This window comes from Mercenaria mercenaria, chromosome 3, assembly GCF_021730395.1.
Source record: "Mercenaria mercenaria strain notata chromosome 3, MADL_Memer_1, whole genome shotgun sequence".
Classification (NCBI taxonomy): Eukaryota; Metazoa; Mollusca; class Bivalvia; order Venerida; family Veneridae; genus Mercenaria; species Mercenaria mercenaria.
The window spans coordinates 81,150,067-81,222,155 of record NC_069363.1 but is presented as its reverse complement, the minus strand read 5'-3'; the positions used below and the strand labels follow the sequence as shown (position 1 = coordinate 81,222,155).

The 72,089-nt window shown below is 35.0% G+C and overlaps 3 protein-coding genes across 3 annotated transcripts; 2 read left to right on the top strand and 1 right to left on the bottom strand.

Moving 5' to 3' along the window:
• Positions 1-17,056: 17,056 nt before the first annotated feature.
• On the bottom strand, positions 17,057-24,668 carry LOC128555736 (uncharacterized). The gene is made up of 4 exons (XM_053539047.1): positions 24,350-24,668; positions 22,724-22,879; positions 21,218-21,643; positions 17,057-19,811 (listed from the first exon to the last, which is right to left on the bottom strand). Exons 1-4 carry the CDS (start codon positions 24,552-24,554, stop codon positions 19,471-19,473), a joined length of 1,128 nt encoding a protein of 375 aa, XP_053395022.1. The 5' UTR covers positions 24,555-24,668; the 3' UTR covers positions 17,057-19,470.
• A 24,696-nt stretch (positions 24,669-49,364) lies between these two features.
• Positions 49,365-55,022, top strand: LOC123524266 (protein PFC0760c-like). Its single transcript, XM_053539791.1, has 5 exons — positions 49,365-49,446; positions 50,312-50,746; positions 53,306-53,374; positions 53,628-54,019; positions 54,191-55,022. Exons 2-5 carry the CDS (start codon positions 50,336-50,338, stop codon positions 55,020-55,022), a joined length of 1,704 nt encoding a protein of 567 aa, XP_053395766.1. The 5' UTR covers positions 49,365-49,446; positions 50,312-50,335.
• Positions 55,023-62,233: 7,211 nt separating this feature from the next.
• On the top strand, positions 62,234-68,437 carry LOC123524268 (matrilin-3-like). The gene is made up of 4 exons (XM_045302336.2): positions 62,234-62,531; positions 64,611-64,757; positions 66,135-66,560; positions 67,135-68,437. Exons 1-4 carry the CDS (start codon positions 62,321-62,323, stop codon positions 67,434-67,436), a joined length of 1,086 nt encoding a protein of 361 aa, XP_045158271.2. The 5' UTR covers positions 62,234-62,320; the 3' UTR covers positions 67,437-68,437.
• Positions 68,438-72,089: the final 3,652 nt, after the last annotated feature.

The following is a 72,089-nucleotide window of genomic DNA, read 5'->3' as shown; positions in this document are numbered from 1 at the left end:
AAAAATTTTGCCCAAAATCTTAGGAGCAAATTTGGACAAAGAGATGGATAAATTTATTGATTTTTTTAACATAAAGTAAACACATTTTGGTGGATTTTGAGTCCCAAACACATTCAAAAATCTTCCCAAATCACAGAAGAAAAAAACCCAGGGTATGAATAAATGAATGAGTTGGGTTTTTACGGCGAATCGAAAAAAAAGGGCATATCGCCGAGAAAATGTTAAATGGATTACGTTAATTGAAACATAAAAAAAACCCTTGAAGAAAAACGAAATAATAAAAGTGTAAAAAATCAAATGCAAACTTTAAAAAAAGTAAAAAAGCGGTATTAAAAATCAAAAAAGGGTTTGATTTTTGATATATACCTATTTTTTTCAAAAACTGAAAAATTTTGTCGGCTAAAATTTTGCTCTACACCCTTTTTAAGAGATTCAACATTGTAGATGAGTTGCGGCTGGGGATGAGTCAACATCGTTTTAAATAGTTTAATAGTAAGTGTGTTTGACAGGGTATACTTTCGGTTGATCTTCATTGTTCGCAAATAGAAGATCCCCGAGTATGCCTACCGACAACGAAAAGAAAAACCTTCCCCCCTGCAACAATCATTTCCTTGGTGCCTCACCAAAAAGAGGTTTAATTTCACAAAGTTTTTGAACGAAGAAATTTTCCCACGGGGGATTTTGCCTTTGAAAAAAAAAAAGTTGAATTTTGACCTAAAATTTATGGTAATTTCAATTTGATGAAATAAAAAGGTTTTTTTTTGCTGCAGTATCAGCACTTCTTTTTCCTAAATACCAACGACTGGGAATCCACAAAAATGTGGATTTTTTAAAAAAGATAGTTCTGCCCTGAGAAGAAGTTTTGAATGAGAGGATTTTCTTATTAGGGGTTTGGTATTGATTTAATACAAAAGGGTCGGAAAAGAGAAAACTTTTCTCATTATATTCTGAAATAAAAAAAAGGGCCCAAAATAAATTGCTTTTGTTCTGCTGAAAAATTGTAGCTTTATTTGGTAAACGATTTATGATTGAAGAGGCAAGGGCGGCACACCCCAACCCTTTTGAATATCTTTGAACCATCAAAAAAAGGGAAAAATGATCTTTGTAAGCCGATTTGTTTTCGTTTTTTTGGATTTAAAATTTTCAGGGTTTGTTCACCCTTTTTTAAATGGGGTTTCATATAAAAAAGAACTGGGAGAAAAAAACCATGGTGGGTATTCAAACTAAATTTATTTTTTTACATCATAAAATTTAAAAAAATCTTTTTCCCTTCATAAAATTTATCAATGCGAAACCAAAAAGGTTAATTTGTTTTGGTTTCGCATACAATGTGGTAGGGGTTTAAAATATGATTTTAAGCAGGGTTGGATTTTTTGGCAGCTCCCCCAAAGGCATATTGAAATGACAGTTTTTCACGTCTCGTATAAAGGGGGGTCGTTTGTTTCAACATACAAGCTTTCAACGGGCGATTTTCTAAATGCCCCAAGAGAAATTTTTCGAAGCCCTTTGATTAGAATGTACCCACTCTGAATACGTTTTTCTGGGAACCATAAAAAACACAACCCGAAATCTAGCTTGGATCAAATAAAACCATACATCAAAAAAAAACCCTGCGATCTGCCCCCCCAATCAGATTTAAAATTACCTTTAAAAGATCAACTTTTTAAAACTTTTGGCTTTCAGGTTTTTATGTGTGGATAAAGAAAGCTTTTTACAAAAAAAACACCAAAAATTTTTGTTTCGTCAACAAGGGGTATTTTGTCCCATTAGAAACAGCCAGGGTCAAAATGTTTTTTTCCGTAATTGAAAAAAAGGACACCGCTTTTTTGTTGGGAAAATTTAAAACCATTTTCCAGGCCCAAGTTTGAACTTTGTTTAAAAACATGCTGAATTGGGTTCAATCGTACGCAATTTTTTTTGAACGAAACTTTTGAAAGCACAACATAAATGAAAAATTATCCCTGGTGAAAAAATTTTACAATTTTTTAAATTTTTGATGCTAAAAAGTGTGACAGATAAAAAGAACCTTGTGGAACTCCCTTTCTTGCTCAAAAGAGTAGAAAGGAAACCAACACGTATTTTAAAATTGCGATCTAAAAAAATTGCGATATAAATGTTGGAAGCGACCTTTTAAACCTAAGTCTTAAGATCTTTCAAAAACCCATATTTCCATGTGGTGTAAGGGGTTTTTTCTAAATCAAAAAAGACAGACACAAAAGTTTTTTTTAACAAATGCATCACGAATAAAATTTTCCTCGAACAAGATGATCAGTTTGTGCGCTGCTTGCGAAAAACCGTTTTGAAAGTTTGTAATTGGGCCTTTGAGATTCAAAACCAAACTAGTCTGGGTTTCATCATACGTTCTAGCGTTTTACATAAACAATGGAAAGGCAATGGGCTATAATTTTACGGGGTTAGTGCATTTTTCCCCGGTTTTGGGGGTTTTGGAAAACTTAGCTTCTCTCCGGGGAATCTGGAAAAATGCCATTTTTTCCAGAATAAAAATTTCAAGTAGGAGTCTAATGATTCTTGGGGTAAATGTTTTAAAATTTGATAATGATTTGGCCCGGACCAGCTGCGGTATCGTGACATTTACTAAAGCGTCAAGCAATTCTGTGAGTGAAAAAGATTTATTATAATCTTCATCATTATTTGAATCAAATTTAAAGGTTTTCTTTCTTTGTCGATTTTAGTTTTGAAACCTTTTACATAATTTTTTGAGAAGATTTTTGAAAAAAATTTTACCAAATGAAAAGGCAAATTTCCCCTTGCGACAATAGACGGGCTTTTTTGTAAATGGGGGAAACATTTGAAAATTTTTCCTTTCCATTTTTTTGCGAACATTTCCCCGACTTTTTAACCGATGACCTAGAATTAAGTTTTTAAACAGAAGCCATGATTTTTCTTTGCTTTTTTTAGTTTGCAGCTTTGCTCTCAGAACCAAATGATTTTAAGTTTTCTTTTGCGGGGCCCTATATTTAACTTTTTTAATGGCCCTCTACGTTTCGAAAAAGCATCTTACAATCATCATTTTAAACCAAAGGGTTATTTTTTTTGTTTTCCCTTTTTGAAAATTTTAGGAAAGGGCTTTTTCAGCAATATCGGCAGAAAAACGAAAACCGACAAAAGGGTCATAAAAATTAGAAAATTTCCCAAATCAAATCATTTTTACATAGCTTTCAAATGCTTTCCAAACAGCTTTAAATTAAATTGAAAAATGAAGGGTGGTCTGTGGGAGTTAGAAGTTTGAAATAATAATTGGAAAATGGTCATACCATGCAAAACATCCAGTACTTTCCCCTTCAAAAACAAGAAAGATGTTTGGGTTGCAAAAATTTCAAATCAACGAAGAAAAGTTACCTGTTCAGGATGAAAATACGTTTGGTTTATCATTTTTTAAACAGAGGGCATTTTTTCAAAAAAAGTTTCAATAAATTTTACCTCATGGGGTTGTCAGAACAGCCCCAAATTCTGGACCTTTAAAAACTCCCCTAAACAAAAAAGGTTGTGGTAATTTTTTAAGACAACAAGTTTTTTCAAATTTAGTTTAATTTGGGGGTATGTAAATCGAACAGATAGTAATCGGTCGAGTAAGTTACGTTTATTGCAACTGATTGGATACTTTTATTTTGAACAATTTGTCTGTGCGGACATATTATTAAAAAAAAGTGTCCCCCAGAGCCCTTCGGTTTTTGTGTTTTGAATTTTAAAACTGAATAATTTTGAAAACTATTTTTTCCGTTTTTTAAAAATGTTTCACTAAGGGGGAATAAATGAAGGATTTAAAATTTTTATAAGAGAAGGAATTTCATTAAAATTTGCTTTAAGTCCACGGCAATTCCCCTGGATAATTTACTTTCCATTTTCAAGGCAAATAAAAAATAAAGACTGGGAAAATTAAAATTAGTGTTGCATTGATCAGGAGGGGAACCTTTTTATTTCCCCCTCCTTTGTGCTGGTTAAAGGGCGGGCAGAAAAAGGGGGATGCACATCTTCCCCTGTTAAACCGTTCAAACCAAAAGGGGAAACCGGGATGGGTTTTTTAGGATATTTTATTTCCCTTCCAAACCCATCAGTTTTTCAAGTCAATTTTGTTTGGGGTTTTTTACCACCCCACGTTGATTTTGTTTGATGAAACGTTTTTTCGTGACGACGGCGTACCTGAAAACTTTAAAAATTTTTAAAGCGGGGGCAGTGTTGGTTTTTCATGCCCTTGAAGTTGAGATGCCTCTGAAGGTTTTTTTCTGGTACTTTAGGCTTTTATTTTTTACAGAAGTTTGAGTTGATTTTTTTTGACATCACGAATCTGTTGAGTACGGCATCAAAACACGGGTTTTATTTGCTAAGACAGATTTAATTTTGGGAATAAATTTTGTACGAGTGTTGGAGTGTAAAATTTTTGGATTTGGCAATTTGTCTTTTTTCTGGGAAACCAATGCCCTGTGTGAATTTTACATGAAAACCTCCTTTCGATTTCCTGTCTTGCAATCACAACTTGGCGAATGTGGCTCGGCAGTTCACACAAAGCAATGGACGACTACAAAGTGGGGTCTAGAAAGTCCCATCCGTCCGCATTTGGCAATGTAATGCCCTTTTCAGTTTTTCCTTTGTGCCCAAACTAAAGAAAATAAAGAAGGGATTAGGAAAATATGTTGTAACTTTTTGAGAGGATCCAACTTTACGAATGAAGGGGAAAGGGTGCCAATGAAGAAAAATATATTTGTTGGGGAATTCTTTTTCCAACGCTTGATTTTATACGTCTAGCAGCAGTGGGCCCTGTTATCTGAAAGGGCCCTTGCCAAAAAAAAAAAAAAAAAAACTCCGTCTCCGAAACCCCTGCAAGGTAGGACAACGAAAGACCCCCCCGAGGTGTTCAAAGTACGGTGTGCAATCACTTACATGGCGGTTTGAAAATGAAGTTACGGGAAAATAAATTTTGTGAAGTGAGCCTTTCTCAACTTCAACAAGAGATCACCATTCGCAGTTTTTTTTCTGATTTTGGACACCCCGCAAGCCTTCGATGGTTTTTTAAATTTTAAAAAGGCGAAAGCTTGACATTTTTTAATGTTTCGTCTGTTGAAGGGTCAAAAAAAATCGGGAAATGCCAGTTGGAATGTATGGCGGTGAGGATTCTCACCTCCGGCCGTCAGAACTTTTCGGGGTGCGGGCGTTTTTTATTTTGGTTTTCCATATTAAATTTTCAAATCTACTCGCAGCCCCCACCCACCCGGGGGTCCAACAAGGGGGGGGCATGAAAACAGGGGATACCAGCTCAACATGTTAGGGATACTGAGTGATATACTCGGCCAGGGATTTTTTAAACTGTTCATATCACCATTTTAAGCGAAAAGCAAACATGGGGTTTAAGGTTTTACCTACCCCAACCCATTGGGCCCCAAGCCCCCGCCTTCTGGAAAAATAGATTGAAGTACATTAAAAATAAAATTTTTAAAAACATTTTGTAAAGTAATATGAAGTTTTTTGAGCGCGTAAAATGGGACAAACAGCAAGTAAAGACGGTTTGTGTAACGATTTTGTTCCAAAGTTTGTTTGTGAAAAAAAAAATTATCACATAAAAAGCAGTTTGAAAAAGCCCTTTGAAAAGTAAGAAGGGGAGATTTCCCCAGGGTTGGCATGACTAGCCGTTGATCGATCGGGCCAATACGACCCCCGAACTTACACCCAATTAGAGCCAAAAAGGGATTGCACCCCCATCCCGGAAAAAGATGCGCACATCAAACAAGTACGCATCATTTCCCCCCGGATGCCATGGGGGACCTCAACTCCCGGACCCCCCTCTCCGGTTTGGGGCCCCCACCCCGGAAAAAGGTGGCCCATTTTTGGGGGGGTCCCCTACCCCCCTGCATGGGTACAGCCAGCTTTCTTCCCCCCCCGGCAAGGGGCCCCACGGGATGAGGAATTAAAAAAGACTAAATGCAATTTAAAAGACGTTTTCATGTTTTTTTTTTGCCCGTCTGTTTTTGTCAAAGTAATCAAATTATGTCAAACGGTTTTTGCACTAAACTACTGGACCTTTCACCGAAAAGGGAGCATGACTTTTATTTTCATCATGTGCCCCAAGGGAAATTTTTCAATATACTACTAACGATAACCGGGGCGATTGCTTTTTCAACAAAACTTTAATTTAAGTGTCTGGTGACATAACTCGTTAAGACCTGATAATTAACAATTTAAACGGGATTTACATTTTTTACAAACAAGTTTCATCCAATGATATTTACAGTGAAAGTGAGACTCTACACAATGATACATTTATATTCCCATGCAATCTATTGGCCCCTAATGCGGAATATTTAAGAGGTAATTTCGCTTGATTGTTCTCCTGTTCTAACATACAAAACGTCGCCATTAGAGAAATATGCACTTTACTGCACATTGATCATGGAAAGTGTGCCGTGTGACTCAACGTAAGAACGTTTCGGGAGATAAAAGTGACAAAGATGTAAATGTTCCTTTATTGCGATTAGCCTTCTCTTACTCTTTTCTCTCTGACTGCCTTTCCAAAAGCCGTTGTATATCTGTAACTTCATACGTGCACAAAAGCTGGAGTAGCAATTAGATAATGGAAAAGCTTCAATATGAACATGTATAGTGCTCGGACACTTCGTATTAGTGGGACCTCCGTGCTGATTGGTTAATGTCACTTGCTTCTAATTGCTGTGGGTTGTATAATTCTTTAATGTGTGGAAGCAAGCCAACTAGCTTCCGGAAGATCGGTGGTTCTACCCAGGTTGTACTCGCTCGGGCCAGAAAGGATCTACCTGGGATTTCTTCTACCTACAAAAGCTGGAAAGTCGCCATATCAAATTTGATTGCGATGGTGTGATGTTAAACCCAACAAAAAAAATTCTAAATAGTGTATCACCTCTGCGTCATCATTCATTTCATTAATTTCAATATAATATGTGCGATATTTATATCCATGTAAAACAGAATGACCTGCAAAATTAAAAAGAAAGCAACAACAACGTTGATTCAATTAATAACATGGAATATTGTTACGAGCTAGCTGGGGGTGTTTGCTATTACTTGATGGTTCCTTTGGTAGCGTAGTAGTTTGTAGCTAGATGGGCCTTGAGCTGTTAATAAGTTTGGGCGTGTGAAGGGTTTGGTCAGTCAATAAGAAAAGTTCTAACATATCAGGCGATAACAATAACACCGCCTAAAACATAATTGATTTATTCATGTATGTACTTGTAATATTCATCAAAATGACATCAGAAAATGTTATATTGTTCACATACATATAAGACTCAAACGACCATAAGGTGTATTTAATTCAACAGTTAAAACTTATAAAATAGCAATGTATTTACGCATTATAATTAAGGCAGTTCAGGCTTTCCATACTTCTTCAAAGATAAGTGCATGTGCACTTAATAACGTGACATTCAGAATTGTATTAAAATAGCCAAAAACTTATGCTAAAAAATATGTATAATGTTCCCATAAATGATTCAAATTTGCTGGTTTGTAAAATTACTCCAAATATCCAATAAAAGTTGCTTACTATAATGTTACTCCACTGAAATGTCTGAATTTTTATATACTGTTTTAGATCAGAGAAAATCTCTTAAGACACTATAAGCAACATGTGGCCTATCTGCTTACTATTCTGAACTTAAGTCCCCGATGGTCAAAATTTGGACCCTTTTATACTAAAGGCTCAACCACAACCCAGAAAGTGGTTGAAATGGTTAAAAACAGTTAAATCCACCGCTTTGGTTGGTGGTTGCAGACAAAACTGGTTGGTGTCAACCATAGCCATCAACCATAAATGGTAAAATTACTTAGAACTTACTTAGAAATATTTAACTAGAAGAAGAACTGAGAAAATGTGATTTTCTCAACAAAAACAACTTAAATTATGAAATTCCAGTACCTTAGAATGGTTTACAGAGGCTTTTTGCAGATGATACATATTGTTACAAGTACTTTGATTGTCTTGACAACAAGTAAACAAACCCAAAATGCATCAGTACAGCTCAGCTTCCTGTTGACATTTAATACATGTGAAATTGATGCTTAAAAAGTTTAAAGGCTACAACATCATAAAATGATGGATTCATGCTCAATTACTCAGCCAAAGGATGCAGAATTAATAAGTCTACATGCATGAAAAAAGATTAAGTCCAGGAATAAGAAGAAATAGTGAAAATTCAACACAAAACTGATGTCGTGAAAACAGATGACTGCAGATAAAAGTATAAACATTGGTTTCTAGAGTCTCTGCAAACAATCAGTATATAACCTATATCAATGAGCTTTAGTGTTTTGTTATTTTGTCAAAATACAGTTCACTGTGCATTTTATGGCTGGTGATAATCAACGATAGACTGGAACATAAACAGATGATGGTTTCAAGAAACATGATTTCAGTCTGTACTGTGAGTATATGTTAAATTGATAATTACACAATGTCTTAATAAGACTCTTTTTGATGATCATATCATTACCCTCCAGTTTTTTATGGCAAAACTCCTGTTGCCATGCTAATCACTAAGTTGAACTAAAAGCACATATAATAGTTCTGTAGTCATGAGCACTCATTAAACTTGAAATGTAAATTTTCTTTTCACAGTAAAACACAGTTCGGCAATGTCTTTAAAACGTTGATATATTTCTAGTTAATTTAATGAACACGCGTTAAACTTCAAATGTTATTTTTCTTTTAACAGTAAAACACATTTCGGCAATGTCTTTAAACGCTAAATTTCAGGAACGCATTTTTCTGTCAACAGTCTTTAACTAAATCCAACATTTCAAACATGAAAGTTAAGTTGCATCGTGGTTGTCACTCTAAAATAAATTTATAAGAAAAATTCAGTGACTTAAATGTTCAGTGTCGCTTATTAACGACCACGCTTTTCAGTGTCTTTTTCTGTGGAGCTTTGTTCTCCTTGGCTTTGTTTCCTTGTCGCCGCCTTCGTTTTTTGAGATTGCCTTCTACATGAAGTCAGCTTCCGTTCCATTCTACCCACTCCTCCGAAACCTCTCCATGGCCCCCCGCGTTACTTCTTACGGGCAAGGCGTTAGCCGGGACTGCATTGCTATCAGTGTGGTGCCCTCCTGTATCGCCTTTACAATATCCTGCACCCATTTCCATGCTGTGGTTGAGTTACTGGTTTGGGTGTATTTGAAGGAGAGTTATCAGATTTTTTTTTTTTTTGGGTGGGTGGCTGGTTATCGTCATTATTTGTTTCTACATCCTGTAGTAATGGGTCATTCTGCTCAGCTTCAGGAATCATCAGTTTGGAGAATGTTAATGACATTTTCGTCGAGACATGTGTGCTAAATTGATGTTTTTTTGACTAGAGATGTTTGTGCTTTTTGTTGTAAGCTTATCCGAACGCTAGAGTTTAGAAGATCGTTGAAATTTATAGTATCAAGTTGTGTAACTTGCTGGTTACTTGGACTTGCATTTACTGTTGGTAGGTCCAGACCATACGCTGGTATAGTATAGGTTGAGGAATCTGACTACGAGTCATGCCAGTAGCAAGGGGCTGTGTGGATGCTGATGTTCCCTGATGCTGCAATGAGGCTAAAGTTGGCTGCTTAGTGAGTGTTACTTGGTACTGCCCCAAGGCTGAAGTGAAGTTGGGTTGTGTCGATAGTATGGTATGCGGCTGGTAGCCTATGCTCTGGGGCTTAGATATAAGAGGAGCGGCTGGATTAACAAGCCATCTTGGTAGAGCACGCCCATCTGAGACTACAGTTTCTTCATCCTCCTCTTCAAATAGGCCATCACTATCGTCCATTGGGTTCTCCGGTAGAGAGTTCCGTGCATGCCACCTGAGCGTTTCCTCCCTAGTCGACTGTATCATGTCTTCCCTCGACATTAAAAGGGTCAGACGATTTTTTCAAGATTTTTGTAAGCACCGCATCTGGCTTCTTCCCCCGATGTCTTGAATACTTCTTTAGGTGGTCAACTTTTTCTTGGCAGCGAAGAGGCAGAGTAGCAGGAGAAAGGCACCCAAATCGAATGGCACATGGTGTTTAAAGATGTGCCCCATCACACGACCCTTCCTGTCTATCTTGGCACATTTGCGGCACTGGTAGGCTCTACCCCTGCTTCGGAACTGGGACAATGGCATGTTGTGTGCTTGAAAATACACACAAAAAATCACCTTAAATATCTTGCAACAGCACTTCTGAGAATTTTAAGTCGGTTACCGGTATTTTCCTATTACGCCACGCTGTATATTCCTTTGCATCGCACGCTCCGTTTGCAAGGGACGACAATGTCATGTAACTCCAACGGATCATCTCGGCGCCACGAAGGATGATAAACTCGCAAGTTACATATCGTTTACAACCTAGTTCTCACTGTGATAGACGTTTTCGTGTTTACTTTTTTTTACAGTCTATACAACTTTATTTACACTATATAGCTTTGAAAGCTGCCGTTTTATATCTTTTGTGCCTATTGCACTCTTATATTCTCATTTTTTTTAAAACAAACTTTTTGACAGCACAAATTTTACACACGATTTGGGATAGTCATAATAAAAGTTTATACTGTTACTGTAAGACCTGCAAATTGTTCATTTTAAATTTTACAGCACTTTAGCTCTACAGTTATTCTTAGTTACCGAAATATACACTTTATTTGTCACACAAAACTAATAACTTCGATTTCGTTGAATTGTTTATTCACACTAAAATACATGTAGTTACACATAAATTTTTACAGTCAGATTAATACATAAGAATAAAAACAGGTTATCACACAGTCACATGGAAATTGTTTACAACTAAAACACTTTGATACTTCATCCTACTGTTGTTTATGTTTATTTATGATCTGCGTGACCCATTTTGGGGGACAGGATCCCTCATACTTTTTGAGTTGTTGTGAGCACAACTCTGGTGGTACCCTGTTGTCTAACTGTATAACAAGTTGATTTTTGACCGTTTTTCAGTTTCACGAATGGTCCATCATATGCTTTCTCGAGCTTTGGAGTAACTCCAACCCTCCTAGTCTCATGAAGACACCATACAATATCTCCAACATTATACTCCGTGAAGTAAAGCTTTGCGTCGTAGATTTCTTTACTTCCTTCAGCAGAAGCGGCAAGATGTTTACGTGCCACTTCATGGGCTAACAACATTTTGTTACGAAGACCTTCTACATAGTCACAGTACTTTGCCTTTTCGCATTGAGAAGTGTCACAGTGGCCAAAAATAAGGTCTGCTGGCAGTCTTATTTCTCTTCCTAATGTAAGCATGTTCGGTGAAAGATTAGTTGCTTCATTTGGGGTTGCCCTGTAGGCACCAGCCAAGCACCCAAGATGCAGATCCCATTGATCTTGCTAACCCACAAGGAAGGCTTTAACCATCTTCAGTAGTGATCTATTAAACCTTTCGACCTGACCGTTGGCACGCGGATTTCGTGCACTGCATCTAGTTTTCTTTATTTGCAGCATTTGGCAAAGGTTCTTAAAAATGGAAATTTCGAATGCTGCTCCCTGATCGTTGTGAATTGCTAGAGGTGTTCCCCACCTGTCAATGACATCATTAAGGATTCTGGCTGCACATTCTTCCGCCGACTGATTAGGAACTGCAAGGACCTCAACATACTTCGAGAAATGATCGGTCAAGACCAAGATATACATGTTATTCTCCTAGGCGCACAGGAAATGGGCCAACATAGTCAACTGCTAGCGGGTCCCAAGGGGCTCCAGCTGAAAGATGCCTAGGGGCCCTCAGGACCCTTTTTGTGGTTTCCGGTCTGAAGCACAGATGTCCATCCCCTTATAAAACAGTTTGATATCACTTTCATTTCAAACCAAATAATAATGGGTTTGGATCTTGGCCTTGGTCTTTTTTACATCCAAAATTGCCCTCCGGTTAATGAATCATGCGCCAAGGATATTGCCATCTTCTGATATACTCGCGATAGGATCAGCGGGCATGTACCCTCGGGGGCCCATCTGACCTTTTTGAAAGCCTTATAAAAGACGCCTTCTGAAGAGCAACAGTGTTTCCCATATTACCCAATAATGTCGTGCGGCAGGGCTCTTACCCAACATATCATTACTTGTTGGTTTTTTGCTTTCAGTTAAGGCATCGACGATTAGCCTGATGTCTGCATCCTTCTGTTGTGCTGTGACCATTGATTCGGGTAGACAAAGACCTAACCAGTTATTGCCTCGCTTTGGTTGTGCACTATTGTCGGTGCTAGCGGCGCAAAGTATCGTACCATGCATATCTTCTGCCCTTTGCCGACATTTATGGCAGGGACCACATTTAAGGGTCTCTGTCATGTCTTTGCTACTGCATGCGCAATCTCGTGGGTTTTCGCAACGTGAAAGCGCGTCACAGTGGCCTTTTTGTTTGCCTGGCCTGTACTGTATTGCAAATTGAAAGGCACTAGTATTTCGATCCCCCTTGCGATTTGCCATTAGGTTCTTGCAAAACTGAATAACCATGTCAGCGCCTTTATGATCGCTTCTGACAGTGAATTTACGACCTAATAGGTACGCCCCAAAGTACTGCACAAAGAAAACGATTGCTAGTAGCTCTTGTTCTGTGACACAGTAATTGCATTCTGCCTTATTCATTGCTCTGCTGGCATACGCTATCACTCGTTCTCGACCCTCTTGCATTTGATGGAGCACGGCGCCCGGGCCAAATCCAGATGCGTCAACATCCAAAAAGAACTCGCCTCCATCGTTAAGTGGGTATCCCATTACTTCTGGACTAAATGGCTTGCTTTATCTGAACGAAGGCAAATTCGCATGCTTCATCCCAATAAAATGAGCGTCTTTTTTTGGTTTTGCACAAGTAGGGGGTTTGGGCAATCTTGGCATAAAACCCCTTTACATACCTCCGAGTAGGACCGGTTGCATAAATTTGCTTAACTTGTTTGCATTTTTAGGTCTTGGCCACTGCACGATCTTGGGAATATTTGTAAGATCTGGGCTTTCGCCTTGCCTGACACCACATGACCGAGGAATACAACCTCTGTTTGCAAGAGCTAACACTTGTCGGGTTTGAGCTTCATTCCAGCTGCCTTGATCCGCCCAAGCACCTCATCGACATTACGCAAGTGTTCATCGAAGCTAGCCCCATATACGATGATATCATCTATGTAGACCAATCATGTCACCCACTGCAACCCTTGAAGTGCCAACTCCATTGTACGTTGAAAGGTGCTTGCGGAATTTGACAATCCAAATGGCATCCTCGTCATTTCGAAAAATCCATATTTGCATACAAAGGCACTTTTTGGAACATCTTCTTTCTTCAGCGGTATCTGAAAATACCCGCTGGTTAGATCGAAACTACTGAAAAGGCTAGACCCGGATACAGCATCCAAGCAGTCCTGTATTCTCGGCAAAGGGAAACCATTTTGTTTTATTAGACCGTTGACCTTGTGGTAGTCCACACATGGCCTGACTGCCCCTGACTTCTTGCGAACTAGTACTATGGGACTTGCCCAAGGTGACGTGCTTTTTTGGATAACCCCGTTTTTAAGTAGATCTTCTATAGCCCGTTTCTCTTCGTTAGCGAAAGCAAGAGGCACTCTTCTTGGCCTTTGTTTTATGGGCTTTGCTTAACTTGTATCTACAGAATGCACTATCAGGGTTTGTCAGCCCAATGTCCCATTCGTCGTTGAGAAGGTGCTGCTGTACTTACAAAGAGTCCTGCTATGGCCGCTTTTCCTTTCAATCTACCTTGAAAAGGGCTTGGAAAAAAGATCATGAAGATGTCTTGGGACCTTTTCCTCAGTTGATGGCTCAAAAGGCAACTGCATATCTCCATCATGTTTATTTGACCTTGTTTCGACCCTTCTCACCTGTGCTTGGTTTTCAGTCTCGCTGGTATTCTCTTGCTCTGCTATGACATTTACTATCCTTTCTATCTTCTCAGCTTTTCCTATTTCAGCATCTTGTTTCAGGGAGACTTCTGCACGGAACGGGTTTAAACCCTCACCTTGCACGTGGTCGCTTGATTTATGTTGACGAGTGTAGAGGCCCCTCGCCAATTTGTATCGCTTCTGCCAGATGTTCTGAAGGTTCTACCAGGTATTCAGCTTCATGGTCAAAATCATCTTCTTCCTTTCTACTGACATACACATCAATGATCATCTCTGATTGCCCTGGTATGTTCACATCACAGCAACAACTACCCTCCTAGTTTTTTTCATTCTTGCCGACCTTGAAACATGGGAATTTCCACACCGTCAAGCATATTGTTTTTGCTTTACAAAATATCAGCAGCTCCATGCTCGCGCCCCTTTAAACATCATACCTCAGAAGCGCCTCATCTTCTATATCAGCAATGATCGCCTCACTAGTTATCTCTAAAGGTCCAAGCTTCAAAGTGAATTTGCCTGCCCACTCTTGAATCGGTGTGCCTCCTGCTCCAATCAAACAGGATGATTTTTCTAGGGCTGGTTGTCTCCCTTGGTTTATACTTTAAAAACCTTTGAAGATATAACTGTCTTTGAAGCACGGTATCAGCAGTGAATACTATAGGCAAAGTCCTTCTACAAAACCTTCGAAAAAATCCCCTCACTCATTCCCCCGCACTTCTTTACCCCGGCCTTCTCTCTGACAGTCACATCTTCTTGCCCCTGTTCAACCTGTCTGTTTCATTAAACTGGGCCCGGAACACTCAGCTTCTAATTGGACCTCCCTTTGGCCGCAAGAGTCGGTCCCCTGAAGTTTTAAAGGATTCTGACGTTTGGCCTGCTGGTAACTGTCCCTTTCGACTCGTCTTGTTATTCTGGTTTTCGGTCGATCTGGGCAGTTTCGTGCAAAGTGACCAATTTTTTTGGCAATTAAGACATTCACGCCCGTCTCTTTGGCTATTTCTTTTTTGCTTGCCTTTATATCTGTTCTCTAGTTTTTTAACACTGTCCAGGATCGCTTCCAGAATCTTCTGCTGCTTATCTGTGCTACTTGTGTCCTCCTTTGTTTCATTTGGCTTTTCTCTGTAGTAGCTTTTTCCCTTTTCGGTTCTCTTTTGGTAATGCGCGACACTTTTGGGTTTTATTGGAATGTGAGTTTGGGGTGTTTCTTCTGGACTGGCTGTTTCGTCAGTTCGTTAAATTCACTTGCTCGCCTAAGAATTTTCCTTGGTTCTGTGAGCTCTGATGTTTCTTGTCTGAATGAAATTGACAACGTGAAACACCGCTTCGTCAACTGTCTCTGGCTCTTTGTTATACTCAACTTCAAATCGAATGTCGTCATCTCTGAGGCCATCAAGGAATCTTCGTACCAAGTCCTCATCCCTAGTTTTCCTGTCGCGATACCTATACGCTTTATCATAGAGAACTTTCAGCTCTGCAGCAAACTCTTCTGCTGTTTCTCCCACTTTCTGCAAGCTTTGCTAAAACTGAAGCAAATAACCTTGGAGTTTCCAATGACCCCGGTAGCGATTATCAAGTTCACTGTTAAGATTCTTGTAGCTAAAGCCAGTACTAAGGGGTGGAGCGCGAGAAGACAAACTGTGCGGCCTGACCTTAAATTCGTGCAAGAGCTTGTCCAGCATCTCATCGTCTCTCCATCTCATTCTACGTGCTATCGCTTCAAACCGCGTTTAAACCCCTACTAACCACTCCCCTTTCCCGGTGAAGGACGGTATTTTTACGTGATTCATATCACGTGACCTTTTCCTGTTTTCGTACGAGACTTTGGGAAATCACCTCTACTATTCTGGTATATATTGTGTAGGGAAGGATCTGCCTGATTTGTTTTTTCTATTGTATTTAGGAAATCATATGGTTCATACCTAGAGAAAAGGGACTTTTGTGCTGACTGTTATCATGGGGAACCATAAGGGGCATGAATCAAGTTATGATGTGGTGCTGGTAAATTAGGATCTCTGACCTATGAACTGGGTAAAGGTTGAGAAAGTGGTGTAGGCTGAGCAAAATCAATATTGGCTGTAGCATTGCCTGGTATCATATCTATCCCTCATTAACCTGGCCGGATAACTTGATGTATCTGAGTACCTGATGGTATCCTTTTTGGTAGTCGACTCTTGTATGGATTTCTTGGGAAACTAAATTGAATTTCCACTAACATGGTCAGCACTGTTTAAACTTGAGGCTTGCTTTGTCAAAGGTTGTTTTTAACTCTTGAAGCGTTTAACTACATCCTTCAGAACACTCGTTACACCGCTCATCATGTCTGAACACCTACTGATGACATTTCATTCTGCTCATTTAGACCTCTTTGGACCTATCGCTTAATACAGAACCTGCATCTGAAAGCCAACAGCTGCTCAAAGTCAGCTGATGCACCATGTCTGTCTAACTCGGCTTCCGTTCATGACGTGAAAACTAATGATGCCCTCGCTATCAACTGATTTATATCATTCATGTTGTTTTTGGGGTATGAAAAGCTTCTCTAGGGGTTGGTTCCCATCAGTAGATCTGACAGAGTTAGATTATCAGATCCCACCGCAGCCACCATAAAAATGTTACGAGCTACCTGGGGGTGTTTGCTATTATTTGATGTTTCCTTTGGTAGCGTAGTAGTTTGTAGCTAGATGTGGGCCCTTTAGCTGTAATAAGTTTGCGTGTTTAAGGTTTTGGTCAGTCAACTAATTAAAGTTCTAACATATCAGGCGAATAACTAATAACACCAGCATAAACAGTTTAATTGAGTTTATTCATGTATGTACTTGTAATATTCATCAAAATGACATCAAAAATGTTATATTGTTTCACATACATATAAGACTCAAACGACCATAAGGGGTATTTAATTCAACAGTTAAAACTTATAAAGCAATGTATTTACGCATTATAATAAAGGCAGTTCCCGGGTTTCCAATACTTCTTCAAAGATGAGTGCATGTGCACTTAATAACATGACATTCAGAACTGTACTAAAATAGCCAAAAACTTATGCTAAAAAATATGTATAATGTTCCCATAAATGATTCAAATTTGCTGGTATGTAAAATTACTGCAAATATCCAATAAAAGTTGCTTACAATAATGTTACTCCACTGAAATGTCTGAATTTTTATATACTGTTTTAGATCAGAGAAAATCCCCTTAAGACACTATAGCAACATGTGGCCTATCTGCTTTCTATTCTGAAATTAAGTCCCCGATGGTCAAAATTTGGACCCTTTTATAAATAAGGCTCAACCACACCCCCGAAAGTGGTTGAAATGGTTAAAAACACTTAAATCCACCGCTTTGGTTGGTGGTTGCAGACAAAACTGGTTGGTGTCAACCATAGCCATCAACCATAAATGGTAAAATTACTTAGAACTTACTTAAAAATATTTAACTAGAAGAAGAACTGAGAAAATGTGATTTTCTCAACAAAACAACTTAAATTAAGAAATTCCAGTACCTTAGAATGGTTTACAGAGGCTTTTTGCAGATGATACATATTGTTACAAGTACTTTGATTGTTTTGACAACAAGTAAACAAACTCAAAATGCATCAGTACAGCTCAGCTTCCTGTTGACATTTAATACATGTGAAATTGATGCTTAAAAAGTTTAAAGGCTACAACATCATAAAATGAAGGATTCATGCTCAATTACTCAGCAAAACGATGCAGAATTAATGTCTACATGCATGAAAAAAGATTAAGTCCAGGAATAAGAAGAAATAGTGAAAATTCAACACAAAACTGATGTCGTGAAAACAGATGACTGCAGTGAAAATTCAACACAAAACTGATGTCGTGAAAACAGATGACTGCAGATAAAAGTATAAACATTGGTTTCTAGCGTCTCTGCAAACAATCAGTATATAATTTAGGTCAAAGGGAAGTAACAGTTTTCCCATAGACTTACATTGTAATGTTTTGGGTTATAGCCCTTTCCTAACATTTAAACTTTTGATGCCACCTACCCAGGGTGAAAGAACTATTCAAGACCTAAAAGAAAACAGCCAGAAATATACAGGTTGACCATCATTTTTGTGCACTTTTTTCACCCGCAAGTCAGTAACCCCCAGTCCGGCAGTGAATTTTTGTTTACACTTCATGAAAATACCAAATCACTAAAACAAACAAAATTTTCAAACAAAATACACTTCAAATATTTTTTCCTCCATTAATCATGGCTTAGAACTTCAATTCAAGAAATAAAACAGTTTTCAAACATATTCAACTGATATTTCACCAATGAGAGACCACTTTACATCTTAAATATTTGTCTCGGAATACCATATACTTTTTCAACCAATCAAAGGCCCTGTTAGTTATTTCCCTTTGACCATAACCTGTATCAATGAGCTTTAGTGTTCTGTTATTTTGTCAAAATACAGTTCATTGTGCATTTTATGGCTGGTGATAATCAACGATAGACTGAAACATAAACAGATGATGGTTTCAAGAAACAAGATTTCAGTCTGTACTGTGAGTATATGTTAAATTGATAATTACACAATGTCTTAATAAGACTCTTATTGATAATCATATCAATATAAGCGCTTTCATACATGTTACAAAAAATAATTTAAAAGCCTTTCTACATATATCTTTGAATTACTGAATCATTATGATAAAAAATCCGAATAGAGTTGTAATGTACAACGACATCGTCCTTTTTCAAAGTTTATGCTTTGCAAACTTAAAGATTTTCCAATACACGATTCTATTCATTGTCGTCTACAAAATTATACATACTACATACAAAGAACATCTTTTCTCAAATATGGTCGGTGGTTTTGATCAATATAAAAGCGCACACTTGTGAAATAAGGTTTTCATACATGTACGGGTACGCGTACTGTTTCAGTTTTTACTTCAAGTGACTTCTGACGAGTCAACATCCAGACCAATGCAAGTTATTTACACGACAAAAATTTGATGTTTAAAACATAAAGATTATAATTTTAACGGACAACTCGATCACATATTTAGGATAATTTAAGCAGTCTCATAACTATGTACATGTATTTTCTGTATGAAATACTAATGAATGTATGATTATTCGCCTTTAAGCCTTTCCATTTTCGTATTTTTGTTAAATTAAATGATGTTAGTTTACACAGAATATTAAAAGAATATTAAACATAAGGAAAAAGTTGGAAAGAAAATTACTTAATATGTTGTAGCTTGTCATGTAATTTTAAGCGGTAAAGCATTTATCATTACAAAACAATCTTTGAACTCTGTCTAATCAAGGATTTTGAATGGGTTATTTTGAACGTGTATTATTTTGTTTCTCGTATGTAATTACATCAGAAAGTCATGATACATTCTACTGCGATAAATGGAAACTTTTAAAATAGCCCAGATATCGTGAAACGATGTCAGTCAAACCATTTTAATAATTCACTGGACAAGTCAATAATTTTGTATTCAAAAATAAAGATTACAATGCTTTCTGGTGTCACAATGATAAAATCATGTAAATTTTACATTTCAATGTTTTCAAGTTCATACCATGATTATATTATTGAAGTTGTTTGTAAATATTTTAATGATTTTAATAATGTCATGTACTGAAATGCCAAAGTGTCATGTCCGGGAAATATAAACTAAAACATGTTCTACGTATTTAACATCAAAAGGAGCACACCAGTTTTGCCCAGCTTCTTTCTTTGCATCTTCAACGAAGTCCACTAAAGACGTTAGTTCTTGCAAATCTTTGACGTAGAACAAATGCTTGTTAACAGGCGAAGAGACGTATGACGTAATCTCGTCCATCCCTTCTTTAGTGAATGTTCCTGTCATAAGTCCGTACACGTCAGCTACCTTGTGCAGTTCTTTTACAGCAGCCAGAGTTTGAGCAGGATTGTTTGAGTGGCCATCTGTGAGAATCAATACCTCTCGCTTTACTAGTGATTTATCTCTAGCACCTGAATAGATAAGGCTGATATATACTATGATTCTTTTTTGAATTAACAAACATCAAGGACGCAATGACAATTTGATTTTAATCATTAACAACATCAAGGACGCAATGACAATTTGATTTTAATCATTAACAACATCTAACTCATTTGTGATATCACTGGCACCAGACCAGAAACAAAATGCCTCTGTGCACTCTGTACATGTTTTTACCCTAACACTAGGTATTCTATAAAAACTATGGTCATGAACTGAAACCTATACTAACCCATTTCATTCGCGCATTTCATACCTAAAAGGCGTAGTTCGGTAAAAGCGTACTATGGATATTGAACAAGTGTTAAATTATCTTTCATGGTGTACCGGTCACGTTTCTTCAATATTCCTTATCTTAGAGAAAAATGCGTAGTTTATAGTTTTTTTTCAACGTTGCACAAAAAAACTTGGTTGAACTTCCCTAAAGAAGTTCCGGTCTAGATTACAAAACTGTTCTGATTGGCTGGAAATGTATGTCATTCGTCGTTTAACTATACGTGTACGCTACAATGTATATGCAGCATAAATGTGCAATATGAATTATATAAATTGTACAAATGTATACCAATATATGACTTCAAATTCGGTTTTATATCTAAGATAAATTTAATTCATTATTTCGAGTTTTATTGTAAAACTGTGAATATTCTGCAATCTGTTTCTGTTTGTTTACATTTAGTCTAAACATGTGCACACTGCTGTGACCTCTAGATCGGATGTTCATTAGGGAAGTCCATTCAAGTATTTTCTGTAACATTGACTAAAGCATAAAATATGTAGAGCATCTGTACAATATGAAATATTGAGAAAATGTGACTGGTGCACGATGGAAGATAAATTAAATGTACGATTGAAATGGGTTAGTGCACTTCCCTGTTCCTGACCATGGTTCGTTAGTATACCCAGGGGTAGGGTATTACATGTACAGAGACATTTTCTTTCTGGTCTAATGCCAGTGTGTGGTATCCGAAAGAAAGTGTTAGAGTGATATAACATGTTCTTTCAAAAAATTGAAGGAACTTGGGAAAATACGTTAAACTTTTGATAGTAATGACAGGATGTCGGTTTGTTTGTTTTGTTTTGTTGGATTTAACGTCGCACCGACGCATGATAGGTCATATGGCGACTTTCCAGCTTTAATGGTGGAGGAAGACCCCAGGTGCCCCTCCGTGCATTATTTCAACACGAGCGGGCACCTGGGTAGAACCACCGACCTTCCGTAAGCCAGCTGGATGGCTTCCTCACATGAAGAATTCAAGACAGGATGTCGGAGTTACTTGTTAGGGATATATACAAATGTATGCTCATGACAACAAAATTAATGTCACGTGACAGGCACTGTATATTGAAACATATTTTAAAAGTAATACGTTGCCTTTATTTGTCTGATATAGACTGACAGCTTGTCTAAAAGCTGAAGCAGTATCTGTTCTTCTGCCATAGTAATTAGCATCAGCAATGGCTTGCTGTATGTCGTATGTAGTGCTGTGGTCATCAAATTCAAAGTTCTGATATACATTGGTTGAAAACGTCAGCATTGCAGCCTGGTTGTGCTGATAAAGCGATGTAGGCCTTTTATCAAATGGTCCATTTAAAGGGCACAGCAAACCAATTAGCCTGCTTATTTCAGTATTGGCTTTCTTGAATCCTTTCAGACCAATGCTTCCTGAACTATCCATGATAAGGAGGAGGTCCCTTACACTACCAGTTCCTGCTTGTCGGCGAACACTATAGTTACCAGTCGGTCGGATGAACTTTGATTGAACTGTTTTTGCAGTAGCATTGACACTCGGTACCTTGCCTAAATAGTAGGTTGTACACTTAGTATGCAATCAAAAATCGCAAAACGAAATCGAACAAGAGTGCAAGATTGTCACAATATACGCCCGTCACAGCAAGTTAGCAAACAGCACCTAGTATTTGCAAATGGATTTTTTAGGTTGTTTAGTAATTATTGTAATTCCTTTGTTTTTCTAAGTCCACAAAAAAAACCTCCTTTGCCAGGTAGAGATACCTTAACATACACCTAAAGTATGAAAGTAACATCTATGTTGTACCACAGAAAAGCGGTCTTGGTTTTTCCCTACCCTCAATTATAAAAAAGTTACAATAAATTGTAAATCCGCACAAAAATCCTTACCAGGCAGAAATACACCTCAAAATTGGATGTAACATGTATGTTGTACTACAAAAAATGGTCTCGATTTTTTCCTATGACTAGTAATGAAAAAGTTACAATATAAGCTACATATAGTAACAACAAAGGGAAATTCTAAAGAAAGGACCTGCGCATGTCTCATGTCTCATGATGGTACTTGCACATGCCACTCCGCCTAGTGATGGTGAACATTTTTGCCAAGTTATACCAAAATCCCTCCATGCATGAAGAAGATATGCTTCGGAAAAAGTCATTCTTGAATTTGACCTTTGACCTCTGTGACCTTGACCTAAGACCTAAGGACCAGGTTCTTGCGCATGACACTCCGTCTCAATATGCCCCGGACAATGTCTGTGGACGCCGCCCGCCCGCCTAACCGCCCGCCAGCGGCGTTCCCATTATACGTCCCGTTTTTTCAAACGGGCGTATAAAAGTAAAAAAAAAAACTACAAATTATGTCCAAAGTGTTGTCACTATAAAACTGTAGTGTGTACTGCTATATTTGTTTCAAGTCACATGCAGAACACGAATGGCTGGCTAAGAATAAATTGAAGAATATAGTATGTCATCACTTTGAAGATATTGATTTAAGCAAGGATGTTATCTCAAAGGGGCCCGAATAAAAAAAATGTAACGAATTTACTTATAATTTTGCATAAAGACAATACATGTGATTTGTCTGCAGTTACACATTTACTTTCGAATTGATTGCTTGATAATTACCCGTATATCTGGCATCCTCAATCTCCGGACACTTAGCTCCGGCTCCTTCAGGCCGTTGAGTAATATTTCTTATTCGGCTTTGTTGACCAAATCCAAAATTTTCACCCCATGCTGACCATTGTGAGACTTGACAGTCAACATCGACTTCTGATTGGACTTAAAATATAATATTGTTTATATATTGATGAAATACTGTTCTGTAAGCAGACTAAATTGGTTAGCTCCTAGACTAGAGTAGATTGTCTTTATTTTCATTTTTAAAGTTGTGAATACAGCCAGTATAAATTCTACTAAGAATTAATAATAGATTTTCCCAGAAGCACAGAGCACTCCAAACACAACCACAGATCTAGAGCCATGCATCTCAATGTAAAAAGAACTGTCACGGACTAGTTGAATAAGAATTCCAACAAAAGTAACATTTTAATTAAATGCAAAGTACAAAAATAGGTACGGGGAAGATAAAAAGGAGGGAGTTTGGATTAAATGGAAAAATCCTACCACTACTATTTATATTGCTTACAACGATACTTATTTTTATAATACTTTTGGACAACACACGACAATTATAGATACTGATGCTCAGGAAAATATATATTTCCATGTAAAACGTGTTTTGTAACCTTGTTTAAATACTACCTATACTAAATGGTAGCTATATACTTCAGCTGCTATGATGTAACACAGAAAAATTTCTTATGACTAATTATAGAAAACTAGCAATTATGCATTTGTCTTTGATTATATTACCAGTCGCATTAATCAAATAAGGAAATGGCTTAACTATATGCATTATCTTGACATGTGTCCATTGCTTCTTTACCTTTTGCTCGGTTTTGAAAAATAACAAAAACATTTCAATAGATAATAAATTATGTGAAAAAAACATTATTGAAACGCTACTGTACTAACGGTGCAAGAGAAACATCAAATTTACTGTAACAATTATAATTTTATCAATAAAATACTGTATAAACCAAACATTAAATGGAAACATATTTATATTTAAATATATAAGCTTTGTCTCGACACATATGTACGAGGTTTGCAGCGGAGATTGTGTGCAACTTCAGAGTTCGGCGAAAGAAAATACTGTGTATTAATACGCGTTTCTAACAAATACCATATGAATCATATGAATTTACCGCGACGACCTAAACTTAAATGACGTCATGCACACAGTTTGAAACTTCCACATCAATATGGAAAAAAATGTAGATGTCTGAAATTCTAATATTAACATATAATGTATCCCTATTCAATCTATTTATTTTTTACGGACATTTTGCTTGAAATGCAAATAAAACGCGCAAGAGTTACGTTAACGCCACCTAATGACAACATGCAGCAGTTTTACGACGCCCGCGTTTAGTCAAGGAGAACTTTGACATTGGATTAATTCCGTCTGATGAACATAATGACCAAAAAGCTAATTTTAATGTTAAACATAACAATATACATGCAATTTATCAGATGAAAATTGTTGGCAACTGGAAATAGAATAAGAGATGAAATATTAGTTTAACGCATTTCACGGATTTACCAATCATTTTCTACAATCACACCCAAAATATTTTAAGGAAATTGAAAACATTTATAAAATAACTAAAATTATAAATTACTAACCTCGTTCCTCAAAAAGCACTGGGCATGGCTGCCCACCGTCGGATGGGAAACGCATTATTTGTCTAGTTCTTGTCTGTATGCCATAACTGTTGGTTTCACTCCAGTTCGACCACGATGTTACGAGACAACCCTTGTTAAAAAGAAATGGCTGTACTGCTGTTACACCAAAGAATATCAACATGATTTGAGCGCAAAGGAAAGTCATATTCCAGTCTATCTGAAACAGTCTGCGCGATCGAAATAATTATAATGTTCAAAATATTTGATATCGGCGGTTTTTAAACACCACAAATGACACTTGTTTACGGGTATTTCAACGCTTCCTCAAAGGAAAGCCTTGACATTGTAATATTTTATTTTCTTCTTCTTCCTCAATATATTTTTGTTACTGCGCCGACCAATCGTTTTAATTCATATTTTATATTTATATCTTCTTTCTAAATCATATATTGCCTACAAACAAGCAATTTTACAGATGAAAGCTCATCTTAATGACAGTGTTTTTTCTGTATATCATATTTTCAGTTTGTAGTTCTCATGTTCATCAATTTGTATTAGTGGAATCAATATTATTGTAACCAATAGCACAAAAGTAAACAAACCTCGAATAATGAGCACGGACATAACAGCTGTTGTCGATAATATTATATCAAATATTTCAAATATCGTTTATTTGTAATTACTAAAAATAAAAGCCATAACATGTGCAGTTTTCATATAATTATTTTTTTATTAAGCGTCTGAACGACGATACGAGTCAACTCAATAACCAAACTACTAAATCCATCACTGAGTTATGTTTGCATTAAAATGAAGCTCTCAAATGAAATAGTATAAGTTGGGCTGAAATGGCCGCTCCAAGTCCAGTAGGTTAGGCGTTAAGGCTCGCTACCAATCGCTCCAAGTCCATTAGGTTAGGCGTTAAGGCTCGCTACCAAACTATTAGAAAACAACATACAAATGAATTAAGGTGGTTTACCGAAAGGGGACCGGGCGTGTCATAGAAAAAGCAAACTATTGCAAATGAGAAAAACGCATTTGAAAAGATACATTCTGGTCGCTAAGCTATAATATCTGTATCCAGACATAAAACCTTTAGCCATAAGAGTCATACCGAGTGCATAATCGTTGATCCGCAGTCCCTAAAGGAAATGCACCCTCATCAGGTACCCACTTTGGAAACAAAAAGTGCACAACAATACATTCGGCGTAAAATAGGGAATGTCATTCACATACAGAGACATACAGTAACCACGTTAACTAGGACTTAACAGTACACAAAGGGCCAGACCTATAGACCCGAAGCGACATTCGAGTCGGTAACAAAATAATAAAGTGACCCAAAGCGACTTTGAATCTGCAGTAAGCTAGCATAAGGACCCGAAGCGACATTCGAGTCGGCAACAAATTTAACCAAGTGGCCAAAAATGAAATTTGTTTCATAGCCTCGCTATTTATTTATTGAGTCAGGAGTGGTAAAGGGGCGCTCCTGACCTATTTCAGCTAGCGGATATATAATTCATAACAGTTGGATGTCCATCTGCCCTGTTTCATGATAACTTCCGGTCGCTAAGCCAGTGGCCCGACCGATTCTAAAACTATGTGATCAAAAAGTACCGAAGATGTGACAATTTCCGACGCATATTGGCAGGACAGCGGAGAATTGGGACCTCGTCACGGGAGACAGAACAATACCCCAACATGTTTTGGTCTCACCGCCAAAAATTCGAGTAGTGATAAGACTGTGCAGACAGACCCAGATTCTCTAGGCATTTTAAAGTAACCACTTTACCTCTTTGATTTGTTTTAAAATGACGGAGCTTAAATGTAGCATACTGATTTCCTATCTGGGACAAATCTGAAAAATGAAGCAGAACCTCGGAAAAGGGTCGATGGAAGCGTTTTTTGGCATTTGGGCCTGCACATGGGATCTTGAATGAAAGAATGCGAATGTGGTCCGAAACATTTAGCGCATGCATGAGAATATTTACAGTAAAACAAGTTACAATTACCTTTGTTAAAATCATTACAAGTGTACTTTCTCGAATTTAACCTAGTATAATTTGACACCTGCTCGCCCCTAACTTGTTTGCAGCGCCACCAGAGTTCATTATTCGTTTATGTCCACGAGCCTGGCGAAAAGGCCTGCGGATATAAAATTGCTCGTCGTAATCTCTCCACCCATTGCTTCTCTGACGCATTGCACAGTCCCGTATACTGAACATATAATGAAGCAATTCGTGGACTGTGTCGCTATGTGTTTGCAAATAGATTGACGCGTAAATGATAAGTTTAAAAATATTACCTGTACAATAGTTCGATAATTTGACAGCCTCTTTTAAGAGTAAAGCGAGTTTAACATATTCACCGCGACAGATTTGTTGCTTAAGGGCTAAGGAACGTGAGCCGCCGAATCATCGTTTGCCAAACAGACGGACGGGAAACTTCGTCCGGGATCTGACATATGCAAAGGTATATCGTTGGATTGACCAGGAGGCAGGGAACAGAACTGTTAGGAGCGGTGCCACGCCCCATATCCGAATGTTTACTCAAACCTAACGAACCAAATGAGCTTCTGTTGTTATTAGAAGGGAGTACATCTAAACTGAGCAAAATACGTTCGAAATCGGCAACAGACCCACCTTTGTCTCCCTGTAAGAGCTGGTTGTCCCCTTCCTTCTCGTCGGTCGAGGCCTGTGCCGCCGGACGGCCACGCGGGCTCCTGTCCTCCAGACCAAGGTCGTCGGCCCTCTGTTTCCGTCGTCGCGTGTTCGGATGGTTCTCTGGCTGATTTGCCGCTGGTTGTGGGTTAGCGACTTCATCTTAGGTCTCGGCATTCCTCTGCCTCGCGCCCTACGCTCTGCATCCTTGTTGCAACTTCTCCACCGGGCATTTTACAAGTTCAAATGTAGAATTTATTGAAGGATTTATTTACGTGACGTGTTGAAAAGAAAAAACGGAAGTAAGAAAGACTGCACGTGATTTTCGATTTTATACAGTTAATAAACGACTGGTTCTCGGTTGTATAGTTGATTGTTACAAAGAAAGCATTATAAAGTTAGAAACCTGATTGATGAGAGAGAACCACGTTTCTATGACGACAAACAAAACATTTCTCGAAACAAATAAATCAATTTTTTTTAATTGAAAAATAACTTCTGAAATTTAATTGAACTTGTAAATGTTTTCACTATCGTGTCATAGGATTGATTACATGTGTATATTGGGCATTCCTTGGCAAAAGTTTTCTATAGAAGAAAATTTGCATAGACATGTTTTACAAGATCCAAAATACCCAAGTGGAAAACTTAAGTAGAAACATCAAAACAATGAAAGTAAAGCAAATGCCATGGAAAATATGCAGGTAAACACGGAAACGTTTAGAAAGTTTTGTATAAGGTGATCAATTAAAAGCTTGAAACATTTTACGAGTTCGTGTCTCAAAAGAACTATCAAGCTTTGAACAGTGTTAAATGATGGAAGGAAGACCCCGCACGGGTGCCTCCTTCGACATAACTTTAGCCATGAACTGGTACCTGGATAAAGCCATGAATTGCTCACAAAGCCAGCTTGATGGCCTACTCTTATAAAAAATAGACACCTCGTGCGGGGTTTCGAGCATACAAAGATACGAGCGGATACAAGCTACAGACCATATTTCAAAGGTTTACTTGATCCGAATTTTACATTCGAAAAATATAAACAATTACTGCATATTGTTTATGTAAATATACAATTAACAGTACTATGTAATAAGTTTAAAGTAAGACAAAGTACAAAAAGTCTAGCCAATGATTTATGTTTAATATACATGTATACTAATTGGATGTTTTAGATTTAGAGCACCACTTCAGGAGAATCATTTTGCCACAAGCTCCAAGTAGCAATACTCTGTCCAAAAGAGATTTTTTGTGCATATCATATGAGGAAGCCATCCATCTGGCTTGCGGAAGGTCGGTGGTATTACCTAGGTGGCGGCCCGTGATGAACTAATTCACGGAGGTGCACCTTGGGTCTTCCTCCACCATCAATACCAGATAGTTCCCATATGACCTAAATTTGTGTCGGTGCGTCGTTATACCCAAAAAAATCGTTTGTGCATGCAAATTTCTACGGCAATCACCGAGCGCTCGTTTTCTACAAACATACCAAAAAAACACTATGTATGTCCATTGAATCCCAATATACTCAATTTTGGCATGTCAGAAAATTTGTTTGCACAAACACAGGACATCCGTCTAACTCTGCTGTTCAAGTTTTAAATGACATGTGTTTTGTTGTTAAGTCAAGAGAGCAGCAGAAAAAACAAAATGACCAGCCGGTGTCTTTAGTAAGTAAACATGGCGCAAGATTGAAGATTTTTAATGGTTGCAATTAAATCTGTCAATCTATATCCAAGTTTGGATACCGAAAAACCATTTAGCAATTTACACAGTCTGACTTTGCGTTTGCAAATATTAGATGTTGTTTACGTTATCTAGAAAAAATACGTTTCGCGTGAGAAAACTTGAAATGTTTCAATGTGTTGGTAGATAAATTTATCAAAAACCTGTCACAATGCGGATGCAGAAGTCAAGCATTAAATTAAACATTGCCGAAGATTTCAAAACCGATAACAACAAAAAAAAAACTAGTATATCCTTAATAACCTATGCAATCTTCGCAATGTAGAGGATACTAAGTAAACAAATAAACGATTCGAATGTGAGATTTGTTCACATGTGTAGCAGTTGGGATTAGATATACCCTAACAGACACATTGTTAGGTCCCTTTGGCGATACACAATATGCCTGCACGGGTCTTGGCAGTTGCACAATAAAATATATCATAGAATGACACAGTGTTTCAGTGAAGCAAATGTTTTGAAACATAACTATATACCTAATGTAACTGTTGATTTAAAGTTGTTGTGTCCTGGAGTGTATTGTATAGAGCAATTCACAGAGCTCAGATTTTTCAGCATTCTTGTTATTTATCGTTGTATCGAAGTAATTCAAAGACAAATCTGCGAAATAGATATTAAACATTTAAAAATCTTAGACAAAATTATTAATGAATGCTACTACGGGCCAAGTACAAACCCAATAAGTGATTAGTTACATAGTTCGCAAACACATATTGACCGACTGCTCTGTCAACGCTGATTATATCCCGAATATTTGAGTAAATTTACCCGCCATAAACACCCAATACAGGGATTACGTACCCTGCGGGGTGAGTGTGGGGGGAGGGGGCGTAATTTTGTTGTAATTCATCATCTAAAATGTAGACAATAATATACTTGTGTAGAATAACACCAAATTTTGGACTGCGACTCAATTGTATTGATGAGTTGCAATGTAAAAGAGATAAGTCTGAAATAATCTTTTATGTCACAATGCGCAGAGATCGAACATTATTCTACATAATGGACAGATTCAGGCTTTTCTTCGACTTCAACATTGGTTTTCATGAAACACTCAGTTGTTTCGCGATATTACAGAATAGCGGGGTTCTTGTTCTTTATAACTTTTAAGACAAAATTATTTATTAATTTCCGTCCCTGCACTTGACTTAAACATGTCCGACGGAGTTCATATGACATTGCGTAAAATCTTTTGAAATGTATGTTAACAACAATGGTATTAATATATTTTTCTTACAACATTTAAAACAAATCTCTTTATGTTAAATATCTAAAAAATTTTAAGAGTCTTTTGTACCATTTGGCAAATTATTATATTGGCCTAATTTCATTGAAATCTCAACTGCTTTAGAAATTATCAAAGTAAGTTTTTAAAACATTTATCATTGGTTATTTTAGAATGATTTAGAGCTGTACTTATTCCTACAAAAAGCTAAACTTTATTTAAAGGATTGTGCACACTCATTACCTGATGTAAGAGGTTGTAACTACACTTGTCAAAATCCTGCTAACCAGGCATTATTCAAGTCAAGAATTGGCAGTTATAATGTATAGTTAGTGTAAACTGATTATGAAAATAGAGCTGTATCGGTACAATAACCTATATCATTGTAAAAAAGTAACAAGCATGTATCAGGCGACTTATCTCAGATATTTGATTTTGTTTTAATTCAAGTGGTAATTTTTTCCCTATGAACATTCAGTTTAAGTCTGCCTTCTAATTCGGCGATATATGACCATTTTGTGTCGATTCGCCGTAAAACCCAACTGACTCACTCACTTCCTTCTAAGATATACTCGTCTACTTTTAAGATTGGCTGATCAAACATGTTACTACTGTCATACAATAGACTTAGACTTACCAGACGATAAATATTTCTAATCTTCCTAACTGGACTTAAGGGGACGCATATTGCTACATTCACAGTTCATACAGAAATGCGGAAGGGGTGCATATTCAAGAAATAGATAGTGGGAAAATAAAAAACATATTCCTAAACTGATACAATACTGATGGACACCTGTAATATTCAGTATTTTGTGGATAAGGATGTGGTACTATGAATGTAATAGGAAAAAAGAGGTCTTTGTGAAAGTACATTCAACACAAAATATTAAGCTTTTGTATAAGGAAAAAACAGGTTTTTTACAATAACAGTGTTCCAAATAATGTTGAAGGGATGAGATTTTCTTTCTAACACACCAGGTTTGCTTAAACATGTAAAAATTTAACGCCACGTCATTTCAGCTCGGGATGGACGCCATATTTCTCATTGAAAAAAAATGTAAACAAAAAAAATCAGAGTGGGATTAGCATTGCAAGGGCATAACATGACATTCTAGACAATGAATACCTTAGAACAGATATCTAAGATGCTACACAGGTCAGGCGGGTTAAATGCATAATGGCGATCACTTGAAATTCATCTTGAAAAGGTGGTTAATTTTAGTTTATTTACATGGTTTTTAATTTTCCCACGACTTCTCGGCGATTCACTGCAAATGTATTACTGCGCCGGACGAAAGGTAACTCTAATAAACAACGGGAGACAACTTAGGTGTCAGCACGTTTACGATTTTAAAAAAACATGTCGATGATTATAAGGACTTCGGACACTTTCTATATGAAATTGCCTACTCCAAGAGTGAAAAATAAACTACTAAGAAATAAGTTTTTAATTACATATGCCATCAAAACACATATTTGAGATTATTTCTTAAAGTCAAATTTTCAATATTTGTTTTATAGAACAGTGATTTTTGTTCTAAATAGAATTACGTACTCTGTTATATAGATATAAAAAGTGTTTTGCTTTATACAACATTGTTCCCACCCGTGCATCAAAACCATATTTGGCCAGCATATGTAGATATTAATTGTACACATTTTCTGTGACTATTGTGTTGATGCAAGGGGTGGAACAGTACTTTTAAACAAAAAAAATATAACTACAGGGTGTTCCCAAATGTAAAGTAACCAATACTTTTTATATTCATTTTTAATAAATTGATAGTCACATATTTTACATCTGTTTGTAACTCAAATACTATACAAATGTTTGAAAGGGTATACATAGGCATTATATACATGTAAAGCAGTGAAAGAAGCAAATACTGTGAATTCATTATTATTCGTTGGGTTAAATTTTCATTGGCTTATCTTGGTTGTTTGTTGCAGTAGATTGACAAATATGTGCTTTAACATACTTGCAACACACCAGGTAATCTTCTGCATGCCCCCCCCCCCCCCCACCCCCTCGCGACGCGCACGCCACTAGCGATGAGGATGTTATTTGTTTTTATTATTTTTTGTATTTTTTATATATTTTTCATGTCTTTATTTTTTCATCTTCTACTGTGCGTTTATATTTACTTTTTTTAGACACATACCAAAAAAAAAAAAAAAAAAAAAAAAAAAAAAAAAAAAAAAAAGCGGCAATATGTGCACAGCAGTTAATCTGATCCTGACTAAACTCTATCCAACAGAAATAACGCTTGGCATTGATATGCCTGTGATGCATAGGTCAAGAACAGTAGCTTCATGGCAGGACATATCAGTGACGGTTTCACATTCAGTGTGATGTCACGAAAGTGATGTGTCAAGTCGCTTTCCATTGCAGATGGCATAAATAAGTACGGCTAGACGCGAAAACGCATCTGCGCAGTCTGGTCAGGATCCATGCTGTTCGCAAAGCCACTCTGTTGGTTTTCTCATGGCTCGGCTCATTTGGCTTAAACATGTAATAAAAATGTATCCAGGTCGCTGCATAAAAAATCCACCTGAAACTCGACTGGACCTTTTAGTTCGTTTTCGCGTCTAGCCGTATTTATATATGCCATCTGTTGGTTTTCTCATGGCGCAGCTCAAATGTTATCTGTGCCACTGGTACTTATCCCAAACAAGAACCAACCCTACGGCCTTGATAAGATGACTGCCTTTTCTTAGTATTAATGTTATGCAGCACACAACTATCTGCCATCACTTATAACAGAACTATACAGACATGTACATGTACTTAAATAACTACCTGAACCACTGTAATAAAACTGACCGGTCACTTATACATGTATACCTATTCACACATGTAATGCATCAATAACTTAACATTACGAACAATGTATAGATAAATCAAGTACAGGTTGCTTGCAAAAATATTGTTCTATTTTTTATTTATTTATAGGATTTTAATCTTAAAATGTTATTTTTTCCTTAAATAAAATGATTTTGTCACTTTATTCGACTGGAATTCATATACTTAGAACTTCCATAAAGTGATGACATTATATTTTTACGGAAATTAAACATTTTATTTTTTCAAGAAAATATACCCTGGCCTAGATAAAATAAGAAAAACATCTTGATAGGAACAGATACAAACCAGTTTCTTCTGTAATAAATTAACTAATACATTGGTTTATCATTGACTCGAAACGATTTGGGTATTGTTTAAATACTTAATGGGAGTTTTGCCTTCAAAATGTAGGCTAGAAGCATATGATAGTGTCCGAAGTCCTTTCTTATCAAATAATGAATCCTAATCAGATATTCGTCTTTAATATTAGAAAATTATTAATTTCTGTGGACATTTGTCAAAAAATATTACTTACATTGGACTACTTTGCGCATCAAACTGGTTTCCGCTTCAGTTGTGAGGCACTTCCGTTATACTTTTTGACAACAATAACAAAACACAAAATGAATCAATAAAGTCACTTATAAACCGACTGCTACTTAAATCAGTGTAAGTAAAGTTGTTGTTACAACATTATACATGTTCGTTACGTTATGAGATAAAGTTTATCTTGAACTGCATAATCCATTAATTACGTTTAGATGATATTGCATTTACAACTTATTTGACCCCATTTTTTACGTGAATGACAGCATTCTCGTGCAACTCGTGCAAACAGAGTTATGAAAAGTATGGTGGAGAATTCAAGGACAAATTATAAATGACATTAAAGTAAGGATAACTGTATATTCGTCCAGTTTTGATCATTGACATGCCTGCTGTGTATTAGTAACTTTTGTGAACAAGATTAGAATGTTACTTTTGCACATATACACATTGATTGGACCTCTCAACCAAATTTCATACCTTATTTTAGGGATTTTTAAGAAAATACATTTTCAAAAGTTTGTTGAATGTGTTTTGATATTTAAGTGCATTGTAGTTCATGAATACCAAGTTAAAAATTAATAATGGCAACATTTCTAGGCCCTTATTGTAAGCCACTAGATTTCTGTAACAATAAATGTTTAATGTATTAAGGGGAATATACTCTTTTAGTTTTGGAATGTGGCATTCCTTGAACACCGTATCTTTTCTTATGCACTACTTTGTAAACAAACTAAATAATGTGTTTTAGCTTACATATGCGAAATGAAAAGCAAGACAGTGACCATATTTCAAATTCTTTCTTTAAATTAGAATCTGTAGGACATTGATAAATGTTTGGACAAGGTGAAGCACTATTATTTTCGCACCAAAAAGTCTTAATTGTTGACTTTGAATGTACACAATAAGTCTTATGTAATTCAACAATAACTTTCTTGTTTCAGTTTTCTCATTTTTATTTTAGTGAGCAATCCTTTATGTACTTATAACAGTTGAAACAGTATCCATTTCATGTACCAAAACCTTGTACTTTTTTGCAGGTAAATTTTGTCATACCCCACCCACTTTTTTCTAATTTCAAAGTATGCGTCCCCTTAAGACACTAAAATTCTATATCTAAGTAATCATTATTTATCTCCCTTACGTTACAACATTTCTCGATAAAATCCGATATTTGGTTTTGTTTCAGTTTGTAGAGTAATTCTTTTCCAAATCTTGAGTTACTGTGACGTTGTAATTGAAAACGATTTTCAGCAAAATACTTTCGTATTATCAACGATCATACAAGATTGCGCAGCATCAGCCAAGACCAAACTTATGACCCACTTGAGAAAAGGCCTTGTCGCCTACATTCTTGGTCATCTAAAACCACACAGTGAATAAATTACATTGAAAAGAGGTTCTTACGTTAGCAATGGCATATGATTTGTACTTTATACCATCGGTCAATCTATTTTTCTACTTTCTGTTAATAACACAGGAGTACATCTATGCATCAAAACTATATGCAATATTTTGAAAGAGGGATCATTTCAATTTATGATATCCATTTTCAATAGTATAAGCACAAAATGCATTCATCCAGGTCGTAGATATTAATGTCGCCCAAAACAGTACTCACCTACCGTAACATGATTTAATATCTATGCAAAGTATTTTGAAACAGGTAAAGATATGGCAAAAGTGACACAAACTGTCGTCAAATGATGTAACTGAACATAACTTCCTAGTTACTATCTGATGAGTAAATATTTCTGATATTATCATTTCTATTTCATCTATATTTTGTCCCAGTGAAAACCTCTCCTCTGTAATGGGGATGTTTTTCAAATAAACGTGATTAAAATGGTGTTTTCCCTCTGTGTCTGTATAATATACCTTGAATGCATCAGTAAGAAGGTTTGTTTTCGGTATATGCCATCAAGGAATCAAACAGTTATCAAATATTCAAATAACTTTTATCTCTTCCATAACTTATCCCTTCCGTAACATAACACCTTAGCTGGTTTAACTGCCGACTAAAATGCAGAAAGGAAAATCAAGTTTTTCTCATGTGTAACTCGTAGGAAGAAGAGCCAAATCTGCAAAGAATTTTAAGTGTAAAAATGACTATTATTGATTGAACAGTATTTTAAATAAATGAGGTAAGTTTATAAATGTATACTAAACTTTACTCTAATACATAATGTGCATGTGATTATGTTTTACGGTGTAAGAATGTGTTTTTTCTACTGTTGCAATTTGATTTGAACGTAAAAAATTACATGAAATACAGTGCTGCAATAAATATGCCTCTTTAAACATGTCTGTTTCGGAAGGGAACATTGTGTTCGTAAATTCCAATGCGTCATTCATATTTCATACATGAAAGTTTGGCCAAAGAGAGACATGACAAAAGTGTTTTAGATTCAATATCTATATATATTTTCTGACTATTTTCTCAGTAGAAGTGTAATGCAGAAATTTATTTTTCCACAATACAGTAATGGAGGTGAGATAGTTTGTCCGACTGCATTGAAGTTGTCCTGGTTTATTTACTGCAATCCTACTGGTTTCAGTAATGCCTACCCATTATGTTATTCGTAAAACATGTTAGATACAGTATATTTTAAAAAATATGCTTTCGAAGACAAAATGTTTTAATGTGTTACGGAGAAGATATAATGTTACTTATGTAGTTGAAGTAAGGTCTTCTTAAACTTGTTTTATTCTAATTAGGTTTCTCTGAATGTATTTTTTTATCTGACAAACTATTTTGTATTCAATACGCAGAGAAGATATAATTGGACACATAATTTACAGTTATTTGAACCGCACCATGAGAAAACCAACATAGTGGGTTTGGGACCAGCATGGATCCAGACCAGCCTTCGCATCCGCGCAGTCTGGTCGGGATCCATGCTGTTCGCTAACAGTTTCTCCAATTCCATTAGGCTTTAAAAGCGAACAGCATGGATCCTGACCAGACTGCGCGGTTGCGCAGGCTGGTCTGGATCTATGCTGGTCGCAAAGCCACTATGTTGGTTTTCTCATGGCGCGGCTCACTTGTTTCCGATAGAAACTGTTGAATGCTAAGCATCTGAAACATCGATGTGACAGACTAAAAGACAGAAAATGGTAGTAATGAAACGTTAACTTATTAAGTTAAACATTATTAAGTGAGTTGGGATTCTTCAGAGAATGGAAGATAAACGGACAACACCAAAATAAGGTTACAAAAAATACAAATTCCATCATTGAATCAGGTACTTATTTTACTTAATACAGATGTCAATTTGGACAAAATATCATGATTTACCAATACCGATGTCCTGTTTTTATAAATGTTGAATTAGTGATGTTTCCAAAAAGGAATCCAAAAATGTTTTCGGATATTAGCAAACGATGAAACTCGCGAATATAGCAAAAGTAAATGTCTTACAGTAATCATTATTACCAGTCAGTAAGTCCGTCAGCCAATCAGTTTCTCAAATAATTAATCAATACATATTCCAAACGCATAATTATGCTACTATATCTTCGCGTAGATAATGTGTAGAACGGTCTCTGTGTGATATGAGGATATTTGACAAATATATGCTTAATATACCGGTACCAAATATTCAATTCAATATAACATCATTACAATGTTTATAGTAACATATTATGACAAGAAAGAAAACATGGAAATACACGAAACTATAAAAACCATTTTCTGAATGGTCATAACAATTTTAAAAAAAGAACGGTTGAAATATGTAGCACAAAATTATTCAGATTTGGCAGATGAAAACACATAGCTTAAAGTACCTTTTCATTCAGTATCTATATTTGGGGCAAACAAGCAGAAAATGAAAATACGATTCGATTTTATTCATAGTACATGATTTGTCAAGTCGTTGTTCCCAAGGTATATTGTTGTATCTTTCTGTTTGGAAAAATAACTGATGGGCAGATTCTCATATGTGCATTGCTGAGCGGACACTAAGCATCATAAAATTGTATGCATATTTAAGTTCTTTTTTCCAATCATTAATTCATTTTTAATGGCGAATAACTGCTTCAAGTTTGAAAGCAATATCTTTGACCTTTAAAAGAAAAGTTGACCCAAACATAAAACTTAAGCAAGATATCTGATATTATCTTAGTCCAAAAGGTGTCATAATTCTTGCAAAAAGCAGGATAAAGTTATGTTTCTCGCTGTACAGGGTCCACTTTGGATAGTGAACAATTGTTGCAAGTTTTAAAGAAATAGTTTGATAGTGTAGGGGAAAAGCTGACTTAAACATAAAACTTAAACCAGAAATCTGATTTTCTAAGTCCAAAGGGGGCCATAATTCTTGCAAAAAGCAAAATGGAGTTATGCTTCTTGTTGTACAGAGTCAGCTTCTGATGGTGAACAAGTGTGGCAAGTTTCAAAGCAATAGCTTTGATAACTTAGGGGAAAAGTTGAACTTAATCCAGAAATCTGATATTTTCTAGTCCAAAAAGGGCCACAATTTTTGCAAAAAGCAGGTTGGAGCTATGTTTCTTACTGTACCGAGTCAGCTATTGATTGCAAACAAGTGTTGCAAGTTTGAAAGCAATAGCTTTGATAGTTTAGGAGAAAACTTCACCTAAACATAAAACTTTACCAGGCGACGCCGGCGCCGACGCCGATCAAGTAATGACAATAACTCATCATTTTCTTTTTCAAACATGATAAGCAGTAAATCAGAATAGTTTCCACTGTTTACAACGATTTTGCGTGTTTTATGGGTTTTACAGATTTAACCAAAAATGGAGGGGTTTTATCATTTTATTTTATATTGGACAGGCAAATATTCTGTAGAACAGTCTAATCTTTCGTTTTCCAAAAGTAGAATATCTAACATACTTAAGCTGCATGACAATAAAAAGCTAAACATCGTTCTATGTTTTCTTTTCCAAAGTGACGTCTTGCATCCAAATTATCATAAATTGTTATGAGCGGTACTCGAAAAGGAGTGTCTCGAAAAGGAGTGTAGCTAATACAATTTCCATATTATGCTCATATTTACATAATATATTACATATTCTTAAAAAATGAGATTGCTGGATTTTGAATTTTCGACAATTTTAAGGTTTTGTATGATTTTGAAATGTTTTAATCAAATTCCAACTTAAAAACATGTTTCCTATCTTTCTTTTTGTTTTGAAAATGATGATTTTGGGTTGTTTGTTACATTATTTCTAGCATAACTAGTAATTTGTACTTCAGTATACGTTTTTTAACCTTCACAGTATTTCGAAACAATAGTTTTCTGTTTAAATCATGTTACTAACTGTTTCTACTTTTTCATTTCAAACTCTGTTTTGTACAAAATATCTTGTTAGGGCTTCTATAATCTTACTGTACTAAAGCGAAATTACTTTTATTGAAACGGTCATAAAGCTGCTTTTCAAAATTAATACTCATTCACACATTCAAATTGTATTTTAAGCAGGTCATTTTAACGACAAGTATTTAATTTAATACATTTTTGCCAACTTCTGACTCAACAATTCAAGCGACATCAGTCGTGTTCGGGGACACATTAAGTTTCTTTTTTTGTATATATATGTTTTACACTAAAACAGAATAGAGGTTTTTATTTTGTTTATAGATGTTTTGCACTATAACAGATTAAATCTTGAAAAAGTTTATATCCAAATGATAACGTCTCACTTAAACAGAAAACTCTGGGATAGGCAGTTCTTGAAGTCAAATGGGACTGAATTGCTTGAATATTTGTCTTCTGCCTTGTTTCTTAGGGTCCCTAATTGTGTTTTTTCTTGTTATTCTACCTTAAGCAAAAATATTGTGTACATGAAAACATGTCTATTAAGGTTTGCTCTTTATATATAATTACGCTAGTATTTCTGTGGGGTCCATATCGTGCCATATGTCACCTTTATAGTTGCAAAGTTTCACCTGGCATGAATACCTTTATCAAGAATGTATATCCTCATCAAACATCCTGACAAAATATTTCATTCAACACTATCCTATCAAACATTTTACTTCTAAATTGAAATATAACACTGTGTACTCAATCACAAGTACTAATGTTCATAATAATTATAACCATCCTCAATGATCTGGTTAAAATGAACAAATTAAAAGCACACATGTAATGCCCATCGCCGAATGAAAATTATTCTAGCGTGGTCACCTATCTGACCACTAGTCACATGACCAACAAAACAAGTAGAGACTGACCAATCAGGGGAAATTATTTTCCAACTAATTCATTGCATCCAAACGTTGGAAATTTCATTTTCCCTAACTTACCCATCTCTACTAGTAAATACTAAAACCATATTCACTTAATATCATTTATTAATTAATAAATTGCGAGCAAGCGTTTGGACACTGCTGAATATAAAGAACGGGATAATCTCGGATTTTGTACATTTAAACCAGACCATTGAACATCAAAATGTCTGTCATTCTAAAATAAATTAAAGACCTAAGGATTTTGATACAAGTAGCCTTTCATTAATTAGAATCCTTAATGTAACCGTCTTTTGCATTTGCACTTTTCAATCTACTATGTCTTTTGAACAATCTATCTTTAACTCCATTATTGGCGGCGGAGGTTGCACCTCCACAACACAAGTAGTGAAAACCAATCCTCAACATGAGGTGAAAAAGCTTCTATAAATAATTCCCTCAATATTGTATAAGATATATGTGAATCAAAATTTCTTAAATGATACGAATTGTCCTTAAATATAACTCTACAAAAAATAAAATGGTCAGTATCCCCAGGAATGTTAATCCATGACAAATATTTTTTCTAAATTAACAACTGGACATGATTCAGTGTCTGCCCTCAGATGTGAACTGTCAATCACAATGTCAGATTTTTGAGTAGGCTAAAGGCTGAAAGCCTTTTGACGAGTCCTTGCTGTTCAGCGATTCTCTAAATGGACCGAATAACACGTGAAGGGATGTAGTTCCATTAGATTTCTCAAACTTCAAACAGTTCACTGCATAAATGAAGTTAAGTTGTGTCAATTCCCTTTGCTATGACCAATATACGATGTAATCTGTCATATTTATGACTTGTAACTGTGCAATACTCGAATGTAACTCATTAAGCATAAATGTGCATTTTAAGAATTGCGCAGGCTTACAAAGCTTGGGTAACATCCAGCGAAAGACAAAAAATAGTTCCACAGGGCTCCAGATAAGATGCGTATAAGCGTAAATTACGTGTAGAAATAATGCAAATACGCATGTCTAATAATTTCTAAGCGTATAAAAACGTATATAAAATTACAGAAACGCACACAATGCTTTTTTAAAAACAAAATCTGAATCGTCTGGATGCGTTAGGTAACATAGCCGATCAGCCATAATTCTCCCACATTGAACGTAAACACGCATCGTATGATTTCTATAAACTTTGCGTGGGTTGACTTTTGCAGTCAGTAAACGGATAAATTATCGGAAGAAGAAGCTCTTACTGGTTTGTTTAGTTACTACTGATATTAAAAATGATTTTATTTCTTATTTTTCGAGAAATAAACAAATCGGCGAAACATTAATTTGTATTTTCTTGTAGTTTTTAAAATCGAAAGTAGATCGTCTTTGTTTGGCTGCTTTCACGAAACGAAACAACCTTTTTATGAAAAGATTTAAATAAGAGGTAATTTAACCGTAAACTTCAATGTCAGATACTGCCAATTGCTGCTAAATGTCTTCGTATCATCACAATTTGTAAAATATATTGTTGAAACTGGAGAAAAGTGTAATCGTATCCGGATATAATATTTTGGGTAAATATCGAGCTGTGTTATGAAATTTTAAGAAAAAAACTAAAAACAAACTGAAACTGGTAGACTATACTGTCAGTACATCAATCATTAGCCGACTCAGGCCCTTCAGGCCTTTGATTTAATACTTAATAACTCTGAACTTCTTAGAAATCCTGCATATACTATAGGACATGCTATAATAGTTCTGTGGTTCTTAATATTCACTTCTGGATGCACATGCCATTAAAAGGGTCATGAAATTGGCCTTAATTTTTTCAAACGTTTTTAACAGAGTTTTAACAGGTCACCATTAAAATTCACCCATTAGTTCTTACTATTTAATGGGATTTTCATGACCATAGTTTTAACGCCATACATTAAAATGCCATGAAATAAGTATATTAAAACCCTGGTAAAATATACCTTGTTAAAATGATTTTGATGGCCATGAAAAGCTGCTTAAAATAAACCATTAAAATAAGTTAACAGGCTCCTTAAAACTCCATGAAAATTTTTAATTGGCATGAAATTAATGTGCCATTAAAAAGTATCCCTTAATTCCACATTAATTAGTAAGAACTAATGGGGCCATTAATTTTTTAATAATCTGTTAATGGCCGTTAATTATTAAAGAAATGATTAATGGTCTCATTAAATATGTCAGATTCAATTTTAATGGGTTCATAATATTTTAATGGTATATCAAATTAAGGGCCATGAAAATATTTGCCATCAGAATTAGACATCTTAAGATAATCAACTTCATCTTGATATTTGCCGTATTGATTTAAACTACGTATTACTACACATGTAATAGTATCTATACATATGTACTGTTTTGTAAAATGCTAGAAGAATATTTGTTTCTTCTTTTTTCTCTCTTTATATTATAATGTAAACACATGTAACAGCCTCGTACAAACATTTGTCATATTGTATCCTTATTCTGTCATACGTTCATATGAAATGAGAAAATAAATGGATATTGTATTATATTGTGTTGTACTGAGAAGGGTTTACAGGTACCGGTTTAATAGATCAAGTGACCATGTGGGTAGTTTTAACTATTCAACATTACAATATTGACAAACATTCTGACCAAGTTTTTATTGGTACAGACATTAGGCATCAGGTGTATTAAAAAAGCAACTGTTGATGACAATGTCAGCGCACAATGGGCAATCACAATTTAGCTCTACTTCAGTACTTTGTGCTCAGGTGCATGCACTTAAACAGCTAAGAGCAATGTTTGAGGGATTGCATCACAAGTAGCTCCCCCCTCCCCAATCAAGCGTACCACACTCTTTGATTCATTGAAACTAAGAAGCGATTGATCTGCCCATGCCCCAAATGAATTTAAATCAGACTGTAAATCTTCACAATCATGTGTACTGTTCATTTCTCTATAAACCTTAGTTTCTACACAAGGGTTGAAAAATTTGAAAATCTAAACTGGTCTGAACACATTTTATAATGTAAATTCCTTACCCCACCCATTTTCTTATACAAATGCTGATTATTTGGACAAGAAAAACAAACAGAAAAAGTGGCATGCATCAATACGATTTACACTTACCAAAGTAATGTAGATTGATGTTATCAAATAAGTTTGTATGTTTTCATCCAACTTTCATTGAAATAAATCCGATTTTTTGTAGGAACACAATTAGGCAAACATTAAAAAAAAATGGCGCAACTGCATCAAGGGGAAATAACTTTAATGCAACTAAATATAACATCATGATATATTACAGACGATGTGTGCATAGTATGTATTTATTGTAATTAAAGTCCATTTTAGAACAATATGGGACTGGAATCATAAGCATTCAATGGGAGTGCAAGCCAAAAACCAAAAACAAGGAGAAAATATACGAATCATATTTTACAGAATGTAGGATTTAACGGGCATCACATTGCTGTTAAGGGCCATTAAGTTTACTCTTAAATGAAATCGTACAGAACCTGAACATTTAATGGGCATTAAATCAAATTTAAGGGCCATGAATAATCCTGTTAAATTAAAAAAATACAGAATTTCACTATTTTTTTCAAAGCCATTAACTTTTTTAGCTACCAAACTAAGTTTTTAATGGCATGATTCATGGTCAAAAATGGGTGTTTTAATGGTATTTTAACATGTAACCCATTAATATTGTGAAACCTGTTAAATAAAGTGACACAAGAATTAATGGGGTTAATTAATGGTTTTTCCTATTTTAATGGATGTTTTACAGGGTTTTAAACCCTGTTTAATGCTATGTGCATCCAGTAGTGATTACCAAACTGAAATAAACGTTTATACATATCATGCGGCATCTTAATAGTTACTGGTTCTTTTTTCACAATAGAATTAGACAAATTCCTCTTTGATGCTTCTAGCACATTTTTCAACAATGTTGACTCTGTTCGTGACTTTAAACCAAATAATTCATGTATATATTTAGCACTTTAAAATGCTTTTAAAACTGGACTTGGTGAATTAGCACATTAGAACACAAATATAATGAAAACACAAAAGTTTTTGCCGGCAAGATGTCCTCTTCTCCTACGGAATTACTTGACGCCCAAAGTCTCCATCTCTGAAAAGCGTTTATGTAAGATTTTGTGGTTGTGTATGCTCGGGCTGAAGACAGTAGTTCCGGGATCAAGGGCACCTTCTCGGACAACACTTGAGGCAGTTCATCAATCTCATCTGAGAAGCACTGAAAAAAACATACGTAAAAATATAACTAATTAATATAACAATCAATGAAATAAAACCATGATTTTTAAACAAATTCTCTAATCTTATATATATTCTTTTGACTTTTCAGCCAATACAAGCATCATGCAACCTTTGTCAGCAATTATAATGGTAGCCACGCCATACTAAGACTTTTTATGTTATAGCACAGTTTAGGGAAAAATAATAAAACAAAAATAAAAAAATAAATAATAATAAAAAAATGAAAATCATATTTTTAAGCAATTTCACTAAACCTCACATATTCTAATGGCTTGTCAGCCAAGACGAGCATCGTGCAGCATTCGTCAGCAATTGTAACGGCAGCCACGCCATATCTAGACTGTACATACATAGCACAGTTTAATCTTTCATTTACTATCAGTAAATCTGACACTAGTCATATACAAATACAATGCCTCAAACATCTAAAATACATCTTATAAAGCCAACATTTTAAAATGCAAATCTTCATGGCCAAATATACCTGAACTGCTTATACCTGAAACATAATATTCTTTCTGACTTGGTAAATACATCCAGTCAACAATACTACTAACAAAATTACAACCTGTCCAAATAAGAGGCCAGTAAGCTGCTGATTTCCACAATGGAACTACTAAAATTCCACTTGCTTTATCATGTGACATTTTCTAAAAAAAACCCCTAGAAATCAAATTTACTGGCGGAACAAATAATCCAAATTTGCCTTTCCAGTTTATACTGAATGCATCTACCCCTGTGCAAAATGATTTCCAAAATCTGCTATAACATATTGGTAATTTTGCGTTGTGAGGTAAAGCGAACCAATCTACGTCCAATGTACCAAATCTTTCAATGATCAAATTAATGAAAAAGGGAGACAACTCCCAATCATACCTTTCTACGATCTTGGACAAGTAATCTGCCTTTTCATTCTTTTCCCTTGGAATCCATTCTTTGCTTAAATGATCGAATTTTTAATACAAAAAGAATGAATCTTAAATGCTATATCTTGCAAATCATTTTTCATAGACCCTTTTTCAATAATACTACTCACACCTTGATTATCTGTAAACCATTTCACCTTATTTGAAGCTAATGTATCTTTCAATGTCAATTTAAAACTCTATATACTGCCACTAATTTCCTCCACGTTGAGGCTTTTTTGGCTTCTATGCAGTCCCACATAACATGGGCAATCCAATTAACAGTGTTCACCATATAACCAGAATATGCTACATTACTAGCATCACTATACACAAACTTGGAACAAACCGGCCTTTTACCCAGAAATCTATAATTCATTTCAGACAAATTTGATTTCCGAAAGGATAATTGTTCCATGTTTTCAGATGACAACTTGATTTAAGAATGCCAAGTATTTGCTAAGCAAATGGCAATGCTTAAATATCTGGTCATAAACTGACACAAACTTCCCAGTACATAGAAATAATCTGTCCTACAAAACTGGCTACTTTCTTAACCAACACTCTCCTGTGTATCCTTAAATTTTCTCAATATCTGAAAGTATATGAAATGCCTTTTCTATTCTCTTATAAGGTATTGATATACAAAAGTCCCTAGAATTTCAATTTGCCCCCAAAAATTCATGATTTTGAACAGGATTCCACTGTGATTTTTCAGCTTTCGGTACAAAACCAGACAAAATTAAATCATTCTTGACTGAAACAGCATTATTGTAACATGTAAATTGTAAATTGTTTTTTAATCTTCTTTTCACCAAGTTTTGTTTTGTCCAGACTCGTATTCATAACAATTATTGGTAAATTTGCTATCAACGCCGTTACTATAAATAGAAACATACCCATCTTTCAAATTACTGTCCTTTGTTAATGAACGCGCCCTGCTGACTGGTTTTACTGACAAGACAACCCCTTCGGAAATGTTGGAAAATTCAACATGAGAAGCAGCACCCATTCCTCCTTGCGTTGTAGCTATGAAAATTGGATGAAGTTCCGGGAAATGGCAGATTGTTTGCTGTCGGTAATGCCGAACCTCTCCATGACTGTAATGGAGTACCCTGATCTCTAATAGCAAGAGGCAGGTGTAATCGAAGAACGTTTAACCTTAGCTTCCTTCTTTGACGCCGCCTGTTTTCTCTTTCGGTTAGAGCTCAATTTTCTGCTTTATTCATTCGAGACACACCTTCGCTTTCACTTGCGATTGGGTTCGCTTCATATAACTTAACAGTATATCTACCTCCTTCCGAGGTGTCAGCTATACGGATCAGTTTATTCCTCTTTTTCAGTTTATCACAACACTCTTTAATAAGTTCTTCAGCATAAGTTTACTTATTTTTAGAAATTACCCAAGCAACTTGTGTACAATCCTGCTCAATATCGGAAATAAAATTGTACTGCACCTTATTTCCTTCTCGTTTCCAGGAGAGTTCTTTCTCTTTCAACTTGTTACCTTCCGATTTCACTGAATTATTACTGTCTTTCACTTCAGCTCGTAAATGAACAAGTTCATTTTGCTGAGTCTGCAATTTATCCAAAGCCTGTGGTATAGCAGATTCTAACCGCCCAGTTCCCTGTAATTGATCCTCTCCGGAATTTTCGGGTCTTCTCTCAGTATCACGGTCGTCCATTCGCAAAGTATCAAATAAAATGTCTGTCCTACAGGACACATGTAAAGCCCTTCGCTGAATGACAATTATTCTAGCGTGGTCACCTATCTGACCATTAGTCACATGACCAACAAAACAAGTAGAGACTGACCAATCAAGGGAAATTATTTTCCAACTAATTCATTGCATTCAAACGTTGGAAAATTCATTTCTTGCCACTAGCTGTTCCAAGGTGGTGCTTGGATATGTTTCTTTGAATGATTGTTTCATTTTCGTTGCCTGTATGTTTACGTTTATGCTTTTTGTTTCCATGTTTATCATCTATATATACACTGCTGTAGGGTTTTGATTTCCGGGTGCTCGTTCTTGGAACGAATGTATTCTTACTGTATCTTCAGCGTTGTTTTCATAAAACTAACACAATAATTCTGAAAATAAGACGAATTTTTAATTCTTTAATTAATGTATACTTTCTGCCTTTCGTATAGCATACAAAAAGACATTAAACTTTCATGGTTAAAACCGGCGGAGGAACTAGTCGATCTCAATTATGTGCAAATAAGAATAAAAACAAAATAAAAATGGACAATATGATCCAGTATGTCCAGTCACATCTAATAGTAAGTCCAGTGCGTATGCATATTCAACAGATAGGAAAATATTAGACCCAAATGAAACTAATCTATTTCACTTAATTTAGAAAGGAAATGTCCCGTGATCGGCTTCGAATCGCTCTCATATCCCCGCTTTGCTTTTGAAACCTTGTTTGAGATGCTGATCAAACTGGCTTACTGAAGGTTGATGGTGCCCGCGCACACTTAGTGCAAAAGACTTATTCTTGTGACTGGAAAGTCACGAATCGGCCTAAACTGGTCTCGCTCTGACGTATAAACTCCAAACTAAAAATATATGAATGTTTTATCAAATATCAATGCAATACAGTGGGCATTATCTTATATTTGCACTTTATATTTATTGAAGCATGCGGGACATTTACAGTAAAAATGATCAGAATTTCTATATGTATTTCAAATGCCTATGTTAAAACATATTGCTTGTTAAATCATTTTTAAGTTTAAACATAAGCAAAATATATAACAAAAACAAGTATCTAAGGTGGTTACAAAGAAAGATGAGCAAGGAAGTGCCACCATAGTGAAAAATTACAGGACATTTTGGATGCTTAAATCGACAGTCTTGATAATAAGGACACGCTAGAAAATTACATTCATTACGACAATAGAGAATGCGATTTCGACTTTTATGATTTAGAGTTAGGAATGAAGAGTGTGATGTGTCAAGGAAACTTATTCAAAAGTTTCGAGAAAAAATGAGAGATGATTGGAGAAAAAACACGAATATATGATCTGTCTTTTGAAATGTGTAATTTATATTTTAGCGGTATTGTTGCTATGTTTTTGATTACACTTTTTATAGTTTTATCAGATAAAAAAAGCGCTAAATCATACTCACACGTATAAACACGACTGTACAGATTACGCACTATCATTTATTTGAATAATTGTATTTTACGGTAAGATGCATTATGTTGACACCACGTTCGTGCATATTAAATTTCAAGCTGACGATATTTGCCAAGATTCAGTGGCGAGTTGGCACGACATTCGACATTCGCAAAGACCCAATGTCGTTCTGGCACGATATTCGACATTCAAATGCACCGAATTCAAATTTCTAGCTGACATTAAATTCGACAATATCCGAGGTCGATCTTGCATGGCATTCACCAGAACCGAATTTATTACAACATTTATTATATATTTTTGATTTTTAGATCCTCCTTCAATATCTGAATATTGCATTTGATTGTTTATTAACTCAGCTGGTTATAGTGTTGTTCTTACGAGAAGATTATCCATCAAAGAAGTTAACATTGTTAGTTATAAAATCAATCATTCATTTGTTTACGCATTGAAATGCTCCTAATTCATTTATTCCTTCTATATGTCATATTCATTCATGTCAAAACTGCGAATTACTTTATTTTGCGAATTTGCTCAATTTTGTCCTGTTTTTTATAAGTGTTTAATTAGTGACCTTTTGAAAAGGGAATCCGGAAATGTGTTTGAATATTTGTGAACGATGAAACTCGTGAATATAGCAAAAGTAAATGCCTAAGAGTAATCATTATTACCAGTCAGTCAGTTGCTCAGTCAATCAGTTTGTCAAATATTTAGTCAATACATATTCCAAATGCGTAATTATGCTACTATACCTTCGCGTACATAAATGTGTAGATGGTCTCTGTGTGATTTGAGGATATTTTACAAATATATGCTTAATTTATTAATATCGTTCTGTCGAATCAAAATTTATTGAATGATCTTGGTAGAGCGCTACCCCAAAAATATGTATATATTACAAAATAATGACCAAGACATCACATGGCAACATTTTCAACATAAATTTGAATTATTTGAACAACACTGGGAGAGGTTTACCCAAGAAACATATCTGTGGAATAATGTAACCAGTGGTTAAGAAGGAGATATCGTTTGAAGATGTTTTAGCTCTGGTGATTTCTATGCACACAGCGTAGCGAAACCGTAGGAAAAACTTCGCAACAGGACTATGTAAGCACATATACCACGTTTGAGGAAATGAACACTTTGTGCTCAAGTGAGCTAAGAAAATCGTTTACAAACTTTCACAATAAAGTTTGTACAAAGTATATTGCATATTAGTTCTATTTATTTTTCAACATTAAAGTGTAGTAAAAACACTGCAGTTTAGGGAACAGAACATTTACGAATCTTTTTGTAAGAACTATGACAGCTTTCTACACTTTGATAATTACAATATTCCCCCTTGATTAAGGTTTTCAATAATCTTACAATTCATGTTGTCACGACAGATCAAAATGGTCCAAAGTTGTCTTTGTACGATAACTTCCCTTACTTTAAACTAATGACCTCTTTATATCTTTAGCGATATTTTTAGAAATTGTGATAAAGTTGGTATTCCTCTAATATGACACACGCAAAGCACATACTCAGGTTGCAAACGGTCTAGTAAGTTTATTTAAAAACATTTCAGTAATCTATCCTGGATTTGATGCTATATTTCGTGTTTAAGTATAAGTATGATGTGTTACTGGATATAGTATATTCAAAACTTAACTTTCGTTTTCAATTTTTCAAAAGTGTAGGCCGCTTAGCTAAATATATTCAAATACAATGGAGATATTGAATGATTGATTTCGTTAACATGTCTTGTGATTGAAGGACCAATTACATGACTGATTCGTTGTTAACGCGTAAAAAAGCTTTTTATTTTATTTTGTTTGTAAGGAAGATTATACATATATTTATGTTAGAGCATTACCGTTAATTTAAATCTATTGGTATTGCCTATCCGGTAGTAGGACGCTAATTATCGTTCTATTATGCAACGATAAACGTCGAAACAAGTATTTTGTTTACATCGGTTTAAAAATAGAAGTTTCTACATGTGTGACCTCTCGCACTCATCAATACGAGATATAGCGTTGTTGTCACGATTAAGACAAAAAATGCAAAAGATTTTTGAAATATAAGGGTTAACGTAGCCTAGATTTTTGCGAATAAACAGTCTGGTTCCTTAACGTGCCCGATGTAATGCATCAATACACGCAAGGCCGTCTTTTCTTGGAAGAACCAGTGGTCCTCTTGAATAGGCGGACGACCCAGAAATTTCTATTGCCTAGAACGGGACTGCAATCCATTTCAATTTTAAAATGGCACATGTATTCAGTTTGTTATAACAATTGGTGAAACTTCAATGAAACACCATATAATATCCAAAATACTACGAAACAGGAGAAACCAGCAGAGCTTCATCCATCCTAACGTACAAAATCTGACAATAAAATTGACAAAATATATATTACAATTTCAGATAACTTAATACAGCTGTGCTGAAATGGCTACTGGTAGAACTGCCATTGAACTTGAGACAAAGAAAAAAGAAGGCTATTACCTAAGATTACATCTGTTGGTGGTGAAATATGGAACTCCAGTTCTAAGAGCCAGGTTTGATCACACTATACCACCAGCCCAACTGCACCAAACGCTACAGCAGTTAATCAGGACAATCAATTATGCAAAGAAGAATAATATAATCAGCAGAAAGCAGCATAGTCTGTTATACCCACAGTATGCCCCTCCGACTTCAAACGACTTTGATGTTTCCTTGCTTGTTTATCTGCTTAGACATACGTGTGGACTAGACAGAAGATCAAAGTGGTGGAGCGAACAAGATAACGGTAATATACCAGACACAGAAACTTCTGAAGAAGCAGATATTGTTAGAATAAGAAATATAAGAAATGAGGTAAGACTTTAGTATTCACTTTAAGCCAGTGTACAATGATTAAGAATGCTTTAAATGTCATACAGGCATCGGTCAATACTGTATATTAATGAAGCGGTTTAAAAGTTTTGATCTTATATTCAATAAGCAGTACATTTTCCAATTAGCATCTTCTTTTACTTTCTATAGTATAGCATTGTTCGTGTCTCACTACTGATTATATTGTTCAAATACAATCTAGTAAATTGAAATATTCATCAAATCGTGTAGTACCCTATAAATCATACCATTATTTAGTTTTCTGAGCTAACTGTTTCAATTAATACTAAGATCTGCTTATCAAAGGTCATCTTTTAATTAATTTCATGCGGATCCGTTGGAGGTATATATAATTTGGAAGTACCTTTAAAATACTGACAACAGTATTAAGGAATAAACCTCCATGAATTATGTACAAGATGCATTGCTTACGCTTATAAATTTATGTAAATAACCAAGTAATACATCTAACACATTCAGTTTAAAATCCCTTTCTTTCAGTCCAGAAAAAGAACTAGTTGTTTGTCCATAGGATACTGATAACCTCCACTTCTTGTCGTTGTACATGGTGTCATGACTCTAGGTGTAATCGTTTTAAGATAAATGTAACACAAACCTTTAAGTATTTTATTAGTATTTTTCAATAAGTTAAAGACCATACCTCCGGTCTGGCTGAGTGAAACCGCAAACAGAACACCAGGTGAACAACTTCAAATGCTATGTAACAATCCTTTCATGTTTTATTACTCTATGCCAAACAATTTTTGGACACAGCCTGTTTTGCCCTAAATGCATGTTTTTGACTAAGGCAAGAGCCATAACTGTGGTATTGCAGAGTGAAAACCAAAACAAAACTCACCTGCACAAATGTACATGCTGAATAATATTCCATCATGGTTTCATAACTATATTTAAGATGTATGCGTCACAAACTTTTAAGCACTTTATGTGTATTTTTACAAAGTCAATGACCATAATTTTGGTCTGACTGAGTAAAATCGCAAACAGAACACCAGGTGCACAACTTCTCACGCTACATAACAATCCTATAATGGTTTATGTCTCTAAGTCAAATACTTTTTGAGCTACTTGAGATACAAACTTTTAGGTCCTTAATATATATTTTTTACTAAATCAAGGGCCATAACTCTGGTCTGACCGATAGAAATCTCAGACAAAACGCCAGGTGTACAACTTCACATGTTAAATAATATTCCTGTAATGTTTCATGACCCTATATGCGACACATTTTTAGACCCTTTTACACATATGTTTGACTAAGACAAGGGTCATATCTCTGGTAAGGCTGGGTAAAATATCATACAAAACCCCAGGTACACAACTGCACATGTATGCTTAATAATACTGTTATAAGGTTTCATAATTCTAGTTCAAATACTTATGAAATACAGCGACACAAATTTTTAGTTACTTTCATGCATATTTTTGACTAAGTCAAGGACATGACCCTGGTTTGGCTGTGTGAAATTCCAATTAAAACACAAAGTGCACAGCTCTACAGCTCTACATGCTGAATGCCAATCGTGTGAAATTTGATTAATCTGAATGCAATACATTTTGAAATGTTTTCTACACCAATACGAACAGACGGACGGACGGACAAACAGACAAGCAAGGACAACTCTAGATAGATATGGACAAGCAAGCAACAAAACTTAATATGTAGATGAACAGTACATATTGAAAACATTTATTGGTAAACATTAAGAGAAATCGTTTAATTCTTAAAATCTTTGCATATTCTTATATTTCAGACGCAACATCTTTGCATAGTCTTGTATTTCAGACTCAATACCTTTTCATAGTCTTGTATTTCAGACTCAACATCTTTGCATAGTCCTGTTTTTCAGACTCAATATCTTTGCATAGTCTTGTATTTTAGACTCAACATCTTTGCATAATCTTGTATTTCAGACTAGTATTGTATATAAGACTCAACATCTTTGCATGGTCTTGTATTTTAGACTCAACATCTTTGCATAATCTTGTATTTTAGACTAGTGTTGTATATAAGACTCAACATCTTTGCATAGTCTTGTATTTTAGAATCAACATCTTTGCATAGTCTTGTATTTCAGACTAGTATTAAATATAAGACTCAACATCTTTGCATAGTCTTGTATTTTAGACTCAACATCTTTGCATAATCTTGTATTCCAGACTAGTATTAAATATAAGACTCAACATCTTTGCATAGTCTTGTATTTTAGACTCAACATCTTTGCATAGTCTTGTATTTCAGACTAGTATTAAATATAAGACTCAACATCTTTGCATGGTCTTGTATTTTAGACTCAACATCTTTGCATAATCTTGTATTTTAAACTAGTGTTGTATATAAGACTCAACATCTTTGCATAGTCTTGTATTTAAGACTCAACATCTTTGCATAGTCTTGTATTTCAGACTAGTATTAAATATAAGACTCAACATCTTTGCATAGTCTTGTATTTCAGACTCAACATCTTTGCATAGTCTTGTATTTCAGACTCAAAATCTTTGCATAATCTTGTATTCCAGACTCAACATTCCCAGGAGGCAGAAATTGATCAAACTGTTTTTGAAAACAAATGGGACATAATAGAAAAGGTTTCTTGTTTATCATCATTTGTATTTCTGTGTTAATCATAATAATTGTGTATATATTTCATAGTAAATGTCAGTACAAAATTTGATGTGAACACATTTTAACAAAATTCGTTTAATTCATTTTCATGAAATTTCGTGGCAATTTTGGGAAATCATGAATTCAAAAGTTAACCGATAAGGAATAGGTCATTTATATTTTTTGTTCGGATATAATTTTATTGTTACAGTAACCACAAATAATAATGATTTGTAGGCAATGTTACGTCTTGGAACAACAAGTGGAATGCTAAGCTTATCGCATGACATTACAATTATCAGAACAGACCCACTTGATATTGTCAAGGAGAAGATAACCTACATTCTACAACCATCTGATGACGATTACGATTATGATCCTTACGACCATAATGATGATTCACAAGACGATTACGACCATTATAACGATGATCAAGATGATTACGACCACAATGATGATTCACAAGACGATTACGATCATTATAGCGATGATCAAGATCATTACGATCATTATGATGACACCGATCATTATAGCGATGATCAAGATGATTACGATAATTATGATGACACCGACCATTATAGCGATTATCAAGATGATTACGACCATAGTGATGATTCACAAGACGATACGTCCATTATAGCGATATAAGATGATTACGTAAAATTAATGATGACAAACGCGACCATTTAAGCGATGATCAAGATGATACGACCACATTTATGATTCAAAGACAGATTACACGACAATTATACGATATCATATGATCTTACGATCCATTATGATGACACCGATCATTATAGCGATGATCAAGATGATTACGACCACAATGATGATTCACAAGACGATTACGATCATTATAGCGATGATCAAGATGATTACGATAATTATGATGACACCGATCATTATAGCGATGATCAAGATGATTACGATAATTATGATGACACCGACCATTATAGCGATTATCAAGATGATTACGACCATAGTGATGATTCACAAGACGATTACGACCATTATAGCGATGATCAAGATGATTACGATAATTATGATGACACCGACCATTATAGCGATGATCAAGATGATTACGACCACAATGATGATTCACAAGACGATTACGACAATTATAACGATGATCAAGATTATTACGATCATTATGATGACACCGATCATTATAGCGATGATCAAGATGATTACGACCACAATGATGATTCACAAGACGATTACGATCATTATAGCGATGATCAAGATCATTACGATCATTATGATGACACCGATCATTATAGCGATGATCAAGATGATTACGATAATTATGATGACACACAAGACGATTACGATCATTATAACGATGATCAAGATGTTAGCGATGATGAAGATTTTTACGATCATTATGATGATTCACAAAACAGTTGCGATCGTTTTATTGATTTCTTCGACAATAGACAGAGCGAGTGTGCCAAGTGTGAAGGATCTGATTCACATGTTTTCAGAAAAATAAGGGATGAATGGAGAGTTACCAAAAGCGAAGATGTCATCTTCCTATTGACATGCATGATAGCTTTAATGGGTGCAGTTATTATGATTTTGATTTCAATTATTATAGTTCTATCTGACAGCAATACGAAAACATTTTCTTAGAATAGCAAAGGTGCGACCGAGACCAATTGATGCAGAATGGCCCGTGTCCATTGAAGTGTTGCACACTGAATTTAATCTCAACAAAGTCTTTGACATATGTTTTAAGTGTTAAAGCAGAAAGCCCTCACGTTGTTATTGGCTTATGAATTAAAGGAAGATAACAGACGTTTTCAAAATAATCAGTGATGTCGATTTAAATATCATAATATATAGATAAACCCCAGTATAGTCTAATCGTGAATACATGTTTATTAGTTTTGTTATTAGTTTTGTATACTGGTGATCATTTAACTTGTCGTATATTCTACTCAGTCATAGTCGATGTTAAGTCTTAATTGAGAGTCAAAAAGACCTCTCGCGTTGCCAGTGCAACTTATACGGTGATATTTGTGGTATTTGTTCTTATGATAATTGTTAAGAAATAAATTACAGTTAAGAAGTTTCTGTTTGGGAATATGAACAGGTTTACTATATTCTTTATTGGCAATCGTTATATGTTTTAATTTACGTCCAAGTTAATTAAAAAGACTTTCTCTTTATTTGATATAATATCCTATAAACATATTCCCTGGTGTGCTCTTCAAAACTGTTTCAATACTTTCTTCACTCATTTTAATTCAGTGGCATTTGTCGCTATTTTGTTGAACGAAAATGGCAATCAGTCAATCACTCAGTTTTATTAGATCTTCTACTCCTTTATTTATTTATTTTTTATTCAGTAGAAACTCATGCATTGTAATAACATTTATAAATCAATCTGTCAATCAATCAATCAATCTGTCAATTGTTGAACCACACAATCAGTCAGTCAGTCAGGCAGGCAGGCAGTCTTCATATTTCAAGTGTTGTATCACTTTACTATATGTCTATGTAGATGTGTGTATAGTATTGTCTCTATTTCATGTTACTAACAAAGTATTTGTAATTGTATATGGTTACCTGAAGACTAAATACGATTCTATATATTTTATATAAAATGTATTATGCTCACGGTATCATGCCAGCCTTTTTAGATTACAAACGTACGGTGGTATGTTTAGGACATGCAATTATTTTTTTAGGATTAAATCATCTTGAGCGATCAACATCTTATCTCGTGCGCACGACATCTTATCTTGAGCGATCAACATCTTATCTCGAGCGATCAACATATTATCTTGAGCGATCAACATCTTATCTTGAGCGATCAACATCTTATTTCGTGCGCACGACATCTTATCTTGAGCGATCAACATCTTATCTCGTGCGCACGACATCTTATCTTGAGCGATCAACATCTTATCTCGAGCGATCAACATATTATCTTGATCGATCAACATATTATCTTGAGCGATCAACATCTTATCTCGAGCGATCAACATCTTATCTCGAGCGATCAACATATTATCTTGAGCGATCAACATCTTATGAAGTCGGGAAGTTGGAAGTCAGAAGTGCGGAAGTGCGGAAGTTAGAAGTCAGAAGTGTGGAAGTTAGAAGTAGGAAGTCAAGAAGTTGGAAGTGAGAAGTGCAAAAGTTAGAAGTCAGAAGTGGGAAGTACGGAAATCAATTGTCCCTCCAGGGCTTCCATACTTCGTCCATATATTAAACGATTTTCCTTGTTTTCCCTTAATTCATGCATGCAACTTTTCTGCGCGAATTTATCAGTCGAACTGAAATTTGTTGCTGTTCTAACATGCAGTATGCATCATTGGTTCATTTGATTTTGAAGATAGGATGACCAATTATATGCATTGCTTTCCCAATTGATGTAATAAACTTGTACATGTACTTGTGTGAAGTTTAAGTAACAGCGGAATAGGCGGGACCCTAATTAACAACTTGTCCGTATGTTTTACTGATGACCTAAATGCACACACAAAGGGCCTTAATATATATAAATAAGATGTCGTGCGCTCGAGATAAAATGTTGATCGCACAAGATAAGATGTTGATCGCTCAAGATAATATGTTGATCGCTCGAGATAAGATGTTGATCGCTCAAGATAATATGTTGATCGCTCGAGATAATATGTTGATCGCTCAAGATAAGATGTTGATCGCTCGAGATAATATGTTAATCGCTCAAGATAATATGTTGATCGCTCGAGATAAGATGTTGATCGCTCAAAATAAGATGTCGTGCGCACGAAATAAGATGTTGATCGCTCGAGATAAAATGTTGATCGCTCAAGATAATATGTTGATCGCTCGAGATAAGATGTTGATCGCTCAAGATAATATGTTGATCGCTCAAGATAAGATGTTGATCGCTAAAGGTAATATGTTGATCGCTCAAGATAATATGTTGATCGTTCAAGATAATATGTTGATCGCTCGATATAAGATGTTGATCGCTCAAGATAATATGTTGATCGCTCAAGATAATATATTGATCACTCGAGATAATATGTTGATCGCTCAAGATAAGATGTTGATCGCTCGAGTATGTGTTGATCCCTCAAGATAATATGTTGATCGCTCGAGATAAGATGTTGATCGCTCAAGATAAGATCTATTGCGCACGAAATAAGATGTTGATCGCTCGAGATAAGATGTTGATCGCTCAAGATAAGATGTTGATCGCTCAAGATAATATGTTGATCGCTCAAGATAAGATGTTGATCGCTCAAGATAATATGTTGATCGCTCAAGATAATATGTTGATCGCTCAAGATGATATGTTGATCGCTCGAGATAAGATGTTGTGCGCACGAGATAAGATGTTGATCGCTCAAGATAATATGTTGATCGCTCAAGATAAGATGTTGATCGCTCAAGATAAGATGTCGTGCGCACGAAATAAGATGTTGATCGCTCGAGATAAGATGTTGATCGCTCAAGATAAGATGTTGATCGCTCGAGATAAGATGTTGATCGCTCAAGATAATATGTTGATCGCTCAAGATAAGATGTTGATCGCTCAAGATAATATGTTGATCGCTCAAGATAAGATGTTGATCGCTCAAGATAATATGTTGATCGCTCAAGATGATATGTTGATCGCTCGAGATAAGATGTCGTGCGCACGAGATAAGATGTTGATCGCTCAAGATAATATGTTGATCGCTCAAGATAAGATGTTGATCGCTCGAGATAAGATGTTGATCGCTCAAGATAATATGTTGATCGCTTGAGATAAGAATTTGATCGCTCAAGATAAGATGTTGTGCGCACGAGATAATATGTTGATCGCTCGAGATAAGATTTCGTGCGCACGAGATAAGATGTTGATCGCTCAAGATAAGATGTCGTGCGCACGATATAATTTAATCTTAAAAAAAATAACATATGTCCTAAACATACCACCGTACAAATGCTCTTCTCATGTTAATGAATTTTCTTAAAACTACATAAAAGAAAGTGAAGTGTAGCGGTCATATATCATCTAAGAGAGATGTTTTCTGTGACATTTGCTTTATGTAAAATACCATCAAAACTGACACTGCTGTGACCTGGTATTACTACTTATGCTAAAAGTTTTACTTCACAAGATATACAACTTTCTGCCATATTTTTACTAAAATGTCACAAAATACATCCACAATGAAATTTAAATCAAGAAATAGCAATAATTACTAGAATGTTACAATTAATAAAAACGCCACTTACAGACCCTAAGTCATTTATCACAAGTACGAATTGGTGTTACAAACCGTCAGAAATACGTGCTTATCTACACCTAACACCCGTTTGATGTACATATCCATTAAATATCCATTGGGACTTTTTTTGTTAGCAACTTCTACACATATTTGGTAGAATTGGTCAATTCTTTTCAAAACAGGTATCTAGGAAAAGTTGTTAAAAGCTTTTAAATATCAGTATTATGACATCTTTTGATTAAAAAAATAGGGACAATGATAAAAAATGCAATTGTACATTATGCAGAATCTGTCAGTTGTTATTTAATAAATTCTGACTGGTTTTCTACTGTTATCCATACAGTCGTGCCAATAGTAAAATGTGTAAATAAAAACTCAAAACATGATATTTTTATGCTTGCGAAACACCTCCTGAAAAAGACATACTCCGGTGGTTTCTTCTCATAAGAATTATTAAAGGTATTCAAAGTGTACCTTGTCAGTCTTTACAGATATATAATATAAATTTCAAAACAATCGTGCAGTATTCTAATAAGATACCTTTCTCTGCCCAGTCACTTCTTTGATTAAAAACATATTGATCTTAGAAGGGACAGGTTGAATCATACACTGGGTGTAGCAAATTTTAAGCAGTTATAGGAAACTTTGTTTTACCTACAAACAACTATAATTGAAAAAATAGGTGAACTTTTACAGGTGTGTATAGCGTAGCCATTAGTATAACTATCTATAAGATCAAAAGGCCCCGACCTACACATGATGTGTTACATTAATAATATCAAATGGGCTGGAGAGAACATAATTCCAAAGGTACGTCAAAATGCACCACTCAAACCTTTTCCGGAGGAGCATGCCCGAACTCTAAATTTCCCCCTAGTTGGGTACGCCTTTGGTACCTCATTTACTTTTAAGGTATCAATTATACAGATGTGTAGGATGTCAGATAATTTTAATTCCATCTTATTTGTGGGATTTTTATTTTATATCATCTGACGTCATAAATAAAGCACTGTATAAACATTTTTTGATGTGCATTTAAATGCCCTGTGTAGATGCATGAACTCGCATTTCATACGTTTGTAAAACCCTTGGAGTGCTTAACAGCAGTGTTTACATTTTATCGGTACAATGCGTTTACGTATTTATATACCACCGTATTATTTCAACATACGTTGGACAACGCGCCTTTTTTTCTAATAGCGATAACGTCACAAAAAGAAAAAAAATCTAATTACACATTAGTGACACAACACAAAGCAACTGTTTGTCATCACGTAGTATTTTCCGAGTTAAACTTCACACAGACACAATATCACGTAGTAATCAAATAATTAAAGTTTCTTTCTTTTAAATGAACATTCATCTTAACCTCTTAACCTCCTTGGTGCAGTGAAACAAGTATTAAAATATATATCAAAAGATATATCACCCTACTTTATAATGTTTAAATTTTGAACTATCAACAGTCTTAATTCTGTTTTCATTTTACTGAATAACTTTGCGCCTAGAAACGTTTTTTGTTTTTGTTTTTTTTTTGTCATGGCGCTTTACATTTGTATAGATTAATTTCAACAGTATTTCAGTTATGTAAAACGGTGGGCAGTTATCCTAACCAGAGTTCCTGTATTCCCTACCAGTACAAACCAGTTCTTCGCAAGTAACTGCCAACTTTCCCACATGAATCAGAGGTGGGGGACGAAGTATTTCAGACATAATATCTTTTATAAAGTCGTCACGGAGAACATACATGTACGCCCCGCCCGGAGATCGAACTCACGACCCCGCGATCCGTAGCTACTGAGCTAAGCGAGTGGGCCTGCTCCTTTGAATGCATCGATGCAACAAACACACAATCATGTTCACTTTGCTGGCATACACAATGCACAGGTTCTAAACATATCACTGCAAGAAGCAAACAAGATATGTATAGATTCTGTGTTACTTTGTTTTTGCTCACAATTACAATTGTATGATCATGTATTTTACAATTAGCCCCTTTTAAAATACAATTTTACTTGTAAACTTTTATTTAAAACAAAACGAAAACTCTTCTAGAACTTACAACATGATATCGTTAAACGTGACTGCGTTGCTTAGTAAACAAAAAGAACATGCAAACAGATCGGGTAACATAATGTCTGGTTTCAGACAAGTATGAAAATCAGCATAGATTACTAGATGTGACGAGTAGCTCAAAGTGCTGGCGAATTTCTGTCTATGAAATTTATTCAAACTTGCTCAAAGTTTTTTCGTTTTTTCTCTCTGGGGTACAATCAAGCCAGTCTTCCTTTATTTAACATATCTTTAAAAATGATAACATACTTAATATACTAGCAAAAAAGCTGTATGAATTCATTGAAGAAGGACTTATCGATCGGACAAAAATAGATATTGAAATTATAGGTGAATCAAGCAATTATGATTGCTTTTGACCTATATTCCTTTTTCACTTTCTTTAAAATGAGGGTTACATACCGTTACCTTTGCAAGGGTTATAGTTTAATGTCCTACTGTAAGCTGTTAGTTAAAACAAATTTTACAGTAATCGTAATTTTATTTATTTTTGTCACAAGCATACGCAACATTGCCTTATTTAGAGTAAATCTAAAGCATTAAGAAGAGTATCTGAACTTTGCCAGAGCTCAAGATCTATACAGTTCAACTGCAATGTCTTTATAATACGCGCGTTCTGCAAATTGTGGAGTATGCCTTATTTATTGTCCTTTAAAGCGCATAAAAAAGTACCATTTATTACATATTGTGGCCCGGTCGTTCTATAGCTGCTATTGTATGGTTAGCAAATGCATATGTAAATGGAAATATGGAGACACTTAGCACACTCCCTTGTCTTTTAAAAGGTAATACTGCATGATTTTGTAATGAAAATTGTCTGCGTCCCTTTATATACATGTACATGTACTTCATTTTAAGTCGAAATAGTTATTGGAAGAAGTCCTCTATTGAGTTGTAATTAATGGATATATCGTCAGTCTTTTTAAATATAAATGAAAATAATGATAATAACATGCAGATAAGGTGCTGGACGATTTGTGTATGAAAAGCTAGAACAACTGTCTTACCCTTGCATGATCATAAAATTCGACTAACAGGGTCTGAACACTTGGCTTTGCTGTGATTCCAGCAAGTGTAAAAGTTTTGATTCTATATATACTAAGTATAGTGGCTGATTTGTTCTGTCGCAGCGACACAACGATAAACGCCGTTAGAGTGCATTGCCGAACTTTGCCTACACCATCCACCATACGTACCTCATATATCTATTTAAATGTTGACGAGATGCAAAATCTAAATCTAAATTTTGAGTATTGTTTGGAACCATATAACAATGCAGTCTATTGAGGAGCCGTAAAATCCAGATCAACAAGTCAAATCAACAGCTTATAGATGGTACAACAGTACCAGTACATGATAAAATCGAGGCAGTTATTTATCATTGGACATGTCGTGAAATTTTAACTTGTTTATAATATAAGTTTAATATCATTGGTTTACTCGTTTGATTTTAATGTGTTTATGTTATTGGAAGTTTTATCCAATCACATATACTAATTGTGTTGGTTATATGTAAAACAAACTTAATGGCTCATACATGCGCGAAATAATGCATAACGTCATTTGCTTGGTTTATAAATCATTGAAATCAAGAATTCTGAATAATTTTACTGCAAACACTGGTTCATAGAGACGAGAAAAATGTCTTTACTGTGCAATAACATTGTGTTGATAATGTTATGTTTCACATCGATCGAAGCATTCTTTTTTAAAGATAATGTCGATTGTCTTTTGACTGACTGGTCGCGGTGGAGTGAACAGAGTAGCTCGGGTGAACAGACAAGATCAAGGCGAATTATGCGTCATCCATCTGGTAGAGGACGGCCTTGTGAGGAGCTTACCGAGATAAGAGGTATATATCATTTAATATTGTCAACACAAAATATTTATGTCAGCAGCGTTGTGCATTTCTTTAACAATTGAAACTGGATACCATGAAATTTATTTTTTAACCTGTAAATATTTCGTAATCCTTGTTGAAATGATTAATATAATCTTATTTATTACTATACGAATACTTATATACTTAAATAAATCGCAGGTCCATATGTTGTGCTATTAATCGGCATATAGTTTTATATTAAATATTTCTTGACCACTGTCAAATAAAATTTATTTCTATAGACATTTTTATCAACCGCTAATTGAATGGCTTGTAGGTCAATTATCAAAACTATTTGACCTATTCCATATTAGGCAGTAGCTTAGGTTATTTACCGTCAAGCTTCGGACCTCGTACTACAATAGTTTTGACTATTACCGACAAGCCAGTCAATAAGTGTATATTTTATTTCAGCCGTCGACCTTTGTCAAAAATGTCATTTGACAGAAAATAATGTTTTATAAAATATACATTTGTACTCAAAGTGAGTAGCAAATATATTTGTTGTAATTAAGTCAAATGTTGAACATTTTTAAAAAGGTAACATTAAAGATCCGGTGATTATGAAATACGATTTGTTTACAATTCATTTAATCTAATCTAATTCTCCTACGGTATGTTGTTTTTGTCCTAAAACAAATGAGATGAGTTTTATGAAATAGTTTGTCCTGCGTTTTCGGCGTAATTTATCAGTTAAAAGATACGGTAAAATGAGTGTTATTTTCGTCAGAAAAACAAAGGTTACCGTGATTGATATTAATCATTTCTTTAACGCCTGTCTAAGGTGATGCATTGATGCGAAACAAGTAATCTCTATATGTCGTTATTCACTTTAATTTGTTGTTTTAATCTTCAACCAATACAAACCCCATATTGCAATATATTTTGCATCTTATTTCATAAAAATTTCTTTTCGATACAAAATAATTTATTCACATTTTACTTTCTTTGATTCACTTACACGTAGTTCCTTTTATATAACAATAAAAATACGACCACGTTACAGATTTTTTTTAACCGGACATTCAAGTACAAAACATGCACAGACTCGTTGAGTCGGATAGAAAAGAGACTTGATTTGAAATAAAATGTCCGCTGTTTCTACCTAGAATACCATTTTCTACCCAACCATGTTGCATATGTCTTTCCACAAGGAACGGGTTAGATTGTTCTATTACAATAAATGACTTACTATTGACGACGGAATTTCTAACCAGAAAATAATACACACTACAAATTCAAAGTCAATGTCGGTTCACTCAGACTTTAGACAACTCCACCGTACCGTTTTATACTTAAGTAGACTAAATAAGATTAGAACAGAACAGAACAGGACAGAAAATGAATAAGACTAGAATAGAATTCAATAGAATAGTTTTACATTGGCAATTGTCATAGCAGCTTCTTATTTCAACGATCGTGTAACATCTTTTGAACTCAAGACCCAGTATATACACTCTGCTATACATAAACTTGAAAAAGCAGTCCGTAAAGTAGGTGACTGATAAAGGAAGACTGCCTTATATGGTAAAAGTTGAGCTTAAAATTTGTGTTCTTTTATATCAAATAGAAAAATGTCAAGTAGTATTTTGTAAATAAGCTTTAAAATACATCAAAGAATTATCTGCAAGAAAACTAAAAACGCTCAAGGATACATACTGTTAATGAAAACAGTTCAAATATGAGTAGTCTTCAGTACTCTTTTGGAACATCAGAACTAAAAATTAAGATTTTTGGATGAAATATCACAACAAATTAATCAATATCTGTAATATAAAATTAGTGTACCGTTAACGCTCATCATGCTGAACACGATTAATTCTGACTTTGCGACCAGTGCAGATCAAGATCAGACTGCACATCAAGCCTTTCATTGTTCGCCATTCAGTTAGTGTCTTTTGGGTATGCAGCCAATTTAACAGTATTGACACTGTCCAGATTGACAAATTAGTTTTACAAATTGATCAGTGTACTGTTAACTTATATAAATAGATAACAGTTTCATGGTGATAATCTTTCAGTTAAAACACGAACTATTTTAAATTTCAGTATTTCAAGTTGACTGTAAGGTATCAGGCTGGACAAAATGGAGTGAAAATTTTGGATTTGGTCAACAGAGCAGGACAAGAACTATTACACAGCCTTCGAGAGGAAGCGGAAAAAGATGTCCAGAGCTTGAGGAAGTCCGTTACACAGGTGAGGTTTACGTTATATTTCCTAGTTTTAATGTGACAAACTGAAGCGTTTTCAATATAAAATCACGTCATATGAATACAATATGTCTATTCATTTTTTTTTAAACTGGAAGGAATGTAACTTACAACAATTAAAATCATTTTCAAAACAGTAAATTTATAAAACAATAACCAGGTATTATTTCGTTGCCAAGAAAGTATTTTTGTCAATTGCTGAGGCATCAATGCACGACATTATCTGGCTTAATTCAATAGTTGGATAACGTTATTACATTCGTATGTATATCTCCTAGACAAATAAAACATTTGTTTATGTTATTTTCTGAGGCAGATTTTACATATCAATTGTATTGTGGAAGAGACTGTTTTGGTATTGGGCTTGTACAGTTGATTCACGACAATTGAATCCAAATAGATATTTGCACCGTTATTTGAGAAAACCTGTATTAGTGACATGATATAATCCTTGCATAATAAAAGGTTTTAAAAAGGTGGGAAATCACTGTTTTTCCTTAATATTCATGGAGAAGCTAGAAAACTGTAATTATGTTATCTAATGTAAATCAAATCGGATTTCCTTCCAAATTTTATGTATAAATGTTTTAGGTGTTGTCACAGCAACCAAGTTTAAAATCACCAATGCACCATGAAAACATAGAGGTGTATAGAAAAAGGCCAATTAGTCAGTGACGCATAATTTCTCGCATAAATGACATGAATAATACACACCATGCATGACGACATGACGTTCTTATCGTCACGTTTCTAAATGCCTTCGGGGACTTGCTTAAATTCATTTTGATATTTTTGCTACTGATACAGGTTTCGTCATGAAACGGCCCATCTATTATATGTACAGGAATTTGTTGATATAAGACACTGAATATATCCACATTTTAATTCTTCTGAGAATATAGATAAAGCAACAGAAAGGTGCAATTTGCAAATGGTGCGTAATGATGTTCCGTCGTCCTCAAAATACACACAAACATAATTTATAATTTAAAGACGTAGGTGTCTCATTGAGTCTATTTCAAAAGAATAATCGCAAACTGGTCCAGTAACAGAAATTTGATTTTAAGGATCCACATTTCATTCAACTGCATTTAAAAATATCTGCTAACCAAGAGCATGAATCCATTATCAGAGTCGTAACAGGATGATGAATATAGCAACAGAAATTATCAATAGAGTAACAGTTTCAATACTGTATTATTTTACTAGAACAGAGATTAATATTTTCGACATAACTCAAGACAACAAAAAGGTGGTACATTGTGTTTAAAATTTAGGAAATAACACCTCTTCCTGTATGAATGAAACTTCCATTTTAAACAGCACCAACAATCTTTTTCAATTTGTTTCTTATTTTCTTTAGGTATTGTACCTAGTGTAAAAGCAACAGCAAAAAACGTTGAAAACTATTTCGTACGAGCAGATAGAAAATATCGCAAGGACAACAAAAACAAGAAAGGTCTGACAAGAGACCTTGTCATCATTATGGATAGCTCAGGAAGTATTCGCAAGGGTCCATTTCAGGACGCAAAGATCCAAACAAGCAAACTAATTGGCTTACTATGTCCATCCGACAAGCCATTTGACAAAGTTGCCGGACAACCCTATCAGTACAATCAGGCTGCCATGCTTACTTATTCTCATATTATTCAGGAAACCTTTGACTTTAAGCGCTACAGTAAAACATCAAATATACAGAATGCAATTTCTAAAGCCACATTCTTCGGTAGGGGTACTAATACAGCAGAAGCTTTCAGGAGAGCAAAGGGGCTCTTCACATCTGCCAAAGGTATTATCATCTTTCGGACAATTTTTGATTTCTTTTATGACTTGCTGCTAATGTTTGGCACGTTTTCATGTGAGACTTGACCGTTCCAAATGTGTTCCTTTGTTTGTTTTGTCCTTGTGTGATTGCTTTGTGTGTGTGGTGTGCGTGTGTTGATCGTGTGCGCGTTTGGGTAGGCTGCGTTTTTAGAACGTGGCTTTCCCTGTTGGATATTCTTCCTTGCTTTTTTTGACGTCAAACTTGGAATCACATTTTGTTCCAGAATGTATATTTTGTATGTATTACAGCGTATCAGAAAACAAACTACGTGGAAGCGGAATAATTTATTACATGTATACCTATTTATTATTTTGAAAAGAATTCCCGATTGTTTTGTATTAAATTCCTTTTGCATTTAAATGTTGTTTAGTACCAGTTCAATTTCATTTGATAATTCCATAACGAATGAATGTATGAAAAAAGTACTCGTGGTTCTCCTTATTGGAATAATTGTTGGTAAAGAAATAAAAAAAATGTTGTTGTGGTAGTCACAACATATTCATGAGATTACTTAGCAGTCTGTTTTTGCTGTTTGCAGGTGCAAGGGATCCTACTCGGGCGAAACGTGAGGTACTGATTCTGACAGATGGTAAATCTGACAATGCTGCTAAAACATTTGCTGCAGTAGAATCTCTGAAACGCGTTGCTGATGTGTACGGGCTGATGACTGGGAGATTTTCATCAAATGGCATGAAAGAACTTACGAAATATGTATCTGCACCAATAAATGAACACCTATTTTATGTACAGAATTACCAAGTTCTGAGAAAATTGGTGGAGTACATTCAAAACAGTAAGAATGCTGCGGGACCAAATTGGTGTGCAACGTTTGATATATGAGTTGAATTGATTTGATACTGAGGAATACTGACTTTGTATCATCAAATCGAAATTCTACGTAAAAGTGTTAAAACAAGTGGAACACTTTTTTACGAATTGATCAAATAATTGTTGCCAGTATTACCTTAACCTTTCTTTACCATGAAAGAAAAATATGGACGTAGAATCAGAACTTACTCTCATCGTGTACGGCAAAAATGTTTTTAAGTAGAAACTTGTTAACATTGGATTTTGACTAAACGCAAACTCTGGAAATGTATAGACCTGAAACTGTGTAATAGCACAACAAAGTTACTTACTAACTTTACACTTGATGTGCATTTTGCTTATACAAATAGACTTACAAATACGACACTTTTTGAAACAAAATTAGCAATTTGGAAAAACCGCAAAAACTGTAAATGATATATGACAGACTATGACTTTCTTTTTCAGAGTATTTTCAGTTTTGAGATGTAAAAATCAGATCCTTTATAACTGTATAAACTGAATTTTCATTAAAAAAAAATGATAAAAACATTATTCACTTAAACGTGATATTTTTGGCTTTGGATAAGATATTGTTGCAGAAGTCTATGTTTTGTTATTGGCCAAAAAAAAGAAAAAAAGACAGAATTAGGACTTTAAATTATTTGTTATTAAATAGGATATGATAGTTGAAAAGAACGCATGACTTCAGTACAAGTGTAGTTTCGCTTTTCAAATAGCGAATTATTTGTTTCATATAAATTAATATCAAGTTATTATGCTAATGTTGGCTGTTGAAATAGTACCTGATAATTGCGTCTTTAAGAAGATTTTCTTTTGTGTATAATAAGCTGTTTGAGATGCAAATTTTGGTAAGTGATGTTTAAGGCGAGACTGCTGTAGTACAAACATGTATTTTCAGCTGAACCTACATTGGGTTTGAAATGTAAATGTTTCAATAATATTTCATGTCAATATTCGAAACTTTTGTTTAGAAGCATTATTTTTGTAAATTAAAAAACTATTAAATTGAATATCGTCATTGTGAATCTTTTAGCGCACCATTCCTTTTATCATTGTACAGCTGGTAGGCAAATGTTCCTCGGCTTTTTTTCACGCCAATGACGAGGGAAATACATGGAGCTATCACTTAATTATGATGCCTGAAATGTAAAAAAGGGGCAAAAGGAAAAGTATCGAAGATTCGCTTTTGGCAAATTCATTTCGGTAATATTTAAATTGAGAGCATGCAGCAGTTGAAAGCAATTTTCACTATTAGAAACTTGATGAAAGATTAATACTGGCTAAATTTTTAAACTTTGGACTAAGGGCAAACAAGATACATCCATTGAAAAATTGTCTACGTAACAAAGCAGCTGCTATTTTGCTCACTGTGCCGTCATCTTTCATTTCTTCATATATGTTTTACATAGTAATTAGTTCGAAGGCATACATTTTTTAGCATATATACAACCTAACTTTTATTCAACTTGCCTGTACCATTATTATTATTATTTTGGTTGGAACAAGATTACAAGACCTATAGTAGATGTTTGGGACTAATCTGTAATGCTTATAAAAAAGTTCGGATAGTTTTTCAATAATGAAGTTTTAATATAAACTATAAGCTAATCTTTATTAGGCTTAGGTCATATTATACAAGTTTAGTTAAGCTTTTTAAACCTATTCATAGGAATTAGAAATAAATATGCTAAATAAAAGAGATGGGCGACAGTGTCTGTATTTTGTGTTAATTGTGATTAACGCATTTTTTCAACAACATCTTAATTTTGTAAGAATGCAAAACATTTTCTCCGTAAGAAACAAACAACTCCTTCCCATAAATCAGAGATAGAGAATGAATGACTTCGGCCAACTTTTCTTCGGAGAACATACCAATAGCTTAGAGAATTAGCTTGCAGCCTCTCGCGATTAAGTCCTGTACTCTATAAAAGACCAACATATTATATCCTTTCGGCTACCATAGCAGACTAATACGTACCATTAAAACTGGGGTCGCTATTACCGCTATCATACACCGACTGACTACCGTAGACGCCTAAAACGTACCATAAAAACGAGGGTCCAGATTACCGACATCGTACAGCGTAGGACTACCGGAATTTTTTAATTTTTCTTTGAATCTGGGGAAAATTTGAATGTTTTTTTATTTATTGCAGAATTTGATCTGAAGTGTAAACTTTCATTTATATTATTAACAAAACGGTATAGAATCAGTTAAACTAATAAGTTAAATCTTTCATATGACATACTAAATAATATTACGCAACAAATTACAGGTCTCCATAAATTTTAAAAACAAAACCAAACGTCTCTTGCGCAATAATGTTCTAAAATCATTGTTATCGCAATTTGTTGATAAGAAAATCCTTTTCAGACAATTAAGGGATCATTACTCTCCAAAAATACCCATTAGTTTTGATGGTTGCACGCCGCGGTAATTACCGAACTCAGTTTTTAAAACTTAATTAATTACTCATTTCTACGCTACGGTATTTAAAGCTATTTTACTACGTCTGCATTATGCGGCTCCGGCATTTTAGAAGTCTGAAAACCACGGGTCTGCCACTGATACGTTTTGTAGACTTTTCACCAGTTACTTTCACTGTGGCACTACGGTAGTTCTGAACTATTTTCCATGATATACAAAATTTCACTGTGGTAATCAGAAATAGTGTACATTTACACACTACGGCAGTAATATTTTGAATTGGTATTGCACATGGAACATACATATATACACTGTGGTAATTCTCTACAGAACGTTTCATTGTTTTTACGCCGCAACGGTAATACTTTTGCACACATCGCTTCTTCCAATTGCATACAAGACGTGTGTAAATTTATCCACTATGGAAGTATTGTATTTTTCAAATTTAAAACTCGAACTTTATTTAAGAATACATCTAATTTATCCCAAAGTACACAATGGTAATTTTGACTTTGAGCTCCATGCATTATGCATTATAATGCATGGATACTCTGGAATGCTTTATAAATGGTACAGTATTCAGTATTTCACATGTGCCTTTAATTTATAGTCCGGGTCCGTAATGTAGAAGATACATTCGTGCAATTGTAATCTCTGAATCCTCGCACTGACAGAGGGTCGCAGGTTCGAGCTGTGCTACCGACTAGGATTTTTATGTCAGAAAGTAGGCAGCTGCTTACGGAATTTGGCGTCTAGTACAGGTCTTTCCTAGGAACGATGGTTAGTTGAACTGGCTGCCTGATATAACTCGAATAATGTTGAAAATGGCCATAAATTCAAACAAAAAAAGACTTTAATTGATTTTTTTATCCAAAACCGTAATTGATACCTTAATTGGGACTTTAAAGAAAAGTATCAACGGAATACAGCTCGCAACTGGGATACGCTCTTAGTTAGATATAATGCTATTAATAAATTCAGTTATTTTAAAATCTGTTTTAAAGTCAGTAAGGCATAACAAACTAAGAAAAAGACACTTTTAACTATACTATTATTAGTTTTACCACGGAGTGTCATTCGATATTTTTGAGTTTTGTTTTGGCACTTGTATCTGTTAAATGAACCTTAATAACGTATAGTTGACGCGTTTACATGGTCCGATCCGCTGACATAACTGGTAGGTGACTAAAAGTAAAATGCAACAAAACATTTTTATAACAAAAAATAATAAGATAAAATGATAAAATTAACAACTGAATGAAAACACTACAGTACAGGCAATTTCCTATGAACGGGTATGAGTAAGAAGAATCATATATCAAATGCTACACAACCTGAACAACGTATTTTTGACTAAATTTCATGATAGACAGTCTACCTATAGTCCGATCCGGAGAAACGGGTAGGAGATAAAAAGTAAAACATTAAAAGCAAACAAAACCATTTGACAGAAAATTGAAAAAAACATATTTGAACGAAAGCAAGTTGTAAAAGCTATAACAGATGAGGATCATTCATTAATTACAAATCATCGCAAAAGGTAACATAGAGTATATGTAATGTTACACAAAAAGTTCACTGAAAGTCATGAAATAATTCCTGTTTTTGTTGAATTTGTACTGTAGTCCGTTTAAACTGAGTAATAATGAAATAATTTTGTCAACAACTTATGACAATAATCGTTAATCAATACAGATAAACATGTATTTTTGAATAGCCGTCTAAAGGCAAGGGGGTCGGGGATAGGGTAATTAGCATTGCTAATGACGCATAGAAAGATAAAATGTCCGAAATTCACAGTGATAAACATGTCATCGGTAGAACTTTTTAATAAGACATATGTAGTTATGTGTCTAAATTTAATATGCCCGGTTGTATGATTATTATTTCTATACCAATATGTCAAAATTCACAAGAAGCCAAACTTTATGAAACATGTTTTTCTTGAATTTCAAAACTTTAACTCTAAACACCTTTTCCCTTGAGACAGCTCATATTAGAAAAGTATATTGCATGTGAAAATAAATTATCAAAAGATGAATCAATCAAACTTTCTCATTCGTACTAAAAACATAACGTACATATGCACACGACACATAGTAAAAATGTGTACACCATGTAATTTTGTCACTAATCTTAGACACTGTCTGTTTCTTTCTCCAGTTTGTGCTTAGTGTCCGCTAGTCAGACAGTCATTTCTTCTTCGTCGATTTCCAAGATAACTTTGTTGACAT

Excerpts from the sequence above, each read along its gene's own strand:
- LOC128555736 (XM_053539047.1), bottom strand. The coding sequence starts at position 24,554 with ATGACTTTCCTTTGCGCTCAAATCATGTTGATATTCTTTGGTGTAACA. Across the intron at positions 22,880-24,349 it reads AGTGCTTTTTGAGGAACGAG|TCCAATCAGAAGTCGATGTT; the intron begins GTTAGTAATTTA and ends TTATATTTTAAG. Across the intron at positions 19,812-21,217 it reads TCTATATCAGACAAATAAAG|GTGCTAGAGATAAATCACTA; the intron begins GCAACGTATTAC and ends TTATCTATTCAG.
- LOC123524266 (XM_053539791.1), top strand. The coding sequence starts at position 50,336 with ATGGCTACTGGTAGAACTGCCATTGAACTTGAGACAAAGAAAAAAGAA. Across the intron at positions 50,747-53,305 it reads TAAGAAATATAAGAAATGAG|ACTCAACATTCCCAGGAGGC; the intron begins GTAAGACTTTAG and ends CTTGTATTCCAG. Across the intron at positions 53,375-53,627 it reads AATGGGACATAATAGAAAAG|GCAATGTTACGTCTTGGAAC; the intron begins GTTTCTTGTTTA and ends AATGATTTGTAG.
- LOC123524268 (XM_045302336.2), top strand. The coding sequence starts at position 62,321 with ATGTCTTTACTGTGCAATAACATTGTGTTGATAATGTTATGTTTCACA. Across the intron at positions 64,758-66,134 it reads TGAGGAAGTCCGTTACACAG|GTATTGTACCTAGTGTAAAA; the intron begins GTGAGGTTTACG and ends TATTTTCTTTAG. Across the intron at positions 66,561-67,134 it reads GCTCTTCACATCTGCCAAAG|GTGCAAGGGATCCTACTCGG; the intron begins GTATTATCATCT and ends TGCTGTTTGCAG.